General features: G+C 40.2%; 3 protein-coding genes and 2 long non-coding RNA genes across 7 annotated transcripts; 2 read left to right on the top strand and 3 right to left on the bottom strand.

Annotated features, from left to right (window-relative positions):
- Positions 1-19,495: 19,495 nt before the first annotated feature.
- On the top strand, positions 19,496-30,627 carry LOC147300964 (vitamin D3 hydroxylase-associated protein-like). 2 transcript variants are annotated; one of them, XR_015127082.1, is made up of 15 exons: positions 19,496-19,844; positions 20,750-20,863; positions 21,102-21,242; positions 22,127-22,260; positions 22,457-22,663; positions 22,749-22,789; positions 22,909-23,033; positions 24,264-24,389; positions 25,184-25,281; positions 25,480-25,579; positions 25,766-25,809; positions 25,908-25,947; positions 29,047-29,129; positions 29,584-29,729; positions 30,077-30,215. XR_015127082.1 is itself a non-coding variant. In XM_086281804.1 (15 exons), exons 1-15 carry the CDS (start codon positions 19,629-19,631, stop codon positions 30,197-30,199), a joined length of 1,764 nt encoding a protein of 587 aa, XP_086137930.1. In that variant the 5' UTR covers positions 19,504-19,628; the 3' UTR covers positions 30,200-30,627. The 2 variants fall into 2 exon arrangements, 1 of the variants encoding a protein (XP_086137930.1); XM_086281804.1 differs by having other exon boundaries at positions 19,504-19,844; positions 29,047-29,155; positions 30,077-30,627.
- Positions 30,628-34,509: 3,882 nt separating this feature from the next.
- LOC147300963 (uncharacterized) lies at positions 34,510-36,470 on the top strand. The gene is made up of 2 exons (XR_015127296.1): positions 34,510-34,754; positions 35,483-36,470. It is a non-coding gene; the product is annotated as an uncharacterized LOC147300963 (long non-coding RNA).
- A 954-nt stretch (positions 36,471-37,424) lies between these two features.
- On the bottom strand, positions 37,425-40,546 carry LOC147300962 (uncharacterized). Its single transcript, XM_086282605.1, has 8 exons — positions 40,097-40,546; positions 39,882-39,984; positions 39,525-39,627; positions 39,393-39,445; positions 39,206-39,284; positions 38,781-38,984; positions 38,119-38,312; positions 37,425-38,010 (listed from the first exon to the last, which is right to left on the bottom strand). The coding sequence occupies exons 1-7, from the start codon at positions 40,150-40,152 to the stop codon at positions 38,305-38,307; spliced, it is 606 nt and encodes a 201-aa protein (XP_086138731.1). The 5' UTR covers positions 40,153-40,546; the 3' UTR covers positions 37,425-38,010; positions 38,119-38,304.
- A 780-nt stretch (positions 40,547-41,326) lies between these two features.
- LOC147300961 (uncharacterized) lies at positions 41,327-42,956 on the bottom strand. The gene is made up of 5 exons (XR_015127131.1): positions 42,738-42,956; positions 42,090-42,115; positions 41,694-41,779; positions 41,513-41,545; positions 41,327-41,416 (listed from the first exon to the last, which is right to left on the bottom strand). It is a non-coding gene; the product is annotated as an uncharacterized LOC147300961 (long non-coding RNA).
- Positions 42,957-53,210: 10,254 nt separating this feature from the next.
- Positions 53,211-59,115, bottom strand: LOC147300960 (diencephalon/mesencephalon homeobox protein 1-A-like). Of its 2 annotated transcripts, XM_086283788.1 has the most exons (5): positions 58,951-59,115; positions 56,830-56,997; positions 56,481-56,659; positions 55,179-55,614; positions 53,211-54,987 (listed from the first exon to the last, which is right to left on the bottom strand). In XM_086283788.1, exons 2-5 carry the CDS (start codon positions 56,981-56,983, stop codon positions 54,569-54,571), a joined length of 1,188 nt encoding a protein of 395 aa, XP_086139914.1. In that variant the 5' UTR covers positions 56,984-56,997; positions 58,951-59,115; the 3' UTR covers positions 53,211-54,568. The 2 variants fall into 2 exon arrangements, with proteins under 2 accessions (XP_086139914.1, XP_086139915.1); XM_086283789.1 differs by lacking the exon at positions 58,951-59,115 and having other exon boundaries at positions 56,830-57,672.
- Between the last annotated feature and the right edge of the window lie 12,293 nt (positions 59,116-71,408).

Here is a 71,408-nt window from a genome sequence, read left to right as displayed (position 1 = left end):
CTCAGTCTTTTTTATCCTTGCAACCACTTTAAGGAGCATTGACCAGCTTGAAAGCCTTGACAAATGGCTGAGGATATTGTCTTGTTCACTTGTTTGAGTTGTGAGAGCTTTGAGTGCTTTGACGTCTGGATCCCCTACTAACAACACAGCTGACGGGCTGGGTGCATATGAAATGTCATGTTCCCACAGAAACTTTGGACCAGACAACCAACATGTTGACATGATCTCTGATGCACTGAGCCCTCTACAGGCGTAATCTGCAGGATTCTGAGCTGGTGTCAATGTAGTGCCACTGTTTGGGATCTGTAGTTTGCCTAATTAACTGGACACGGTTAGCAACATAGACTTGGAACCGTCGTGACTCATTGTTAATATAGGCTAAGACTACTTGGGAGTCAGTCCAAAAGAACTCTTCATTAATGCACATCTGAAGCTCTGCTTTTAGCATGCTGCTCATTCTGGCTGATATGACTGCGGCTGAGAGTTCTAATCGAGGGATACTTGTGACCTTGGTAGGTGCGACTCTTGCCTTAGCCATAACAAGACTACAGTGGACCTTCTCATTGCTGAGGTACTTAATATAGGGGCATGCACCATATCCTAAATCACTAGTATCACAAAGGTGGTGCAGTTCCACCGTTACAATTTCTGTTAGTTCTGGTGGGTGGTAACATCTAGGCACTGCAACCGATTTTAGTCTTTCCAAACCATCTTTCCAGTCCTCCCACCGTGAACGCAAGTTGTCAGGAAGGGGGTCATCCCATTCAGTGTCTCTGTGACACAGTTTCTGTAGGATACCTTTGCCTCTTAAGGTGAAGGGAGCTACAAACCCTGGTGGGTCGTACAGGGATGAGATCACTGACAGTATGCTCTGGCGAGTAGGAGGCTGGTCCTTAGTGTTTATTTTGAAATTGAAAGTGTCATTTTTGATTAACCACTGGATGCCGAGCACATGTCCTTCAGCTGTTGTGTCAGATTTGAGATCGAGCGGTTCTGTGGTGTCTGCTCTGTCTGAGGGTTCCAGCTGTGAATTGCATCGCTTTAGTTTTGAGTTGAACTTGTGCAGATGCAGACCGCCAAGTCTACAAAGTGCTTATGTTTCGGTGATGAGTTCTTGTGCCTCTATAACTGATGGGACACTAGTTAGACCATCGTCTACATAAAAGTTCATTTCAACAAACTCTGAGGCCTTAGGATAGTCTGCTCTGTGCTGTTGTGCTAAGTATTTCAGACCGAAATTAGCACATCCAGGGGAAGAACTGGCACCGAATAGATGTACAGCCATTCTGTATTCTCTGGGTTCTGTATCTAATTGTCCATCCTGCCATCACAGAAATCTCAGATAGTTGCGCATGTCTGGACATAGGGCTGGGCGATATGGCCTAAAATCCATATCCCGGTATAATTTGAAGCACGTGCGGTAACGATATATATCGCGATATATTCTTTTCTTCTGTATAACGTATTTTCCACACTATAAGGCACACTTAAAATCCTTTAATTATCTCAAAAATCGAGAGTGTGCCTTATGTATGAATTCTGGTTGTGCTTACTGACCTCAAACCGATTTTGGCGTGCAGAAATCTGTTAAAAAATGTTTTAGTACAACTTTGGTAAGCCGCCCTGCTTGATGGATTGTCAGAGCATTACGGCTGCTGTGGTGAGAGCTTCGCGGAGTAATTTGGGTCCAAAACTCCGTCCGCTTCGGGTCCCAAAGTCAAACGAACACTGAGAGTTAAAAACGGTCTAAATTCTTTCATCTTTAATAAAATGATCAGCGTTGCTGCTTTACCAGGTGGTAACAATTACGTTTAACATCCAGGCATCCATGAAAACAGAAGTTATTAAATTTAATGGAGTTACAAGTTAACAGGAAGTTAGCTTGCTAGTTTACACATAAACATGACATACCATGTTCTGACCGAGAGATTTTGGAAACTAATTAAAACATACAGCTCTGCTACCACTTCCAACATAAATGAAGACAGAAAACTAAACAACAGTGGCATTTGCAGGGTTACTTAAGTTGGACTACCTGGTATATAATGTCGTGCTATGTGATTGCTAGCGACACAGCTATGTTAGCATAACATTAGCACAGTGAAGCTGGAGGATGAACGCCAACTTTTTTTCCACTCGATAAAAGTTAGCGTGACGGATTCTGGTGGTGAGGGACAAATGCAATCGCATAGCAGGATGCTATACATGGGGAAAACTTCAGTCAGGAGAACAACTGAGATTATTCATCCACAATACGAGGTTAGTTATTAACCCTTTATGACCTACCATAGAACCAAGTCCGCCAGAGCTTAGTTTATATTTTTACATGCTGTAGTGCCATTTTTGGGAGCATTTCAAGTTGCTATACATTAATACAACTGCTATAGCCCAAATTTTAATAATATTTATGCATTAAATCCATAGTAACCACATAAATTGCAAAAAAGTGCAATAAACTACAGAAAATCTTTTTTTTTTTACATATATTTCTAATTAGAGAAATTTAAGAGGTTTAGCCCTCAAAACTTTAAATACAAAAAAGTTCCAAAAAATTGTTTACAACCACAGGAAATTTATTTTGAGTGTCTTCATAGTTTTATTTTTGAGATACACCAATTTTTATATACTGCAGAAAAAACGAAAATCGATCCTATGATGCAAATTTGCAAAGAAAACAGCATGTGCATCAAAATAAACTATTTAAAGCAGTGCAATTTGAGTTCCAGAAACTATTCAGAAAAGCATAAAGTCAAACATGACAAACACCAGTATAGGCTTTTAAGGCCTACAAGTAAAAAACTACATTTTCCGCAAAAATGACGGTCAATTAAGGTAAATACAACCACGTCACTGTTATAAAAAAGACACACAGCTTATCATCTTATAGTTCTAAAATCGCTGTTGTTAATTCGTTTGCTAGATTAGCCGCTAGCATACGCACTGTGTTGGAGGCTTGTTTCTAGCTAGTTAGCGATGCTACACACCTGTTACTCTAATAGTTTGTATTATTGAAGGATTCAGCACTTCTTATGTTTTTTTTTAATCCATTTTTAGACAGCGATGAGATCAGCTGCACACTCCACAGAGGCCCAGAGTTACTGTTAATATTAAAAATATATGCTGTCCTTTGAGATTTTAACATAAGACTGTGAGTGTAATGGATCTAAAACTGTTTAAATCTTCAGAGCCCTCTACAACCTGGTAACATGGAGACTTTAAAAACAGCAGCATGAGGTTTCAGTAGTGTAGTGTGATTTGTTCTTTTCATTTAATAATAATCTAGGGCTGCTCAATTAATCGAATTTTAATCACGATTACGATTTGGGCTTTCAACGATCATTAAAAATGACTGAGATGATTATTAGCCCCTCCCTCATGCTTTACTCTTGCGCTGCTCCGTGTGGCAAATCGAGCGCACCTCTCTGCATTTCGAACACGCGTCACAACAATTAAGAGGACCCGAGGGAAGCTCGGAAAGCTAAGCAGAAGTTATTTGGAGAGGAGAGTGACTGCCGTTGGTTGAAAAAAGAGGTAAAAAAAACCAAAAAACTTCAGTGGTGTGGAAACATTATGGGTTCGCGGAGTCAGACGTGTATCAAGTAGACATAGTGTGTAAACTTTGCTACGGTGTCGTAGCTGCACCACAGAGCAACACTGCAAAGTTCACTAAACATAGATGTTTACATTTTTCATTTATTTCTTATATTGCAAACATTTGCACTGTTATCAGTATTTTTACACTATTTTATATTCTTTTTTAAAGTCATTCAATACATTGTTATTGTTAACCTTTTAAAGCCGGTCAGAGCAGCACGCTCCGTTTTGTGTAACTATTTTTAAATCCCTGTAGAACCTGAACCATGTAAGCTAGCGCAATAATTTTTTTTGCATATATGAAACCAGAGGAGTTGTACTTACATCTTATGCCATCAGCTTGTCCTAGGTCCCGGTTTCCTTCCACATAAAGCTTTGCAAAAATTGCATAAAAAGTGCTTGCAGGAACAAAAACATAATAATCCAGAAACACGCTTTGCCGATCCGATCAGCTGTTCGTAATACTTCCCACTTTGAACAAGACGTCATGTCCGCCATTTCCTGCCCGAAACCGGACGTGACGTCATTTTCGCGGAAAATGTAGTTTTTTACTTTTAGGCCTTAAAAGCCTATACTGGTGTTTTTATAAGTCATGTTTGACTTTTCTGAATAGTTTCTGGGATGCTTAGAACTCGAATTGCACTGCTGGAAATAGTTTATTTTGATGCACATGCTGTTTTCTTTGCAAATTTGCATCATAGGATTGGTTTTCATTTTCCTGCAACATATAAAAATTGCTGTATCTCCAAAATAAAACTATGAAGACACTCAAAATAAATTTCCTGTTGTTGTAAACTATTTTTTGCAACTTTTTTGTATTTGTATTTGTATTTTGTTTTAAGGGATAAGCCTCTTAAATTTCTCCAAGTCGAAATATATGTAAAAAAACAAACAAAAACGATTTTCAATTTTTTTGTAGTTTATTGCACTTTTTTGCAATTAATGTAGTTACTATGGACTTAATGCATACATATTATTAAAATATGGGCTATAACAGTTGTATTGATGTATAGCAACTTGAAATGCTCCCACAAATGGCACTACAACATGTAAAAAAAAATACTATAAGCTCTGGCGGACTTGGTTCTATGGTAGGTGTTAAAGGGTTGAATAAATATCATCAAATAATCTAGATCTCAATTTCAGTGAAAATAATCGTGAGTATCATTTTTGCCATAATCGAGCAGCCCTATAATAATCCATATTATATCAACAGCTACATTCACCCTGGAGAGAAACTAGTGAGGGAGACCATCAGGACCAAGCTGAGTTTCCTGGGTCCAGAGGTTTGGAGAAACTTCTTCCCTTTCTTTCATCACAGCTGTCCTGTGCCAGAAGTTCTGTTGACCCACTGAAAGAGGCATCATTTAAGAAACAACAGGAAGACTGAAGCTCATCGCATTGATCAAGCAGAACTCATGATCTTCACCAGCAGCTCCCTGACAGGGAAATCTTCAGCACCCCTCCGTAGGCCCGCCCCAGGTGATGAATAAACCCAGCATTTCATGAACACTGTGATGGTGACCTTTGCTTTGTGTAATGTTATAAATACTCTGATACTCCCCAGAGGCTCCGGACTTTTACATAAACATAATATATTCAGTCCTGTAGAAAGTTATATATTTAAAAATATATGATCCTCTCTGGTTACTCTGGTATGAATAACTCTGAATTACTGTATGGTAAATAACACTATCTGCAAAAAACTGTGAAAGAATTCCAGATGACAAGTTTGTAGTTCAACATAGAAGTGATGACCTTTGACCTTCATCAGGTTTTATTAAATTGTGTTAGACAAAATCTCATATGCTCTTCATGCAGCTGAGTACATCAAGTGTTTAAAACGGAAGCTGTGCAGGTCTGAGATCAGCAGCTCTCTGAAACACCAAATTGAGGTCCTGTTAATGCTGATATATAGTGACACAGTTACATGGGTGATTAATCCTTTTGGTTTTTTGTCTTTAACTTTATCAATGAAACAGCTGCATCTTTCATTAACCTTTGTACTATTTTCATCAGTTAATTTTGCAGTTAACATATGAACATGTTGGATGATCTGTCTGCTGTCACTGGGTGGTGCTGAGGTCTGAATCTGAGGGCAGCTCCTGTAATCACAAAGACAACAGAACCATCCATCCATCCATACATTCGCTTCCGCTTATCCTTTTCAGGGTCGCGGGGGGCGCTGGAGCCTATCCCAGCTGTCATAGGGCGAGAGGCGGGGTACACCCTGGACAGGTCGACAGTCTGTCGCAGGGCCAACACACAGGGACAGACAACCATTCGCACTCACATTCACTCGCACATTCACTCGCACATTCACACCTAGTGGTAATTTGGATTATCCAATTAACCTATCCCCACAAGCTGCATGTCTTTGGACGGTGGGAGGAGGAAGCCGGAGTACCCGGAGGGAACCCACGCAAACACGGGGAGAACATGCAAACTCCACACAGAAAGACCCCATCAAACTCAAATATTAATTTTATCCCTCAAAATTGAAATAAAGCTGATTCTTCTGTCCTCACACACTCAGGATCTGAAGTTCTTCCCTTGCATTTTTTTCAGTATTACAGTACACTACAGTACTTTAATCCATAGTTCCTGATTAATGAGGAGTTACTGAAGTACAAGCTTTAAAAAAAAAATGTTACTGTCTTTACAGATGTGGCAAGAGACTGAAAACATGCTGTTGTTTGCACATATTTAATATTCAGCTCTGCACAGGAGCTGCAGGAGGGTGCAGCCTGTTGTTTATAAAGTATAATACTTGTAATAAAAGTACAGTAACAGTAATTAGTGACTGAGCAGCCCGGAGCGTTTCTCTTGATTTCTTTAGTCAGGGTAAATTCATTCACCTGCATGGGTTAGCTAAACGAACCCTGACAGCCGAGTGCTCATTTTAGCTAGCTAGGTCTCAGGAGCTAGCTAAGGATGGTAATTACGGAGTAGCTTACAAACACATTTAACTTACCAATCTCTAGGGGGGCTAGTGCTGATGGGCAGTCATAACCAATCAATAGACCTACTTCACAGTTCTGCAATGGCTGTAACTTGTTAGCTAAGCCTTCAAGGTGTGACCACTGAAATGCAGTTTCATTGGTAGGGATATGAGACGTGTCAACTGGGTTAAAGTCACGAGAGTAGGCTTGTTCTATTCGGACACGAGTCTCAGAGTCAAACCCACGCACCTGTTGTTGGCAAGTTTACTTGCAACAACTGTGTCGACGGAAGTCATGGTGCTAAGCTTTAACTGCACTGGTTGGGCATTTACATTTAGTTCTGAGGCCAAATCCTCTAAAATAAAGGATGAGTCACTCTGGGTGTCAAGCAGGGCATATGTAAGTATTTCTTTCTCAGGCTCAGATGCAACTGACACAAATACTGGTACTATGCTGGATGTGGAAGATGTTTTGCTTGTTAGTACATGAGTCATAACATTATGCACTTCCTTGTTTGCACCTTCATCTGGGGATTTAGAATCCTCAGTTTTCCTTTCTTTAGGTTCATTCGCTCTTTTTGTGTGTAGACAGGTGGGGTGACGCCGGCCACACTTACTACAGGAGTGACGTCCTCTGCATTCTTTGGTTACATGACCCCTTCTCAAACATCCAAAGCAGAGAGGATTTTCCTGAATGAAAACTTTCTTGTCATCACTAGTTTTCGCTGCAAAAGCAGGACACTTAGCTATGCCATGCGATTCTTCTTTGCAAAACTAACATGGGGGTTTAGGTCTAGAAGTGGATACTGGGATTGGTGGAGACTTTGGTTGAATGGTAGTACTGAGTGCCTTCGCTCTTTTAACGTGCCGCTCTTCTGATGCCCTTTCGTTCATTAGGAATGGTGAGGCAACAGGATTGCAAACTACTTTAGCTTCGTTTTGTATGAACTTTGTAAAGCGAGCGAAGTTGGGGTAGTCTTGGCTTTTGTCTAGCTCCTCCACTACAATGTGGCTCCATCTCTGCACTATCCACTCAGGCAGTTTTCTTAGAAGCTTGTGATTTTTCTCACAATCAATAAGGATATCTAGTCCTTTGACTTGGGGGATAGCCTCTGCACAGCTTTGGAGAAAATCTGCAAACTCCCTCAGTGCTATAGGATCATTGGCAGCTATTTTAGGCCATTTTGTGAGTTTAGCCCTAAAGGCTCTTTGGATAACGAATAGGCTGCCATACCTTTCCTCTAGAACGCTCCAAATGCCTGCGTATGTCTGCTCACTGTTGGGGAAGAAATATCCCTCTACTGCCTTTCGTGCTTCACCTGCAAGATAGCTCTTTAGATACAACATTTTCTCACACACAGGTAGAGGTTTGTCACCAATTAGTGCCATAAAGGATACCTTCCAATCCATAAACGTTAGGGGGTCGCCACTAAAGATGGTGGGCTCATGTACAGGAAGCCTGTTTAGGGTAAGAGCGCTGGCAAGGGCTTGAACTAAGCTAAGTTCTTCTTGTTCTGGAGTAGTATTGTGAGGTCTAAATGTCGGTACTCTTTCCTTTTAAAGTCGATCATTAAAGAGCTGATTGATATTTTCCTGTCGTTTAGCAATAACTTCCCAAATGTCAGTTGTAAGCACTGCACAAGCATCCATTCGCTTAACAATGTCTGGCGTCATGGATTGGCTGCAGCGAATGGGTTCATAATGCTGTTGTACTACAGCGTGCTTGTCTCTTATGTCATGACTGATATTATTTAGTTCTTTAGGTGAGCAGAAAGTTTTCAGCTTTGTTCTGATTTCTTTAGCTGCCTTCTTCCAAGTGTCATAAACCTTGTTAAATGCCTTCTCATTTTTCTTTGCCTCATATTCCTGCATTTCTTTACCTTTTTCAGTTAAATGCCTTTCCCGATTGCTGGTTCTCACTCTTTGTTGCTCTGAGTCGTCGGCTTCTTCAGCAGGGTTCAACATTTTGTTACTGTAATGTGTATGTTGCTCTATGTGATAACGTCTGGACTTACTTTAACTTTTTGGAAACAATGCTCACATCAGACGTTTACATCACATAAATAAACAGATTAGCACCCACATATTAGACAAAATGTAACTGTAAATCCTGCTGATATACCATAACGTTACTTTCAAGAAGAATAAACCAATACAATTTAAAGATTGTAATTACTTAGTGCAATACAGTCAAAGGAGCTTGCAAAGAAAAGCGTCTGGACTTCTTTAAGTTGCTTGAAGACGTTTCACCTCTCACCTCTTCGGATGAGAGGTGAAACGTCTTCAAGCAACTTAAAGAAGTCCAGACGCTTTTCTTTGCAAGCTCCTTTGACTACGATGACCTGGATGACTGAGAACCTTCACAGACTTAGTGCAATACAGTATACCTTTAAGGCTGTAAACCACAAAATATTTAAGGCAAGTTACTCTGAATTAGTGTGCAGACATTTTAACTTTGTTATCAGCAAAGTCCTTAATGGGCATAACACCTGCACCTTTGTAAAGTGACCATCAGAGTTCAAAGTGGAGGTAGGCGATGAAGCAATGATGATGTCGACTGGTGTAGAAATCTCTCACAGCTGACACACGGACCCAGCTCGACAGGCACGGGCTGCACTCATCTGGCATGGCAGCTAGCAAGTAGTCTTCACTCAGCGACCGAGTTTTCACTGTAGCAGTCCCCCGGACCAAGGAAGAAATAGAGAGAGCCTCGATGGGTGCATTAATTTTTACATTGAGATTCATTCAGAATCTAACAGTGCTGAGGTGCGCCAATGCACCGTGAAAACTAAACAAAAACACAAAGTACATTTTCTTAGACGCTTATTACAAATATGAACTCAAACAAAGCAGAAAATACAATAAAATATCAACTAAGCAATCAAATACAAGCTGGAAGTGCAACTTGCTGCTAACTAAGCGACAGAGCCCTCTACTGGAAACTACGCGTAGCTGCTCAGGCTTAGATCAATAAACAAAACTGGACCTTTACAACAGTCAATATCATTAATGTAAATTGCAATACAAAGTTATGGGACGCTTAAATGTAGTTTCAAAAGGATTACATCCGAGGCTTGGAATTATTGTGAGATTATTAAAGTTTTAAATTGTGTAACAGATACATATATAAAATAAAAAATATGAAATGTTGATTTGAAAACCTTTAAAACATTAAATAACACCAGCTACAGTAGTGGCGGTTAATTGTTCAGGAGAACAGTTTCCAGTATGTTGGCTGATCAATTTTTTGCATTTAAAGATAATCGTTACGCTGATTTAACGCTTTACAAGAAGTGTTTTTCATTATTATTTTATATTCATATTTACATACACTTTTTATATTGTTTATTGTGTTGTTGGACTAGAAAGTTTTTAAGTCAACAGTGATAAAAATTTAATGGGATTTAGTTGCATTTAATTTGTATGCAAGAAAAATGTTAAAACGTAAGTTACCACAAACCAGGCACGTGTAGAGGGGGGGCTAGAGGGGCTTGAGCACCCGCCCCTTTCCTGATGGATGCCCAAAGTGCCCTTTTGTTGAGGCAACTATTTTTTTTAAAAAATTATTATTTTTTAATGTGTGTGTGAGTGCGGAGTCCTGTCTGTGCCCTTCAACAATGATATTTAACTATTAATCACAGTTTTGCTAAATAAAAGGATCTGGCTTGCATCAGTCATATGATCACATTTAACCAATGATCGCCCTTGTCGGCAGAACGCGCTGGTTACGAGCCGGGAACGAGCTCACAAAGAGCACGCGCATTTTTTGCAGTCCGGAGCTGTAGGAGAAAGCAGAGTGAAGCTGACCCCCCACCCACTTGAAACGTAAAGGCAAATAGGCGGAGCGGTTAGTGCTACGTTTGTGCAGATTTGTGCAGGTAAAATTAGCGTTTGTGCTGCTACGGTTTCCGAGATATTAAACTTTATTTTATAGGTCATTCAAAGGTCACCATCCCCCCAGACTGCTCCAAAACGGGCCAAAATGGTCTACTTTTTTAGTGCTACGTTTGTGCTGGTTTGTGCTGCAAAGATTTTCGTTTGTGCTGCTATCATTTTAAAGATATTAATAACAATTTCTAGAGGTCATCAGAGGTCAACCAGCCCCCCCACATTAATTAAATCAAACAAAATGGGTGTCAATCAACTGTGCTACGTTTGTGCTGCTAAAATTTTCGTTTGTGCTGCTTCTGTTTTAAAGATATTAATGAAAATGTAAAGGTCAAAAGGTCAACCAGCCCCCCCATATTAATGGAATCAAACAAAATGGATGTCAAACGTTTGTGCTGGTTTGTGCTGCAAAAATGTTTGTTTGTGCTGCTAACATTTTAAAATGTTTAATAAAATAATGTCTTGATGCGTGCTTAATCATCCAGGTAAGTAAATCCCAAAAGGTTGATTCTGTTCATCTGGACATTTTCAGTTGGAGAAACGTTTCGTCACTCATCCAAGTGACTTCTTCAGTCTCAGCTGACTGTAGGTTTCCCCAACCATATAAACAGTACATTTGCATAGTGAAGGAAACTAGCGCCACTGAATGAACAATGTGCCGGGGGGTTAATTCCATGATTGTTAGTATGCAAATTCTTATGACCATTGATCAATGACAACTAATCAAAGCCTATTGATCAATGGCCATGAGTACCATTCACAGAAAGTGGGGAATGGCTACAATCACAGCATTGTAGGATGGCGAAAGATGTACCCTTGGGCCCCCCTTCTCGATCCAGAGATGGTCAGCATCCTGACAGCCCGATGGACGAAGCTGTCTCTCAGTCTGCTGGTTCTGGCCCGGAGGCTCTTCAGTATCCTTCCTGATGGCAGCAAACTGAAGACGCTGTTGAAGGGATGAGTGGAGTCACCTGTAATGGAGACGACCTTCCAGATGAGGCAGGTGCAGTAGATCTCCTGGGGAGGGAGGCAAGAGAGGTCCCCACAATGCTCTCGGCTGCTCTCACTACCCGTTGTCATTTTTTCCTGCAGAACCCAATGCAGGAGTCATACCACACAGTGATGCAGCTGGTGAGGATACTCTCAACTGTGCCTCTGTAAAAGGTGCTCATAATGGGGGTTGAATCTCTTGTGCTTCTCAGTTTGCAGAGGAAGTAGAGTCACTGTTGGTCTTCTCCACATTCAGGGACAGGTTGTTGTTGCTGTACCACTCTGGCAGATGGTTAACTTCACCCCTGTAGTAGATCTCGTCGTGGGTCAGCAGAGTGAAGAGAAGGGAGCTCAACACACATCCTTGGGGAGCCCCCGTATTCCGTGTTCTTGGGCTGGAGGTGTTGCTGTTGACCCGTACTGTCTGCTGTCTTCCTGTCAAGAAATCTAGCAGCCCGTTATACAGCAAGGTGCTGATCCCCAGCAGATCCAGTTTGTGAATGAGTTGCTGGGGAATGATGGTGTTGAATGCTGAACTGAAGTCTGTGAACAGCACTCTGACATATGAGTCTCTAGTGTTCAGATGTGTGAGGGCTGAGTGAGGGGCAGTTGAAATTCCATCATCGGTTGAGCGTTTTGACCGGTATGCGAACTGAAATGGATCCAGGTTGGGGGAAAGCAATAATTTGATTTGATGCATGACTAACCGTTCAAAGCACTTAACTTAATAATGATGGAGGTGAGTTTGACAGGACGGTAGTCCTTAAAGCAGGAGATAGATGACTTCTTGGGTTCAGTAATGATGGTGGAGGGATCTCCACACACTGTCTGGGGATTGTGTCACCACGGTCTGTAGAGTGGGCTTGTAGTCTGTGATGGTTTGTATTCCTTGCCACTGCCTCCAAGTATCTCTGCTGTCGCTGAAGCTTTGCTGTAGCTGATGCCACGTGACAGGTTTGCCCTTGCTGTTCTTAGACTCACCTAATTCCGGCTCTGAAGGCTTGCATTTTTCAACTTTAGGAGCATTTAAACCTGACCTGTGAGCCATGGTTTCTGATTGGCCCAGACAGTGATAGTCCTGGTCTCTGTGACATCATCGATGCATTTTGGGATGTAGGCAGTGACAGTTTCTGTATATTCCTGAAAGTCTGTGGTGTTGTCGTGTGTGGCTGCCTGTGGTGGAAAAGCAGTGCCTCTGAGGACCCTTCTGGCCACACCTGTACCTGCTTACGAACTGGTTTGGTGACTTTGACCAGGGGCCTGTGGGAACCCATGGCACACCTAGATTTCTGCCTGTACTGACCCTTATGCAAAATAGGTGGAATTAAGACAGTTCCAAAAGCAAACACAACTGATCAGTGCTGAGAGTGGTCCTGTTGCTGAGGTTGGGATGATCCTGTAATCTCTTATGAACGACCTCCAACGCTTCTATGACTGGGATGCAAGTGAAGACAGATGTAACATCTCTCTCTCACTGTACATGTACTGTTTATAAAATTAGGGAAACATAACCTGCACAAACAAAATAATTTGCAGGACAAATGTTTGACATCAATTTTGTTCGATTTGAAGAAGGTAGGGGGGGCAACTTCACTCACGGGTGTTTATAAGGTTGGGGAAACCTGCAGTCAGCTGAGACTGAAGAAGTCACTTGGATGAGTGACGAAATCAACCTTTTGGGATTTACTTACCTGGATGATTAAGCACGCATCAAGACGTTATTTTATTAAACATTTTAAAATGTTAGCAGCACAAACAAACATTTTTGCAGCACAAACCAGCACAAACGTTTGACATCCATTTTGTTTGATTCCATTAATATGGGGGGGCTGGTTGACCTCTAGAAATTTTTGTTAATATCTTTAAAATAATAACGGCACAAACAAAAATTTCTGCAGCACAAACCAGCACAAACGTAGCACAAACGTTTGATACCACTTTTGTTGGATTTGGGTAATGTGGGGGGGCTGGTTGACCTTTTGACCTTTACATTTTCATTAATATCTTTAAAACAGAAGCAGCACAAACGAAAATTTTAGCAGCACAAACCAGCACAAACGTAGCACAGTTGATTGACACCCATTTTGTTTGATTTAATTAATGTGGGGGGGCTGGTTGACCTCTGATGACCTCTAGAAATTGTTATTAATATCTTTAAAATGATAGCAGCACAAACGAAAATCTTTGCAGCACAAACCAGCACAAACGTAGCACTAAAAAAGTAGACCATTTTGGCCCGTTTTGGAGCAGTCTGGGGGGATGGTGACCTTTGAATGACCTATAAAATAAAGTTTAATATCTCGGAAACCGTAGCAGCACAAACGCTAATTTTACCTGCACAAATCTGCACAAACGTAGCACTAACCGCTCCGCCTATTTGCCTTTACGTTTCAAGTGGGTGGGGGGTCAGCTTCACTCTGCTGTAGGAGCAACACAAGTTAACTCAGAGACACAGACTGATGCGACAAAACCAGTAAGTAGGTGTACAGCGTACACTGTAGTGTGTAGCACCCAGGAGTATTAGCTTAATTATGTACACGTTGGTAAGCTGTCTTGTTGCAACTGACGAACTGAAACAAACGAGCGTGCTGTGTGTGCAACAGCGCGACAAACATTACCTGTCCTTTTATTAACTGCACAGGTAGTGCTGGTCATAGCTGCTGGCTACCTGTGTAAGGCTGTCATGGGTCTGTAGCTCTGTCACCGTTTTAGGGAACATATTTAGTTTTAAAGTAAGTTTCCGGGCTTTTCCTGCCTTTCTGGAGGGATTATATTTCACTAAAAAACGATCTAATATGCATGTCCACATAATAATAATTATAATTATAATATATTAAAAAACACACGCTATACTTTAAAGAACATACATTAAGAAGCAGATTATATTAGATTTATATTTTAAATAAGACAAAAGTTGGATTTTACAGCAGTAAAATGATTGTATCTCTACAGTTTAAAAATGTAATAAGCTTTGCCCTGCACAGAGTGGATAGTGAAACAAATGGAATCATCATAAATACATTATTTCATATTTATTACTTCCCCCTCCTCATTGCTTTATTATTGTAGCTCTAGTAATGAATAATAATGTAAGGATTCTGGATCAGCACCATGATGCCCATAGTATATATGGTATTCTGAAGAAGGTCTAAAATGTCACTGTGTGTGCATGTGTGTGTTTTATTTAGCTGGATTTTAAAAAAAAAATATTACTCATGATATAACATTGTCCAGACATGGCTGGTAAGGACATGAGGAGGAAACAGTAGGCGCTGTGTGAGGCTACTAAAGGCAGTGCTATAACATTTTTCTGTCATCATTTTATTATAGATTAAGTGCAGGAGTTGTTAGGTGTGGATAATTAGATTATAGTTTATTGCAATAGCAAGTTGTGCCTTGTTCTCAGATAGACAGCAAGTGGAGAGTGATATATGAAATGATGGGATGGAAGGAAGAAGAGAAGCAAAGAGTGATTCACAGGCAGAGCCTAAATTATTTCTCACAGTTTTTTGTTGCCAAGCGCTGTCACCAATCTTTGCATTTAGTTATTATCTCATGACACTTGTTTAATCAGCTACCATCTCTCCTATGGACTTTTTAATGTCTACAGTCTCAGATCAACACAGCCCTGCCCTCCAGCACTATCAGCAGCAACCCCTCAACAGCAACATTGTACCCATCAGGTAAAACATTGGCTACGTTTGCTTTGCCTTGTTGCCCATATTAGATTCTTGATGAATGTGTGTTGTTGTTATTCAGCCTGGTTCAATGAGCCCCATTTTAACTTTGAGCACCCGCCCCTTTAAACCTCTCTGCATGGCCCTGTGTGTGTGTTTGTACGTGTGTATTTTAGTTAATCAGTGGCAATGAGCTGTCACTGTTTAATGAGAAGCAAGATAATAATACCAATCTTCTGAAAATGTGTTTTTGAGGTCAAGGTAGCTGGTGTTCATTTTTTTAAATAATTAACATACTATGATATTTACCCCACAGAATTATGGAACGCCAGGACTGCCATAATGAAGTAATTAAATACACCATTAAATAATTAATTAAATGTGGCAATAATTAATTAAAATTGGAATTAATTAAATAAATAGTTATGACACATTTAATTAATTATTTATGTATTTCACATTTTAATTAATTATTGACACATTTAATTAATTAATTATTGACACATTTAATTAATTATTTATGTATTTCACATTTTAATTAATTATTGACACATTTAATTAATTATTGACACATTTAATTAATTATTGACACATTTAATTAATTATTTAATGATATATTTATTTATTTCATTTTGGCAGTCCTGACGCCTGGCTCTCGTCATGAAATAATTTTATCTGTCAGCCTCACCCATCAAACTCAGGGGGCGGGGTTAACGCTGATCGAGTCAAAACCATTGCTTTGGCCTGGTGGCCATTGTTTCTAGCACACAACAACCGGCATGTGGAAGCTAACAGAACTGAGCTTTGAAAAACCCTGTTTGTGTGTCACCAAATACCGTTTTAATATTTTTTTAGCCGAGAATGTAGTGGTTTAATCTTCATGTGTCTGGTCGGTTTGTCAAGATACAGCCTCTTTGCAAAAGTGCTTCGATGATGTCGGAGATGTCTGCCCAGTCTCACGGCAAAGCGTGGGATAGACCCGCTCGCCTCGCAAGCAATCCCACCGACAAAGCGCAGGCCCCGGTACACAGCTGTAGTAACCCCCGCTGACTTCTTTTACTGAGGTTATATTTATCGGTGTTTTATTTCCTGATGTTCTTATGTGTCCTACGTGTTTCAGTCGCCAATTCTGAATTATAACTAACATTAAAAACATGTTTAAGGAGGAGAGAGAGCAAATAAATCTGTTTAACATCTGATCTTTGGGTTTTTGTTCAGTAATCAGCGTGACCTGTGTATAAACACATAAAAGAGATAACGTTGGTGTTTCCGTCATGTAGTAACTGCTGGCTTTAACTGTACAAAGGTTGTTCGACACTATGAAACACATACAGACTTCATGATGTTCGGCTAATATTTTTATTGTGAATATTAATCATGCTGACCTCGCTCTGTACACCACGGAGCGAGGTCAGCATATCCACGATATCCTCAGCTCCATGAGTTAACACAAAGTTTCCCAGCTGACTATCTAACTGCCAACTATTCCAGAGACGTGAAAATATACAGCATAAAGAAAAGTGTAAGAGACTCAGCAGCAGATTAGAATAACAGTTATACATTTAATAAATCACCAAATGAATCCAAGAAACGAGCAAACCTGTTCCGACAATTTGAATTTGTATTCCCTCAGCTGCAGACTCGCTGCTGTTTAAATGTTTGAAAAGGAAGATTAGATATAAAAAACGTCAAACATAGACTCAGTCTGCCTTCACATTTGATATGAGGCCAGCACGTATAGTGGCCTCAGCAGGCTATTACTGAAATACACATGCTATATCATAAACTATGATATAAACAGGGAGGTCCTATTAACATGTTTAGTTTTAAAGGACACCTTCCTGCCTTTAGTCTCATTCATGAGCGGTATTAGTTTTCTTCTAACATCCAGAAGTCTGCACAATGTGTTTCATAGTTTGTAACAAGCCTTTGACAGGTAAACATAACATGACCGAAAAAGCAAAAAAAAAGCAAAAAAAAGAGAGAGAGAGTGTTGACATAAGAAGAGAAAATTCTCTCAATTATGGAGACAGGCAAATGGTTCATTTATGTTTGATGTGTGTTTATTCCTCCCTAAATATCGTCGGTGAAGTTCGCCATGCACGTCAGATTTTCCTGCGCATTTTTATACCTCTGCCAACAGAGAGAGAAAAAAAATCACATTCTAACAGACAGCTGGTGCTTAGAATACAGTTGAATAACTATTAAAAAACAGATGATATTTAGATGATAGTTCAGTCTAACACATGTGCCAGTGAACCATTAAACGTCTGTGAAACTATGCAGTTATGAAACGTAACTTTAACCTCAGCCAAACCGATTTGCTCAGTTGTAAATAAAACAGCGAAGTAAACGTGACCCGACAGACAGAACCTGAGTGAATGAAGTCCAGCGTTTAACCACTGAGAGCTAAAACTCAGCTGAGGTTTGAAAGCTGTGTGCCGGTGATTGGACATCAGCCGCTGATGAAGCTGTTCGCCTATAAAGTGCTCTGTAAGGAAACGAGCTCCAGCAGCTCTGCGCTCGGGGAAAACACTATATTTACTTATCTTGTGCAGAAAAATGCGCTGACATTGCGTTATATCGAGCACCGGCTGCCCAGTTAAACTGTGACTATCACCAGGTAACTAGGCGTGTTTCTTGAATTAGCAGCAGGTGTTAAACAGCTGACAGATGAGGAGGAGGATGCATGCAGGTAAACTGAGGGTCTGTTGAGCTGATCGCTGGTTTCGTGAGAAAAATGTCAGCTCGTTCTTTATGTTACAGAAGCACAGAGACACAAGACCAGGCGGAAAGAGACGATCGTTCGGTGAAAATGAGAATCTGCGAATGCAACATGTGGAACACGGAGAGTGGAATATGTAAACAAACCGGTTAACGTAACCCCCTCGGTGCACTCTGCATGCTAACTGTTAGCAGAGCTAGTGAAATCTCTGAAAACATCTGAGCACTTTTGCAAACATGTTCTATGTTGACAACCTGACCAGACATACGTCGCGACATTCGCGGCTAAAACACTGTTAAAAGTGTAGCTGGTGACAGAAAAACGGGGTATTTTAAAACTACACCACCACCATTGCTGCCTGTGATTTGATCTGCATTCTGGGATAACTGGCTGCCCCAAGTCTACACAAGCAATCGATTTTCTAGGATCGACCTGTTTTGACTTACTTTGCACGGCAACCAATCAAATGTTAGAGAAGCTGCATGGGCAGCGTTAACCCCGCCCCCTGAGTTTGATGGGTGAGGCTGACAGATAAAATTATTTCATGACAAGAGCCAGGCGTCAGGACTGCCAAAATGAAATAAATAAATATATCATTAAATAATTAATTAAATGTGTCAATAATTAATGAAATGTGTCAATAATTAATTAAAATGTGAAATACATAAATAATTAATTAAATGTGTCAATAATTAATTAATTAAATGTGTCAATAATTAATTAAAATGTGAAATACATAAATAATTAATTAAATGTGTCAATAATTAATTAATTAAATGTGTCAATAATTAATTAAAATGTGAAATACATAAATAATTAATTAAATGTGTCAATAATTAATTAATTAAATGTGTCAATAATTAATTAAAATGTGAAATACATAAATAATTAATTAAATGTGTCAATAATTAATTAATTAAATGTGTCAATAATTAATTAATTAAATGTGTCAATAATTAATTAAAATGTGAAATACATAAATAATTAATTAAATGTGTCAATAATTAATTAATTAAATGTGTCAATAATTAATTAAAATGTGAAATACATAAATAATTAATTAAATGTGTCAATAATTAATTAATTACATGTGTCATAACTATTTATTTAATTAATTAATTCCAATTTTAATTAATTATTGCCACATTTAATTAATTATTTAATGGTGTATTTAATTAATTCATTATGGCAGTCCTGGCGTTCCATACAGAATATGTTTCAACAAAGTATTATGAATGAAAATATGTTATAAAGGCAATAAATGACTCTCTTTTTTTACCTTTTACCTTTTTAGTATTTGCCTGTGGCACTTCTCTACTGATAGGTATCATGTTATGTACACATGTAAACAAACACACACACACGTGTATATATACACGCCTGCGAGGCATTGGCTGGTGCCACAGCTAATATGTCTTTTAATGTCACACATTGCGCTGAATTCATTTTTACTTTCATTTTCTTTTTCTGTCTTAGCCTTTCAGCTGAAAGTTTTCACACTAAACTCTTCAATAAGTCACAGCGAAGGTAGGAGAGGCCCAAGTGTCATTAAGAGATTTGATTGGGTATTACAGTGTCGGCAATGAAAATGAACGAATGGGCTAGAATGGTGCGTGTATGGTACAGTGCGCAGCGGTGCTTCAATTGGCCCCGAGGTGCGTCGGGTAAATTAACTGTCCACCCCTAAATTAAGGCACGGTACATGCACAACACGCCCACAGCTAAAACAAGATAGCCTGTCGTGTTTAAAAAGCTGTGTGTTAGGTCCACTTGGATTTTTGCATTTTGCAGCCACAGGGCAAAGACGAAAGCCATGCAGAACACTGAACTGTTTATTAAGAGAGTGAAGATGGACAACTGGACAGCGGCTCTGCTCACTGGTGTTGCCTGCATTGTGGGATACCTGGTTGTGTGGGTGAAAAAGATCAACAGCCTCCGACAGGCGGAGGAAAAGATTAAGAGAGCCAGAAACAGGAGAGACGAGAGCTTGCAGCGGGCAGAGCAGGCGGTGCTCCGGTACAAACAGTCGGTGAGAGTTCAGAGCTTTAAACACTGAAATGTTTAACTTTTTCTTTAGATAGAAATCAAAACAAATGATGTGCTTTTAGTTTAAGCCTAGCGGAGGTTTAGTTATTAATTTCCAAATTACTGACACTTTTTGTTGTCAAAAAACTTAAAAACACATTAATATTATGCTGCTCTTCTGGATTTGTTTTGTTGGCCCAAGTTGACACATAACTTCACACACGCGGTTTGTCAGCTGCACGTCTCCTGTTCCACCTCACCCTAAAGTTGCTCTGTTGGATCTGTGGTGGCCCCTAAAGACGAAGCACGCACAAACTCCAAAACACTTGCAAAATCCAAAACTTTTGTAAGTGTTTTGGATTTTGTGCGTGCTTTGTCTCTAGGGGCCACCGTAGAAATCTGGTGATTGTGTAACGCGAGGGCTCACTAGATGGTTTGGAATCTCTCTGAATAATTAGGAACAGCAAGATGGAGATGGATAACTTTTTAGCAGCCTCTTTACTCTCCACACACCGCAACAACTCACACTTTCTGTGTACCGCCCTCATGAATACTTCACTGGCCTCTCAGAAGCCAGGAAATCTTGAACTCAGATCAGAACAGGGAGAACAACTAGGTAGATATAACACATATTACTGGTTTGAACATGCATGTCTAAACATTCAAACGTGTAAACATGTAAATATCAAAACACGTAACCACCAAATAGCTACATAACTAGCTTTATAACCTTTGTAAACACCTCTTTGTATATCAAATTAGATTTAAATTTACTTCTACACTTTACAATTGTGCAGAAGTACAGGAAGTAGGAGTCCTGAATCTATACACTGATATGGTTTTCTTTCTTTCTTACAGCTTTATAAATTTTTATAACATAATGATTCTGTGTGGGTCTGTGTCTTCTAGCTTCCCACGACTGACTCTGCTTTGATCCTGAAGCTCTCCCTGTCTGAGCTGACACAGCAGCTGAAGGACGGCTCACTGAACCCTGACAATGTGCTTTACTCTTACATGGAAAAGGTTCATTATCCAGCATGACACAAGAGTTCACTGCCTAACATAACACAGATCTTTTTATCTGAAGGTTGACCGAAATACAATATATACACCAGTTTATTTTAGCTAGCATAAACACTAAGTAATCTATTTTATTTTCCAGTGAGAGTTTAATATTTTACAGAGCGCTTACACAGATCAGTATCCCTTTAAAGTAAATAAGTTCACCTGAATCTGTCTGTGCTTGTTTCCTTTCCAACAGACTCTGGCTGTAAACCAAAAGCTGAACTGCTGCACTGAAATTTTGCTGGAGAGTTTGGACCAGCTGACAACTGTTGGCTCCAACAAGGATGGTCTCTTGTACGGAGTTCCAGTTAGCATCAAAGAAAATATTGCATTTAAGGTAAGAATAATTTAATAAATTAATGTATTTGTAGTGCAAACAAATGGCAGTTACGCTATAGGCAGTATAATAATGGACAAATGCAGCTAGGACACCAACCATTGCTTTCTGGAGTCCAACCTCAAGATGAACTTTTCCACCATTGCCAAGTTGGTTGCAAAAAGCTAAACCTGACATGGAGGAGTGGGTCTAAATTGCTCACTTAGCCAGTGAGCAAGCAGTTTCACAATATCCTTGGGCAAGATACTAACCCATATTTGCCTACTGGTGGTTGTCAGAGGGCCCGGTGGCGCCAGTGTCCGGCAGCCTCGCCTCTGTCAGTGCGCCCCAGGGTGGCTGTGGTTACAATGTAGCTGCCATCACCAGTGTGTGGATGACTGAATGTAGTGTGAAGCACTCCGGGGTTCTTAGGGACTAAGTAAAGCGCCATTTACCATTTTACCAAGTATTAGAATTAAAACAGTTAATTTTATAAATCATGAGCAACACATAAATACTGACTCTAGTTCTTATTTCCACAGAACTTGGAAAAGCTGGTTTTAAATGGTTTGCTGCCTATGAATTAAATGAACTACACAAAAACTATGATGTTACAATCTTTGATTTCATTTGATAATTTAAAAAGGTTTTAGACACATGTCTTTGTTAATTTGTGATCACGTTTACTGTGTTGTTTTATCTTTCTCAATTTCTTGGCATTTTTTGTAAGCAGGTCCCTCTTTAGAAAGAGATCTCAATCTCAGTGAGAATACTGTATAAATTAAGGTCTTAATAATAATGTTATTTATGATCTCTGAATTTCACTTACAGGTTTTCAAAATATTAAGGTATGGCATTTGTGTAGTCTTTGATGCACTCTTGTGTTCTTTAATTTACTTCACAAGGATCATGACTGTTCTTGTGGTGTGATCATTAACCTGGACCAGCCCGCTGAAAAGGACAGTGTGCTTGTTCAAGTCCTGAAGAAACAAGGAGCTATTCCCTTTGTGAAAACCAACTTGGCCCAAGCCCTCATGAGGTACAGTTTTTAATCAAGAATTCAAATTTAAAACAACTCTGTGTACTCATGGGTGAATGAGGAGAGTGCTTTAAGTCCCCTGATAGAGTAGAAACACACTATATAAGAACCAATACATGTACCATTTGCATCTTCCATGTGTGTATTTTATGTAAAGACTCATAACCTGTCTTTGTTTGTCTGCGTCCACCTTTAGCTATGACTGCAGTAATCCTATCTACGGGCAGACTGTGAACCCTCATAACCCCCAGAAGACTCCTGGTGGTTCATCTGGTGGGGAGGGGGCTCTCATTGGGGGAGGGGGCTCCCTGCTCGGTATAGGCACTGATCTAGGTGGCAGTATCCGTCTTCCGTCTTCATTCTGTGGAATCTGTGGTTTCAAGCCAACTGCTCACCGACTGAGGTAGATCCTTTTTAGTCATAGAAAATTATTGTAAATTGATGAGTTAAGGTTTCTTTATTTGTTAACACCTTTGGATAATGAACAGTTTACAGGGTTTTCGTTCAATTTGTCGAGGACAAAAGTCAGGTAAGAAACTAGCACATGAAGTAAATGCAGATTATATATAACCAGTGTCTAATAATATTACACAAATTTTCTGGAACATTTTGTTCAAAACATTTGCTTTATGCTTGCTACTAAACTAGTGTCGTCATCACCTGGACCCATGGCAAGAGATGTGGACAGCCTGGCTCTGTGCATGCAGGCACTTCTTTGTGACCACATGTTTTCTTTGGACCCCACTGTTCCACCATTACCTTTTAATATGGAGGTGTGTCCTGTACTGTGGGATTCATGTCCTCTGTTGATGATCATATTTGCTATATATTTTCAGATCATTCATAGACGTTAGAAACTAGAAATTAATCAAGTTAATTTTCTTAACACATCTCTCTATGCTAAAAGACGAAGTTCTAAAGGACAAAGTTAATAGTCTTCCTATAACATTTCCGAGTGCTTTTTTTTATGAGAGCAAACGATTTTCAACATTTTCACCATTTCTAAATATACCAGTTTTCTTTTGAACACATACACTATTTCTGTTTACACACAATCTTTGAACTGTAGCAGAAATACAACAAAATTAACCTGGGCCAATAATATAATAACCCCCGGAAAAGCTGACCTTTTTAAAAGTCATTGCATTTGTAATGTTCAAAGCTCTTCAAGTCAAGTTAAAACTGAGGGCTACTTTCCAATTTACAGTACAAAAACCTCAGGAAGGGTTTGAGCTGTTGAGAAAGCATCATGTAAAAAAAAAGCAAATAAATACATAAATAAAGTTTTAAACTTGAGAAAAAGAATTGTTAATCCTTGCAAAGGATGAGATGGTTATACAAAGTTATCACAGCATTTCCAAGTGTCACAATGTGGAGTCAGAAGTATCAAGAAATTCAAAGAGAGCCACAGAGTACAGAACAAGCCTGGCAGAGGTGAAAATTGAAAGATTTAATTGATTTTGGGAAGAAAACTAGTGAGAAATATGTCTAAAGACCTTAGCCAGGACACTAGTGAATGTCTTAACCAAGCCTGGAATTGTAATCTCAAAGAAAACATTCGCTATGACCCTGCATACAGTCAGGTCCATAAATATTGGGACATCGACACAATTCTAACATTTTGGGCTCTATACACCACCACAATGGATTTCAAATGAAATGAACAAGATGTGCTTTAACTGCAGACTGTCAGCTTTTATTTGAGGGTATTTAGATCCAAATCAGGTGAACGGTGTAGGAATTACAGCAGTTTGCATATGTGCCTCCCACTTGTTAAGTGAACGTTATTGACTGGCCTGCACAAAGCCATGGCTGTAATCCCATTGAAAATCTGTGAGTTTAAACAAAGACCAAAGTAAAATAATGTAACCATCCAAAATAAAATTAAGATGCTTGGAAAAAACCGTGTTAACAATCCCTTGCTCTTCTTAACAGCACTTGGGAATACTTTTAAAAAGCTGAAATTTTCTTTGGTGGGCTAATAATTCTGTCCTCATCTACAGATATACAGAAGCTCCAGACCTCTTAGGATTGGTTATTTGGAAAATGATGGCTACTTGCAACCGTCTCCAAGCATGGTCCGAGGTGTCAGAGAGGTCAAAGCTCTGTTAGAGCAAGCAGGGCACACAGTAAGACGTCACCACACACATGTAATCGTTACTGTCCTGAATTGTTATGAACCCCCTGTTATGTTACAGGACAATCAATCAATCAAGGCTTTATTCGCCACATGCACGTTGCCCTGCTGTGAAATGGGACCCCCCCCCCCCCCCCCCCCCCCCCGACCTTACACACACAACACAGACATCACATGGGGATACAAGTCGGAAATCGGTAGCGTTACAGAACAACACTGAAATATACACTACAATGGGAAAGTACAAGAGGAAAAAAAGAGACCTCTACTCATGCTGGGCTCCTGGGAGGACAGCATGAGAACGGGAAACAAAAAAAACCTCCTCTGCACAAAAAGCACATAAATGTCCACAGCACAACATTGGGGGGGGGGGGGGGGGGTGAAGAGTAATCCGAAGCAAACGCAGCAGCCATCCTGCCCTGCGCTATTATTCCAGCGCGGGCCCTGACCCGCCGTGTTCCCAGGAGGGAACAAGCATCGAAGGCGTTTGGAAAGGGAGGGGGGATGAGTGAGTGCGTATCAGTGTATGTGTATGTGTGTGCGTGTCCAGAGTTCAGCTGAGACAGTGTCCAAACTGACCCTTTTAAAAGTTAAGCCATCTAAAAAATCTAAAAAATTGTTAAAAGTATTTTTTTTATATAAAACTTCTTCTGCTTGGCTTAAAGAGTGTAAATATGTACACACACACACACACACACACACACACACACACACACACACACACTAATAATCACTGCCTAGTATTTGATAGCCATACATCTTTAATGTTCTCTTTTATGCCTTTAGTTGGTTCCTTACGCTCCACTGAAAATCAGCCAAATTGTTCCTGAGCTATTAATAACGGGTGTATATGCAGATGGTGCTACCACCCTTCTACAAAAACTGTGAGTTGTACCTTTTAATAATTCATCTAATCACTTCTCATGAACTTAAAACATCTAATAAATGTATGATTTTTTTTCAGTGCTAAGTTGCAGGTGCTAGCATGATAAACTAAAATACTGTAGAATACTAAAATCATTACATGTCATTAAGTGTCAACACAGTTATTTTGTGTGTGTAAATAATTCATTTCATTTTAGGAAAGGGGCACTTCTGGACCCTTCTCTGAAGCGGCAGGTTTTCATACACTCGCTCCCTAAGTGGTTTAAGAAAATCCTTTCCTTCCTACTAAAACCTGTGGTGAGTTTTCTCATTTGGTGACAAACATGTGTAAATTCAAGCACAGGACTGAACATAATCTTGGAACTTTTATCTGATAGAGCCTATGTTGTAAAGTGCCAGAATGTTTAAACTCACAGATTTTCAATGGGATTAAAGCCATGGCTTTGTGCAGGCCAGTCAATAACGTTCACTTGTTTTTTGCAGTCACCTCGTCTGTCTTCCAACGTGAGTGCTATTTGTGGAGTTCGGTGAGAAAGTATTGTTGAAATTCATCATCTGTACATGATTCTTTTTTCATATAATACATGTAATGGGCAAAGTCACAAAATAATGCTTTATTTTTTAGATCTGTTTCCGATCTGTGGAAGCAACATGCTGCTGTTGAGGTAACTTTAACTTTCAACTAATGATGCATGGTTGAGTATCACAGTACAATTTCAAAAGAGGTGGGACACTGTGTATAACGTAAATTAAAACAGAATGCAATGATTGGCAAATCTTACCGACCTACATTTATCCACAATAGCACATAGAAAACAAATCTAATATTCAAACTGAAAAAATAATGTATACCATGTTCAGAAAAATGATTCTTCTACTACAAAGCCATGCTATTGTAATAGCTGCAATATACACTTTAGCATTGACTTGCTCAAATATCTTCAGCAAGAAAATATCATTCTAATGGAAGTTTTATGTTCCTCTAAACCTAAACCTGTACATATGTCTGTGAAGGTTAAACCTGTACACAACTTTCAGCATTAAAAAGTGTCTTTCCAGATATGCAAGCTGCCAATGCCATGGCACTGAAACATGCAGGCTTTTGAACTGAGCACTAATAACAAACCAGATGGTTCCTTTTTCTTTAGTCCGAAGGATGCCGCATCCATGTTTTTCAAAACTAATGTCAAATTGTGATTTGTCTGGCCACAAAACAGTCTTTCACTTTGTGTCAGTCCATTCTAAAGAGGTTTGGCCCAAAGAAGGTGGTGGTGGTGTTTATGGATTATGTTCATATATGAATTCCCGTTTGCATGAGCTTTAGAGCTTTAAGCTGTATTTCAATAGCGACAGCTCATTTGGAAGAATTGAACATGATTTACTGAGATACGGAGTTCAGCTACTGGTTTGGCGATTGACCCATCATAGCAGAATCTTAGAGGTGATAGCAATTAGAAGTAGAGTATGGTAGTGGTGAAGATGAAGCTGGAGGCTTGCATGGAGCTCTGAGTGGACAGGCTAGAAGATGAGTGAACTAGAACAACGCTGTCGACACTGAGTTTGGCAGTGTGGAAAGAAAAAGTTATATAACAAAGATTAGCAGCCAAACATCCAGGACAGCAGGCAGATGAGTGATCGTATAAAGACAACACATAAGATTCATTTGTGGATAGCATGGCGAACTGTGTTTGCAGACAGTGATCTCTGGAAATGTTGCTGAGCCAAAGCAATGATTTCCATGACAAAATCATCCCTGTTTTTAATGCACTGCTGCCCAAGGGCCCAAAGTTCACAAACACAAACTTTTGGCCTTGTCCCTTGCACAGAGAAATTTCACCAGAGTCTCTGAATCATTTAATGATAATGTACCATAGATAATGAGATAGTTAAAAGTCTTTTTGTTTGTCAATTTTACATTGACAAATATTATTTTGAAATTGTTCTGTAATATGTAGATGCAGTTTTCTTTACTTCTGAGAAACTCTGCCTCTCTGAAAAACTTTATTTTTCCATCAGTCATGATACTGAGCTAATTAGCTGCATCGGTTTCATCCAGCTCTTTATTTCTCTTTTTTTCACATATCTTTTGGCTTTTGTTGACCCCCTTACACCTTTTTTAGGTCTGTTTTTGCTGTCATCAAAAACAAAATAAGGTAATGTTTTTCATGAAAAAATTAAAAACATTCGAAAATGTGCAGGAGGCATTGTAGCAGTCAGGTGCAAGTGAGTTAAACATGAAGGGAAGTATTTTCATGTGTGATTTAATATCCATATAGAAAAGAAGAAAATGTAATGAAGCGATTTTAATGAAGTAACCTCTACCTCATAGACAGTGTTGGGAAGGTTACTTTTAAAATTTATTCCCTTACAGAATACATGCCCCAAAATGTATTCTGTAACGTATTCCGTTACGTTACTCAATGTTTTGTGAGGCTATGGGCAATTCGTTGATAAACATAAAATATTAATGGACTCAGTATGGTTTCAGATCAAACAAATCAACTATGGCATTACTGGAATTAATTGAAAACATCGCTAATTACATAGATACAAAACACAATATAACAAGACAATGCACACTTTAGAGTTTTCATTGATCCAAAAAAGCTTTTGATAAAATTAATCGTGAAATATTGAAATATTACTTGATAAAATGGAGCACTGTGACGTTAAAGGAGTTGTGCTTCAGCGGGTTGAGAGGTATTTGGAAAAATTGGGAAAATTGGGGAATTTTCATTTAGTGTGCAGACATTGTTTGTAGAGTCCTACAAAGGTCCGTATTGGGATCAAAATTGTTTATCCTGTACATCAAAGACATATGTAAAGCATCTGATATATTGCATTTTATTTTATTTGCAGATGATACAGATGATACAACTACTTACTGCATTAGGGCGCATTCAGAGCAGATCTTGAAAATTGTCACACAAGAAATGATTCAGTTAAAAACATGGTTTGATAAAACTAGTTATTACTAAATTTGAACAGAGCAAGTGTATACAAGAGCTGGGGGGAAGAAATGATGATTACTGTAAATCAATAGATTGCTAAGCACGAGGTAGGGATTAATAAGTATGTACATACTTCTTCCTACTCCATTTTGGACGTGATGATCAAGTGATTTCATGTCATATATGTGTGTGTGCACACCCGTGTGTGTGTGTGTGTGTGTGTACACATATATATATTCAGCTATCTATGTATATGTTTATGCGAATATATTTGTTTGTTTGTTTTGTATGTCTGAATTATAAAAGGTTATCCCATTATCCCATTCCCATTGCCTCCAACCTCAAGAAGGACTGGGCAGTTCCCCTCAGCCATCGGTTCCATCCAAGCCCTGCACTGCCTGCTGTGTAATACTCATAGGATCAGAGACTAGACTATTTATCTAGAGTTCCTGTTTTGGAGTGCTGGTTCCACAGATCAACATAGGAGGAGACCTCAGAGTAGAACCAGGACATGCAGAAGAGGTTATTTCTCTTGGCTCGCCTTGAAAGGCCTCGTTGTTCCCTCGGATAAACTAGAGGAGGTGGCTGGGGAGAGAGAGGTCTGGGCTTTGCTTCTTAGGCTGCTAACCCTGTGACCCGGCCCTGAATAAGTGGAAGAAAATGGATGGATAGATATTAAAATTTCTCAGTTTAAATATTTCAAAATTTGTAAATCACTGCATTTTGTTTTTGTTTACATTTTACACAGTCTCCCAAATGTTTTGGAATCGCAGTTGTATAAAGGATCAAGAAAATTTCCTGTTTTTTCTTTAGGACTATATTCAAGAGACAATAGCACATTGGAGGAGCTGCAATATCGATGTGCTGTTGTCCCCCATGATAGGGCCAGCCAGCAGGTTATTGCACGCTGACAAAGTTTCAAGTATGGTATACTGAGTATTAAAAAAAAGCATTATTGTCCATCTATCTCTCTCTTTTTTTCATTATTGTAATCTCAGGATAAGTTTGTGGATGTATGAAATGCTCCTAGGTGGCAGCATAGTTCCTGGGATTTGGGATCACATAACAATTATCTCATAAAAAATTAGGATTGCTGCCCTTCTCTAGTGCTAACATGCATGATTAAAAAAGGCAGAGAGTGAAGAAAAACAATATCTCCAGACATTAGTCAATTAGGAAAGTCACCTGTAGATTAGAACATTTGGACAAATAATAATATAAAGGCACTGTTACACTAAATAAATCACATGTTAATTAAAGAGCAACAGAATTTTGAAGGGCTAAAGAAAAGTGAATCTGTCTTAAAGTATTTCATCATAACTAATCTACTTGTATTTTCTGTTATTTCAGCTGCAGTCAGTTGCACGATGCTCTACAATCTCTTAAAATTTCCTGCGGGTGTAGTCACTGTTTCCACAGTGACTGCGATCGATGAGGAGGAACTAAAGCACTATAAGGGCTGTTATCAGGACAGTTTTGACAAGTCCCTCAAAGAGGTAACACATACCAGTGTGGGGAGACAGATTGAACACATTTACTGTGAGACCAGTTTTTCATGCAGTTTTAAAATTTCTAAACAAATGAATACAACTTTCAACTACACTGACTACACACAGGAAGATTTCAGGTGTGGTGGTGGGTAGGCCCATCTATCCTACATGGAACCAAGAGCTAAACCAGATCAGACGATTGAGACCATTTTTTCTTGTGGTTCTGTAATTTATTGACTCTCAGTTATACATGAACTTTATTAAATGTTCCACAATTTGTTAGTCAGCTCGAGGCAGAAGACTGCGGTCCAGCTGCTGAGCGTTAAGTGACAGGAGTGTGTTTTTGTGTTCAGGCAGTGACTGGTGGCGAGGGTCTACCTGTGGCGGTTCAGTGTGTTGCTCTGCCGTGGCAGGATGAGCTCTGCCTGCGCTTCATGAAGGAAGTGGAACAACTGGTCAAAGAAAGCAAGAAGTAAAGCTGCTTTCTTTCTCAGTCTCACAGGAGAGGCTGCAGACTTGAGAGGCAATGTGTTGACTTGAGTAGATCCTATAAATGAGAGCTGAATCTTTCATAAATAGCAGAGCATTCTCTTTTTTTACAAATATAATCTGGCAATTTTTGTGCCTTGACTATTTGCTAAAGTTTAAATAAATTTTAACAGTTAAAATTCAGGTTAAAGTCAAGGCAGTTTTATTTCTTTATGCCAAAATCACATGTAAAGGTTCTTCACAGGGAATGAACAAATAAATACATACAGCCATTAATAAATGGAACAGTACATTTTAAAAAATTGAAATCACTAAGATATTAAAACAGACATAATTTATATGTATAGGAGTATCTATGAAGCGCCTTGAGGCGACTTTTGTTGTGATTTGGCGCTATATAAATAAAATTGAATTGAATTGAGTGTGTGTGTGTCTTCTTATTCAGTCACAATGACGGAGATATTCATGATACAATATCTGGGTTAAAGAAAGCTGGAGGACGCAATGAAGTAAGTTAAAAATCAGCATCTGCTGTCAGTCAGGATAAACATATTGATACTATTTTTATGAGAAAACTTTAGGGGACCATTCGTTCTCGTCATACTCGAGAGGTCAAAGTAGATTCTGCTGCCCGATATTTACCCTGTAATATATGCTTCAGCACAGTAAGGTGTATTAAACCCGCTAAATAATGCTATTTTGTTTTCTTTAGACTTTTAAGTCCACTAATTGTCTGTTGACAGCTCCCTTCTGACGCGTCTCCTGGCAGCTCTCACTGAATTACTTTGAAACTAAAAACTGCTATTCTTAGGCGAGCTCTACTGATTATCAACTCCTTCCCTATGAAAAGTTACTGCGTGTGCAGTTAATGCGCAGTGATTTACAATAGACATACATTTTGTTTAACATGCCATTCACCAGATGATTTCTATTTTGGAGTTTTTCTTTTAATCATAACAAATGAGTGGTAAAATTTTCCTTGCAAATTTCATGAATGGAAGTAGTAGACCAACATGGTTGGTCAAAGCTTTAAAATTAACATTTTGTAAATAGATGTGTAATTAGCACATGGAGCCATCTGGTAAATAGTAAATGGACTGGTTCTTATATACAGTAGCACTCTTCTACTGTAAGCTGCTTTATTTAACATGCTTCATTCATCCATTGAAACACAGTCACACAAGCACTTTTTCTACACCTAAGGGCATTCTAGCTGACATTTACACATATTCATACTCTGATGAATGCATTGGACAGCAACTTGGGATTCAGTCTCTTGCCCAAGGATACATCCAGGGCTCAAACCAGCAACCTTCCAAGCTGCTCTACCTCCTACACTGCAACCACCTGATGAGCCATTGTCAGGATGTCAGGGGAACATGACGGTTTCCACAAATGTTGCACACTCTGTGGTGACCCTATTTTTATAGGATTAAGCTTAAGTTTATGAAAATTTCTGTTTGTTGGAAGATGTAATTACACACTAATTAATGTATATTTATGTATTCAATATTAAGATTTTGTATTAAATAACCTTTAAAAAAAATGACTGCCTGCACATTTAACAAACCAACCCTTCTGGGGGAATGCTACTGTCCACCTGTTTCTTGTGAATAGCTGTTTCAGGAAGACCCCCACCCCCTCATAAACTTCTACCAGAAGAGTTCACCCTTTTATCAAAGTATATTGAGATTCATTTCAAACATGCTTTCAACCTGTGGTCATGCATTTTATTTTGTTAGTAGATTCTTACTGTTCTTGTTTTTGACCCAGCAGTTTTTGCTGTTGTATGAAGAATGTGGTTCATTATTGACATGAACATGAATATTAGTGCTTTATTACTAGATAACCAACAGAACTTTACTCTACCACTGATTTTTGAGGTTGCATCTTCATGCTAATTTGCCCCCTTTAGAAAGTTAAAATGTTAATTGATTCAACTCAGCTCTTTCACATGCAAAAACAAAATAAATATCATGCAAAAGAAAAAAAAAACAACAACAACAAAAGTGTGACTCAAGTATGATTCAAAAGTATTTTTAGTATTAATACTAAATATAGTTAAGATCTTAACTTAATTATCATTAGCATTATTAATATGTTAATTGTTTCATAAATCATGACACACTCCCTCTGCAAGTGTATCTAGAAAGTTCTTTGACTCTTTGCTAAAGATTGAATAAATGTTAACTGTAAAAATTAAGGTTTTATATTTTGTCCTCTGCTCTCAATTTTACGTAATAAAGCTTGAAATTAAATTACGGACTTCAGAGAAAATGCAGTCATGTAATAAAAAATGTTGAAAATTAGAATTCATAACAGGTATGAAAATTGGTAGCACACCCATGTTTCTTCACCCCAACCAATACATTAAATAATACAATACATTAAATATATATATATGGTTAGACTACATGTCTTTGGAGTGTAGGATTGCAAGTTCAATTCCCGCCTGGGGTGTCTGCATCCAGTAAGGGTCCTAAGGCTAGACCCCCCCATGCTAAGCGAGCCTACCGCGGACATGATAGATGAATATGAAGGCATGCTGGCTCGGACGTCGCCCGGCTCAATAAGGTCCGCGTCAGGTGATGAGGAACCAGGGCACCCTGACAAGAAATGGGCTACTGGAACAAGAAGCTATCGGTGAGCAAGAGACAAAAACAGGGCGTTTTTGGCATGCTACTACGCAAGTAACCCTGGCAGAAGGGGCTACATGAATAGGATGAGGGACCTATGGATTCTTCGATACCCAACATCCACGACGACGAAACAACTAGTAGCTCAGTGTTCCAACATTCAAAAGAAGGGACTGCTCTCACAGCTAGAGATTGATGAGGTACAACACAAATGCCACGGCAAGGGGGAGCCAGGACACCAGGTCAGGGGGGAGATATCATCACCCCCACCTGAGATGGTACCACGCCCCAAGTGCGATAGGAGAAGGATCGTTGAGTGTGAGAGGAACTGACCTGAAAGATAAGATCATGGCCAAGCTTGAAACCTGGACCCCCCACAGGCGGTTACCCAGACTACATGAAGTACCCTCAGAAGGTCTGCTAGATGATGTTACGGACGATACCTAAAGCCATCATTGCCAAGACTAACAAGCTGATTTACAATATGGCAGCAGTGACAAGTGAGATGCGTGGCTACAAGTTGAACAGACACAAGGGGGCAGTACCCTCCATGGAGAAGGAGGCTAGAGGTTAAGATCAAGGTAGCACTGAGGGAGGTTAGCCAACTATCAAAGCTGCAGAAAGGTGGGACAAGGTGTCCCGTTTGGTTCTTTTGCCATCAGAATTATTGTCTAAAGGCAAAGCAAGATGCCCAACGGATTTACTTTACCAAATGGACCATCCCAGCCTTACCGTAATGGTCTATTTGATTTACCTTTGCTTTTATTGTTTATTTTATTGTATTTTATTTCCACTTGCTACACACGGGACAGACATGACTGGGGGAACGAAAAGGGTGAAAAGGTGTGAAAGAAAGAGAAATACAAAACAAACAGAGAAAAAATACATATATGAATCACCTGGATCACCTGCTGAGAAAGAAAAAAGAGAAAACAAGCAAAAAAAAAAAGAGAGAGTTGTGCAGCACGTAGGATCGACAGCACACAGTGTGCTTTGAGGTAGGAGCCAAAAAGGGTGTAGTTTGTGTGCGTGAGCACCCGTGTGTACACCTGTGAGCATGATTCATTAGTATAATATGAAATAAATTCTACATGTGTCAAGTTGTGTGCCAATATTTGCTGTGTAGTAGAACTGAGACATAAGTCATTGCAAAAATTTATTTGAAATAATATTTAAATTCTCGGTAGAGAAAGCAGCTGGTGTCCTACAGCTCCAGGTGGTTTGCTACGGCGTTGATTAGCCTTTCCTCCATATTGAATGAAGAATGAAGGGCTTTGGCTGGATCTACCCCTTTGACCTAGGTCAGAGCATCACGTCACCAGGCTCCTAAATGGTTGTCGCAGCGTGACTTGATGCTGGAGTTCCTATTTTTCCAACTTGAGCGGTAAACGCAATACGGTCAAATGCACAAAATGCAACACACAAACAGCCGCGCGTATTTTTATTCGCGCGAGCAAGTAGCGCGACTGACGCATTTTTGCATCGCAAATCTGCTTCTGAATTTTCGCGGGATGTTCTAGAGGGTGAATCGGGAGCCCGGGAGATAATAGAAAGAACGACAACCGCCCACCGAATGGCCAGGCACTCAACAATGCTATACCAAGATTCACGCTCTGACAGTTTCCTGCTGATATAGACCGCAGGGCAGTGACTCCGGACGATCTGATTTCCTCGTGTCAGCATTGTTCCCACATCATCATAATTAATGTTGTTCCAGGTTCAACATTGCAAGTGACCAATCACCTTCTTGTGACGTCATTCCTTTGCGACTTCGAAATACCCGCCTTCGAGTATTTTGAAATACAAGTGAAGAAGCGAAAAACCGCCGCCTGTCCGCCGAATTTGAAGTCAATTCGCCTGTCCGCCGAATTTGAAGTCAATTTAGGATACTTTCCTTTAATAAACGGTAAGCATTATACATATGTTCCTCACTTGGCTTGCTGTTTGTTTGCTAGCGATAGGCTACTTGACGACAGCATTAGCTAACCAGTGTTCTCTAGACCAGCATTCCCCAACTTTTTGGGTGTTTCGTGGCCCGGGGGTTGGGTCAGGCAAAATTGCAGTAGCTTCCCTGATCATTTTACAAACATAAGTGAAGAGAATCTGGACTAAAAGGCCTAGACTTATGGTTGTGTGCTGAATCTATGAATCAAACTATCACCTGGAAACATAATTAACTGGTCCATAGCTGTGAAACTGGACATGAGTTCTTGATTCTATGGAGATTAACAGTAATCCAGAAATTTACAAATTTGTCCTGGTACATCGCGTAAATGTTGTCCCTGGGACATCATGTAGAAGTTGCCCTGGGACATCGTGTAGATGTTGTCCCTGGGACATTGTGTAAATGTTGTCCCTGGGACATCGTGTAAATGTTGTCCCTGGGACATCGCGTAAATGTTGTCCCTGGGACATCGCGTAAATGTTGTCCCTGGGACATCATGTTAAAGTTGCCAGAGACATACCCTATAAAAGTTTAGCTTCTTTTAGCCCCTGTTTGTTTTATATTATTTTATATATATATTTTTTTTAATATTATATTTAATATTTACATTGTATTGCAAAAAACCCCACAACAAGTTAAAATGAATTAATGAATATTGACTAATTAAACCTTCGTTATTTTTCCACCAGAAATGGACGACATAATTAGAAGAAGTGTTCTGAATGACGAAAAAAAAAGAACTGGAAAAGACACACAACTTTGTGTGCATGTGTCACAATGCCAGGAGGACCCATTCAGTGTTGTGTTAGAAAAATTGAACTCATTAACCCTTCATGGACATTATAAATGTTTAAATGTTGCCTCAGGTAAAGACAACTAAAACTAAATGCTGTTTTAGACACAGTTAAACAGTGGGCATTCATTCCAGAGGGTATTACTGCAATGATAGATGAACTGCATACAAATGTCTTAAAAACAAAACAAGTAGGCAAAAGTATATGCCAGTACGAAATAAAGACGACAGATAATGCACGCAAAATTAGGCCATTGTATTCTAGCAAGAAACGTTCGGCCAGCATCGACATTCCAACAGTTTGTGAAAATGAATGTGAACAGTCGATAACCACTGAAAGAGAGACATCCTCTGGAGAAAATGAAAACCTTTTGGAATACAAAACAAAAAAGAGAAGAGTTAAAGCTAAGTATATGCACAAGTAGACTTTTGTGTGACATTTCAAAGGGACTGCATCCATTACTTCTGTTTATTGAAACCTAAAGCTGAATAGCTGTCTTAACTTTCTGCCAAGGAACAGATGAAAAGAAATTGTTTGGTCTCTCAAGCAGTTGTTATTTATGTGTGTTATTCATTACTTTGGCTTGGTTGCTGTTTTTGATACAAATTCATCTGTGCCCATTGTAATATTTTCATATGTTACTATTTTTATATTGCTATGCATTATAAATAAAGGATTACTTATTACTATTAAAGGTCTGCATTTGTAATTGTTGGTATTATTTATAAAATATGCGCTCTTAAGTTTTTTGCTCCATAAAACGATACCTGTCACTTTTTGGACATAGAGTATCAGCTGTTGAGAATCCTGGCTCATACAAAATAGAAGTAAAAGGTTTCAACATCCAGCCTTTTTATGATTAAATACAAAGTGTAATAACAGAGTTATTGGGGTGTGATTTTGTTAATAGTTAGTCTTAAGTATAAGTTTAATAGTAATGAGTAAGAAAATATAGCCAGAATAATGGAATGAGACTAACACCTGACCTCACACTGAGATTTGGTATGAAGTGGCATGTTTGTGCTAATGCTGACATTGGGGCTCAGAGTTCCTCTGTGTGTATATATTTGTGAACGTTAACTTGGCTAATGTCCAAGGGTTTGACTGCTTTCCTGTTGGATTGTATCACAAAGAAAAGGGATAAGAGCACCAGTGGCCGTGCACACCCTCATCTCTCTCCTTCACCCGATCATTAGTGTTGGAAACCGGCATTAGCTCAGAGTAGATTAGACTTCAGTATAGTGCAAGTGATTTGATTTTATGATTATTTGATTCAGTTTTTTCTGTGTTCAAGCTCAATTACTTTAATAAAATATGTTGAATTCAAACAAATAAATAAACAAATAAACTGTGGACATTACCCTTTTAAACCTTTCTGAAACAAGACAGGTAAAAACCAGTGTATAAAAGTTTACATAGGTATAAATAGCTCTAACACTTTACTCCAGCCTGGCGTCCACACATGTGGACATCACATTTTGGGTTATTTAGACCAAAATACTAAATCTTGATCAACAAGTGCCTGATATACAGTTATGAGGACATTATACTGCAACTGTTCTATCGAAATTTCAAATTAATGTCCTCATATGTGGCTCTCATTTTTCTCAGAAACAAAAATTAGGTTAAAAAAAAACAAAACCTGGTAATTCTTTCTTTTTACATTCATCGGGTTCCAATCGGCCCAAATATCAAAGAGAAATTAAAAATGCATGCCATGGAAGATTTCGGGTCTTAGGGGCTTAAAATGACCAGACCCCTCCGGCCTGTTTTCCAGGCCACTAAATTAAACCCAGTCAATTACCAATTGAACAGAATAAAAACCTACGAGGTCCACTAATAGTCCAAAAGTCCAAATCTTTAATAGAAAAGACAGGCAGAACTCAAACAAACAATAATCCAAACGAGGAGCATATATAAACACTGGAAAGTAAATAATTATAAGTTATTAAATCAGACTAATTAAATACAGTAAAACTAATAAGGGAAGACGAACACACGGGAAATAAAAATAACAGTGTAAACATACCAAAACTCAAAATAAAACAGGAAAGCTACTACAAACCGAGTGTGACACAATTACATTCATATTGAAACATATGTGATAATTTTCTTTCTTTGTAGCATTTTTAAGATATGTGTTAGAACAGTCATTATGCTGTTTGGATTAGGAACCAATCATTTTTGCCAAATAGTTAACACAAACTTAGAACAACAGTGAACAATTTTCAAGATTCTGATTTACAGAACAAACAAAAGTCACAAAAGGTTTCATTATTTAAGAGACAAGATCAAGTTTTTCACACAGGAATGAAATGACAGAATCCAGTGCAGCGGGGCCAAAGGTGTGTGTCAGCAAACTGAAGGTTGAGGAATCAGTCAGCTCATGTTTAAGATTGTGTTGGATTTTGAGAAGAGTCTGTCTGTTATTAGAAAGTAAGATTAACAATGTTACACCAATAACCCAAATACGGGGAAATGACAAATAATACCAAAAAAGATACAACTTTCATATTGTTTTACTAACTTACTTTGTCATATCAGCACTTGAATGGTCGATGCCTTTACAGACCATGTCTGTTGTGACATCGCAGGCCAATCTTCCGGCAAACCCGAGGGCTAGCTCCCCAGCCTCCTCTTCACTCAGAACACTAAACACTGTTACTTTAGTTTTGGCCTTCTTAGGCCTGTCAAGAATCATTGCGGGCAGTTTGGCTTTACGGCCCTAAAAAAGAAAAAGTGCAAACACCAAAAGAGCAGAGAGAGACACACACACGCGCACAAAGTTAAATGCTTTTGTTTACATGGTGTAATTGTGTATATGTTGCAGCAAATGCACAATTTCCAGCCACATTGTCACTTCATTGATACGAGTAACCCGGATTTATTTCAGGTGACATCAAAATCACGAAATGTATACCTACCCCAATCAAACCTCTGAAAACATGAACTGACATGTTCTCTGCATTGATTCTGCGCTTGATCTCGTCTTCTGTTATTGTGTAGGTTTTCTTTTTTGAGCTTGGTACAGATAAGCGACCATGCACTCTGTAAACTGTACTAGTTCCTTCTGAATCAGTTTGGAATTCTGTATCTGCATCGATCCTGTCAACATCATCAGCAGCAGCATTATCTGTACTCAGACTTGTGCCGTACACTTCTGTTTCTTTTTCTTTGTCTTCAGTCTGTGTACCTTCATCTCTGACTGTCAGTCTTCCTATCTCACTGTTACTTGTCGATTTGCTGCAGATGTTCTCTCCCTTAGGAACTTTTCCTTTGTCATTCGCTGCCTGATGCTTTCCCTGATGACATTCTTCACTGGCTACTTCTATTGCTCCTCCTGTATAGCCACCCACTATGCTGCACAACTCCTTTCCCTCTGCTGTGCTGCACTGTGCTGTTACATAAAGAAGAATGATATAAACAGCACTATATCAATTTAATTGTGAAGAGAAATCCCCACAATACGACACAGTTATGTCTAAAATAGTTTTGTGTAAAAAATGGATCTTGAAACGTCCACTTTAATTACACAGTCCTGGTGTGCAAAGGCAAAATTACGAAAAAAAAATTCACTTTAAACATTTTTGGACATTGTTTAGTTATATTGTGACTTACTCTCACAGAAGATACAGATGCCACAAACAGACTTTGAACAACGCATGTGCTTGTATGCACCACATTTCTGGCACTGCACCTGTGAATTAAAAAAAAAAAAAAGAAGAAGAAATAAACAAACAAAAAACAAATGAACAAAGTCCATTAAATAAACAATCTATATGGCTAAGGACATGTCATAGTGTACCCGGTCTTTGGCTGCAATCACACACCAGCACTGACTGCACTTCCTAGTTCGATCTGCAAAATATAATTTGTTTAAGTACAAGTTACATTTTCCAATGTTAGAGAAAAAGAAGGCAGCTAATTTTATCTTTACCTATTGAGGAAAATAAGTAGTGGCAAAGTCGGGACCTGAGCTTTGTGATTTCAGTGTTGTACTCCTCCACTTGTGTTTTACCGTCAATGAGAGATTGGGCAAACTAATAATTGACGAAGAAGAAAAAAAAAAAAAGAACAAAAAGAATTAGATTAACAAAGAAATGTTTGTTTGTTTTTAACCCCCCCCCCCGAGAAAAAAAAAAAAACAGAGCAACCAAAGCAAAGCATTACTGCTGAAATGGTTCAATCTACAAAAAAAATTGAGATTTTACCATCCTGCCTCTAAGGCTTTAAAAACTGAATAGGCAAAAATGTAAACATTACGTATATAGGTTAAAGCTATAGTTTTCAGTACCATTATGACATGCACTCCACATGAGTTCCCATCCTGTTGATGTGGGTGGCTCACATGTGACAAGGTCCACTCTCCAGCGCAGCCTCTTGCTGAAGCAAATGAGCTGAGAGATCGCAGTTATTACAAATAAAAAGCATATAGAGAAATCAATAACCACGTTCGGTAATGATTTCAATTAAATTAAATATGTTATGTTAAATATGTTAATTAATTACCTCCAGTTTTTCAACACCGCACTTTTTCTGACCTCCGACTCGCCAAATGAATTCATATAGACCAGGGGTGCTCAATACGTCGATCGCGATCGACCAGTCGATCGCAAAGGTAGTATTGGTAGATCGCATGGCATTAAAAAAATAGATGCCAGCCTATCATCCATCCCGTCACTTGATTGATACAGGGAAGCCAGTCAGATGACAGCAGATTTTTTCTGACGCTTAGGTCGCTGCGCATGCGCAAACAGCGGCGCGAAGTGTAGTAAAACTGACAAGCTAGTCAGCGAGTTAACTCCAATTTTTAGCTCTCGGTTTTTTCTCTTAAACCTGGCCGTCAGCAGCTACTGTCCGGACTATGCATCCCTGGCTGATTCAATTCAGTGCAAGTCATCAGAGTAAACTCAGGTAATGACAAAAAATTTACATAGTTAATTGCGTTGTGAAATATTGGATATTGCGGTTATGCATGTATATACATTGTAGATATAAAGAATCCTCAATATATTTATAAATAAGTATATGTTTTGGATTTTTGTAGTGGGTAGATCATTTTGACTTGGTCATTTTATAAGTAGCTCACATGCGGAAAAAGTGTGAGCACCCCTGATATAGACTATGGTCCTCTTGGGTATGTCACAAAACTGTTTTGTAAAAAGATGGATATGGTAGGCTTGGGCCTTGAGCTTTCCTAATGAGGGACACTGAAAAGTATCATGCACTAGAGAGTGCAAAATCTGTGCAACTTACAAACAAGGTCCAGTGGCTGCCGTTTTCCAGACAGGCTCCAATCAATTTCTCATACATCTGAAAGATGTTTTTCTGGAAATAAAAATAATGTGACAAGTATGTTTTTCTGTCAAGAATGACACTGCAAAACTGCAAAAGCTTGTCAGGTGAGACTTGTAATTAATTCTGCAGATACACAAACATATAGAAAGTGTCATTTTTGGTTTACATTAATTAATTTCTATAGTGTGTACAAAACAAATCAAGACCACAGACTCAACACGCACCACTAAATTTTTGGTGTTCTTTATCAGTTGGCCAAGACAGAAATGTTTTAATCTGTGTGCATTGCTTTTGAACAAGTCTTTACACAGAAAAGGTTTCAGAAAGGTATTTTTCAGGTTCTTCTGACAAGGCTTCAATTTTGGAAAATGCTGTTTGTTTATAGTGGCAACTTATAAACCCTTTGTAATAAGAACATAGTTACCACAGTCCAAGTCATACCTTCAAAAAGTATGCACTTTGTGCTCTTGTGGACCCATCCAAAATTTTTCCAGTGATTTGGCTTGGTATTGGATAAATGTGAGGGAAATTCTATAAAAATAACATAAATACACCTATGTTTTCAAATACATTACAAAAAACGTAAACATGCTATGTCATTATGATCAAACAAGCTTTTCAACATACCTCACACTGCAAATAGATTAGGCCATCTATTACCTTATAAAACAAATAAATAAATACATATAAATAAAAACAGAACTAAGGAACACGATTCATTAAGTAAATTGTACAATAAAGTGTATTTAAAGCAGAATTTAACATTAGTTTTATGACAACATAAAAGGATTTTTATGTCAAGAGGTACCTCATCTGAAATGTTAGTCTGGTCAAACAGGGATTTCAAACTTGAAATACCAATAGAGTTTGGTCCAGCTACTCCCACAAGGTAATCTGTGAGAAAGCATATGCTGTAGTCAACAGATATCATTTTCTTTTTGCATGCTGCAACCATCATCCATTTCAGTCTTCTAGGAGCTTTGTCTGGTTGTAGTTCTTTTTTTCTCCTCCTCTCCCCTCATCTATTAATTAAATTGTTTTCTGACCTTCCTAACTGTTTCCGACCTGTCTTCCCAATGTGATGTTTAAGCAATATATGTATGGTCAGAAGGGGGTGAAATTTTCATTGCAGTTGTACGTGTAACATTGCATGTGATAATAAAAGGCTTGATTGGTTGATTATTCAACATGAGTTGACATTTACCTGACATTGTGAAGGAGTCACAGTTTCTGTAAGGGTGTAAGAACATAACATGTGGATTTGTTACACTTCTTTTTCACAAGTTAATAACAATCAATAATTTTCATTCCATTATTTACAAGCTATCACACGATGTCCCTGGGACAACATTTACACGATGTCCCTGGGACAACATTTACACGATGTCCCAGGGACAACAATTACACGATGTCCCAGGGACAACATTTACACAATGTCCCAGGGACAACATTTACACGATGTCCCAGGGCAACTTCTACATGATGTCCCAGGGACAACATTTACGCGATGTACCAGGACAAATTTGTAAATTTCTGGATTACTGTTAATCTCCATAGAATCAAGAACTCATGTCCAGTTTCACAGCTATGGACCAGTTAATTATGTTTCCAGGTAATAGTTTGATTCATAGATTCAGCACACAACCATAAGTCTAGGCCTTTTAGTCCAGATTCTCTTCACTTATGTTTGTAAAATGATCAGGGAAGCTACTGCAATTTTGCCTGACCCAACCCCCGGGCCACGAAACACCCAAAAAGTTGGGGAACACTGGTTAGCTAATGCTGTCGTCAAGTAGCCTATCGCTAGCAAACAAACAGCAAGCCAAGTGAGGAACATATGTATAATGCTTACCGTTTATTAAAGGAAAGTATCCTAAATTGACTTCAAATTCGGCGGACAGGCGGCGGTTTTTCGCTTCTTCACTTGTATTTCGAAATACTCGAAGGCGGGTATTTCGAAGTCGCAAAGGAATGACGTCACAAGAAGGTGATTGGTCACTTGCAATGTTGAACCTGGAACAACATTAATTATGATGATGTGGGAACAATGCTGACACGAGGAAATCAGATCGTCCAGTGACTCCCTTTACCTGCGGGACAAAATGGCCTCCAGCCCTCTGTTCAAGGCATCAATAGGCAGAATAAAAGGGAGGGAGAAATAGGACTGTGAAGCAGGTGTTCCCCACAGAGAGCCTACTTCACCTGCACGAATGCCGCCTGGCACTGCTACCTTGACCTGGGGCACCCTTCCAGCTGAGATCAGTCAAGGGTGCTGATCAGGTTTTTCAAAGAACCGTCTCAACACTTTTTTCTGCTCTCTCTTTCTAGTCCCTGTCAGGACTCTTGCTGCAGCATTTTGGATTAACTGAATTTTTTCAGGGAGTTTTTTGGACTTCCTGATAATAATGAATTACAGTCGTCCAGCCTGGAAGTAATAAATGCATGAACTAGTTTTTCAGCGTCACTCTGAGACAGGATATTTCTAACTTTAGAGATGTTGCGCAAATGGAAGAAAGCAGTCTTACATATTTGTTTAATATGTGCATTGAAGGACATGTCCTGGTCCATGAGCGCTGGAAAGTGGCTGGGACTCCGAACAAACCGAATGGAAGTGTGACAAATGTCAGCAGAGAAGCGGTTTCAGCCTCTCTCCGTGCTTTAAGGAGGTTGAGGTGTTATACCTGTGTGACCATACCATTTCATGGTCTACGTCACCCCCTCGCCATGTGACCACGAAGGGTCCTTGCCACTTGGTGAGTAAGTTTGACCTGGAATAAAGGAGTAATACAAGCACTTTATCTTTACCTTCCTCCCAGTTTTCTTTAATTAGGTCAAACAACCTCCATGGCTTCCGGATGAACAGTTATTCAAAGGAAGAAAATCCCATTGAGGCCTGGGGCAGATTCCGCACTGCAAACAACAGAGGGTCTAACCAGCAATCCCAATTGCATTCATCCTCGTGAATTAACTTACGGATCATGGACTTTAAAGTTTTATTCAGCCTTTCCACCGGCCCATTAGACTGAGGGACAGTGTTGGGATGTAGATATATATTTTTAATGCTTATTTTCTGCTTATATTGTTTTATGTATTTTAATAAGAGAGGCCTTTGGAAACCAAGCCCAGACGAGACAAAAACTAGGTCAGAGGGTGACAGGTCGCCCTGGCAACAGACTTTAGAAAGGGGAAGTTTAGTGCAGAGCTGCACAGGAAATCAGACACAAAAAGAAAGAGGAACTAGCTGTGTGTGTGTGTGTGTGTGTGTGTGTGTGTGTGTGTGTGTGTGTGTGTGTGTGTGTGTGTGTGTGTGTGTGTGTGTGTGTGTGTGTGTGTGTGACGTGCTGCAGAACTATATAACCATGCTGGCTGCTACTGCATTCAGACCTGAGCATGTGTGTTCGGTCTCCATTTCCCGAAATGTAAAATAAAGATTATTTTTTTGAGCTATAAAAAAATTTTTTATTTATTTTTTTTTTTAAATTAGGATTTCTTCAGTTTTATTGGCCCACCCAATGCAGGGCCAATAAAACCGGGCCACTATTCGCTCCACAGTTTTAACAGAACCCATATGACACGCAATATGGCTGTAATGAGCCGCCTGGAAATAATTTCAGGCGGCTTTTAGACACCAACAAGCAGCAACTACAAAATACTTGTCATTTTGTATTATGATTTATGTCCACTTTGTTTGTCTTGAGTTTATTCTATAGTGCCATCGTTGTTCTGTTTAGCTTTTGATTATTCGATTCCCTCTTGTGTTTGTCCTCTGTGTCTCTTTCTGTATGTCTGTGTTTATATTTGAGTTCATGTGTCTCGCTTCCCTCTTCGTGTTTCATTCTTTTCCCCGCTGACTGTCATGTTTATCCATGTTTCCCCAGTCATGTCTCTGTGTGTCTGTCTGTGTCTCTGTACGCATGTTCCTGTTGCTTCCTGTTGCTTCCTGTTTTACTTTGGTAGGCTCCTGTCTGTGTGCACCATGTTTGCTTTTCTTCTCTTACTTTGAAGGTACCTCGTCTCATGTGTTATGTTTAGCCTTGCGTCCTCTGTCTCATTCTGTGTAATTTGATATGCTGTGTGTTTCCTCTGTGTTCCTTGAAGAGTCCTAGTCCTGGTTCTAGTTTTCCCCAATTTGGTGCCATGTCTCTAGTTTCCAGAGTTTTAGTTCGCGCTTTTTATTGCTACAGCAATAAAGCTGCCTCTTTGAGTTAACTTTTTGAGTTTGAGTCCTGCATTTGGGTCCACATCCTGCCTGCGACACAGTGACATTTACTTGTCTTATTTCTTACTTAGTTTTTCTCATATTATGTTTCCTTTCTTAAATTCTGTCATCTTGTACTATGTTTTTATGTTATTTGATTATTTTCAATATACAGGTCAACAGCTGTTATTTTAGATGTGCTATAGAAATAAATCACACACACACACACACACACACACTTTGACTTAATGTGTGTGTATACTCAGACTTTTTACTTTTTAAAACATGTCAGTAAATTGTGTATAAGCATTCTATTTGTATTTATAATATGTCAGTATATTTATGCTATCTAAATCTCATTTGCTGGACCACATGTGGCAGTATTGCTTATGTAATGACAATAAAGAGTCTTGGCTCTTGGATATTGAAGCTGAAATGAACGTTTTTTCTGTTAAATAAATAAAAAAGTAAAAATGATGTATAAGTCTTCAACAATCATATCAACTCTGTTTTTTAACATGACTTCACATCAGAATAAATGCACTCATGCACAGGCAGATTTCCAGTGTGGGTATGATAATGTAATAACAGGCCCTTGAACACAGGCATGTAAAAGGCCGGTCCATCCTGCACAGAACTGAGAACTGAACCATGAGGTGACTCCAATAATTTTAGAAGTTTTATATCTTTTTTTCTGCTGATTCTCTTACAGTTTTTGTCACTTGTTAGTCTCCTTGAGGTCATACAGATATATACAGTAGTTCCATAGTTTGTCAGTAGATGGAGGCAGAAGACTGTAGTGAGTCCAGCTGCTGTGTTATTTTGTTCAGGCAGTGACTGGAGGTGAGTCTGTCGGTGGTGGTTCAGTGTGTTGCGCTGCTATGGCAGGATGAACTCAAGAAAGCAGAACAACAAACAAAGCAAGAAGTAAAGCCTGTTTTCTTCCTCAGTCTTGCAGGAGTGGCTGCAGACTTCAGAGGCAACATGTTAACTTGAGTATATCCTGTAAATAAGAGCTCAATGTGTCATAAACAGTGGAGCATTCTCGGTTTTAAAAAGATGATATGTTCAGTTGAGTCAATCCTGTGAGATTCTAGTTGCCCTTCATATTTTATGAACGATAGCATGAAAAGGTGCTACAGATGCTTCAGAGAAAAATTAGATCATGTAATCACGAGGGACAAAAACGTTAAACACTGTAGCAAAAGTAATGCCTGAGCATTTGTACCCTGACATCAGGGTACAAAAAACAACAGCTTTTCTTTCAACTGATTTGCACGGGAAAAAATTTGATTATTATCCACAGCAAAAATCTGTTAAACTACGACTCTTCTTTCTCTCTTTCCTGTACATCTAACATCAGCTGTTAACATATATTATGTTTGGCTTGTGGTAGATTTATGTGTCCTTTGAATTACTCCTGTTCAGTAAACTGTTCTGTTGAACTGTGCCAGTATTTAATAAACTACCTTCACCTACACAAACGCGCATCCTCGAGGCACCCGAGGACACGCGTGAAGGCACAAAACATCTTCCTTTACCTTCTCCCCCCTCCACCTCAGCCTTTCCATCACTGTCCCACAGATGAGCGCAGATCATTTTCATTCATATTGTGAGTGATTGTTACACTGATGATAACAGGAAAAAGAAAAGAGATAAAGGAGACTAATGACACATGGCGCCTCCATCTCCAAGGCCAGCGCACCATGTCGTCATATTGTGATTACCCTGTGCTATTGTAAATATGTGTTTCTCTTAGGCTTACATAAATTTACATATGTTTTAAAACTCTCCTGGGATGGGAAACCATTAGGGACAATGTTAGCGTTTTCCATTATAGGCACCCACGTTTTCAGTGCTGTTTCACAGAATGGAAATGGCCATGCGCATGCAATAGAGGAAGGAGGGCACATTAGGCGAGAAGGAGAGCTGGAATTGAGAGGTTGTTCTTAGCATTATCTGAGGCACATAGAGAGAGAGTGTGTGGCTCTTGCTGTGCTACTCAGTCAGGGAGCATTAAGCTTTAAGAGGCAGTGAAGAGTCTCAGGTCTTCTGAGGGAACTTGACATTGTTCATAAATCCCTCAGGATCTGAGACAGAAGTAATGGTACACACACACATACAAGTGCCTGATTTCAAATTGGCCTATTAAATACAATTTTGCAGACATTACGATACATTTAAATATTATTTTTGTCCAGCATTGTGAAAAAATAAAACATACAATATTTGTTAGTATGCCAAAAATGTGTAGTCGTTATGTCATATCTTCGTTTTATTTTTTACAATACTATCAAAACCTTTTCCCTTTGATTTTTTTAATTTTAGCATTAATATTTTGCAAAATGGATAAAAATGTTCTTTTGTAAATGGTAATGTGTTATGTGTTTAGTCATTAGTAGTAACTTAAATTTTGCTGTTATTGGCAGCTTTCTGGAAATCATTGCAGATGAAAAATTTTTGTTTTCAGCTGATGCAACGAAATTAATATTTTAATTTGGCCCAATTAATATAAGCTCTCCTTTGGAGAATGCAAAGACTTATGAGTTTATAAGTAGTACAATGGCTATTTCAGTTATTGTCTAATAACTGCTTATTATACAATACAATACAATGCTGTTATTGTATTTTATTTTGGATGTGTCATGTGGTTTGAAGTTTCCACTGTGCTGAGAACCAGGCAGGTTTTAGCAAGAACCCCTTCCCCAGCCGGCAGCACTGATAAAAGAGGAGAAAGAAATTAATAGCAAATAAGATTTAAAATATGTTGTGCAAAGAGATGGAGCATGGTGTTTCTGACTTCACAGGTTTGTGGCTGCAGGTGTAGCTATCACATCAGTGTCTTTGATACCGGGTAGTGCACAGATGGGGAAAGTTCATATCTTGTTGTATCTTGTTGTAGCATACATAGGCTTGTAATACACATATGCCGTAATATTACATTTTAATCCTGGTAAATTTAGTCATTTCCTGTAACTTAGTTCTTACTGTGAATTCTGCACAGCTCCTTTCTAAATATGAACAGGTGTGTGATTGCAACTGTCCAAAAAACGTATATACATCTGCATCGCCAACACAGCAACTAGTTTTTTACACTTTTTAAAGTAATTAACAAAACCCTGTGCATTTGCTAATCATAGTCTTAAGGATTAATACCATAATGTTTTCATAAAAGCTACTGAATATAGCACCAAAACTTGAAAAAGAAAATAAGTGAAAGAGAAGGAACCTGTTGTAATCACCTAGTGAAAGCATCCAGTGGTCTTCACAGTCAAGACAGTGCCAGGTGTTATTCTCATGTAACGTCTCATTGATAAGAGCAGCAAACACCTCATTTACAGGAACCTTAGGCTATAAGATCAGGTACTTTAAAAGCCATCCAAACACATTCAGACCCTGCCTGTGAGCCAGCAAATAAAACACCTTGATATCACCACAACTAAACTAGGATGATTCTGTCTTAATGTCCCATTTCAGGGACCAAGGAGCCCATAGTCTTTATGGCTCCACAGAATTGCAGGAAGTAATGTTTGACACAGCAGGAGTCCTGCCTTTCAGATGATCAAAGTGACAAGTTCATCCTGCAACCAGAGCCACTTACAGGCGACATCAAGAAGCAGCAAGATTGGCAGCTTTTAGGTCCTTGGTCCATTTCATCAGCCATTACTACCAGCAGTGGCGGCATGCTGTGGAGGACTAGTGGGAGGAGGGGAAGGCAGATTAACAGACAGCTGATACAGGTGTATAGGCGGTATCAAACAGCAGCTCTGTCAATACTGCAGGCTTCAAAATTCTTCAGATGGGGCTGGGATCCCTAAAGTATGCCCACTGATTTCACTATGACAGGATTAACTGGGAGCTTCATATGATTTTCTCAGATTCTGTGACTCAACAATTCAGTGATCCACGTTCTATCGGCTTTAAAGGCCCCTATCCCAAGTTTCAAAAGCTTACCCTTCGGACAACGAATGCTCTTTTTCTCCCATGGTTCCGCTTTTCCTTTTTTGCTGCATTCACGTGTTCATCAACCCCCGCATCTTTGCCAACTCTCCCATCCTCCTTTCTCTGCACATCTGCTAGGTTTGGGTTTTCCTTTCTTCCCTCCAGCGCCTTGCTTGGCCCAAGGCCCTTATAGCCAAATTGGTTTACATTGGAGAGATAAATGCTCTGCAAATGCGCTTAAATGCGTACAGTAAAAAATGCAGACAGTGCGTGTCAGGATTATCACCCAAGTCAGGGGGAGAAAGGAGAGCGTCTCTGTAGCACAAAGCTTGGGAGCCAGAGTGAAGCCTGCAGATACAGTCCGTCTCATCCACTTCTCAGGAGAAAGAGAGGAGGATTTAGCATTTGCATGCTAGTCTGTAATTCCTAGCATTATATAACTTGTCGCCAACAATCAAACTCCTGTGGTATTGTGAAAGTATTGTTTCACATGGGTGAGCAAAGTGCGGAGTTTCACTTTGGGGGAAGGTGTTTTTTCGTGGTGCTGTATAGTGGCAGTTGGTCCAAGATGCATCCCGGAGACCACCCTGTAATCCCAGTTGGAGTAGCTATTCTTCAACACAGCCTGAGGCCCAACTAGAGAACATGCACTTAAAAATCCTGAAAATATACAGCTTAGCGCATAAATTACTTACTTGGGCGTGTGATATGTTCAAAGGGCAATTTAAAGATTTTTCACCAGAGATGAGGGATCAAGGATTTAGCACATTATAGCTACTTATGCTGTTCCCCCTGTGTGAGTGTGCCATGTCCACATCTGTAAATAAATCATATTGCCTGACTGTGATGTGGGTGCTGTAACAATACAAGTTGCCTTTATAGGCTACTGACAAAGAAACCGTGACGCTCAGTGTGTGTTCTTTCTTTGAACAGTTTATATTTATTGGGATGGTGAAACACTATGAAAATGAACCCTTCACGTGGTTAAATGTCTTTAACACTTTGCTAAGCTTATTCAGTATTTGTATTCAGAGATGGGCTGTAACGCGTTACTGTAATCCGATTACTTTGTTCAAGTAACAGGTGATGTAAGGGATTGCTATTGCAAAAAAATAATTAGATTACTGTTACTTTCCCGTAAGCACACTGCGTTACTGCGTTGCTAAACTGTCTTGATTTTATTTGTGAGAGTGTCTCATGACAATAACGTAACCGCGTGTGACAGACATGTGCAGATCAACAATATGGAGCGCGGGAGAGAGTACGACCATGCAGCGTTTAAAGTGTGGACGTACTTACATTACTTTAAGTTTTAGTCTGTAAAAAGTGACAAAAACATTAGCGTCCGCTGTACGCGCGTGGGAGGAAAGCTTCTTTCTGCAGTGAAAAATTTAACTTCAAATCTGAGCGAGCACCGAGCACGCTGCCACGGGAATGTCACATTCATAGACAAAGCACCGGACCCCCCCACTGACATGACCGCTGTATTCAGGTGGTGTATCATGTTTTTAAAAAGTAACTAAGTAACTAATTACTTTTGAAAATATGTAATCAGTAAAGTAATGGGATTACTTTTTTGGAGACGTAATCAGTAATTAGTTACTAATTACTTTTTTCAAGTAACTTGACCAACACTGTTTGTATTATATCAGCGGTCCCCAACCCCGGGCCTCGGAGCGGTACCGGTCCGTGAGTCGTTTGGTACCGGGCCGCGAGAGTTGAGGCTCAGGTGTGAAATGTCTGGTTTTCAGGGTTTTTATCGGTTTTCAGCGTTATTTTGTTATTGTTTTTATCGTTAACTCGGTTTTCCTGGGTCTTTTCACGTGTGTTATGAATAAATCTTCTTTTTTCGGTACTGGTACTGGTTTTATTTTGTTGTATTTATCCGCGACACCTTAAAGGCCGGTCCGTGAAAACATTGTCGGGCATAAACCGATCCGTGGCGCAAAAACGGTTGGGGACCGCTGTGTTATATGACACACACAAAATCCTGTTTTTAATTTCTGTGTCCACTTTTTATGTACAGTCTATAGGACTGACATCATCATTTCCATGTTTACAGCATTTTCACTGCTAACAGAGAAGCATTATTCTCTAAGGTAATGTTAAAGCATATTCAGTTTGATATTGTTTCCTTTCTGGCACTGTTCAGAAATGACAAATACAAGATTTGATGCACAGGGAAAAGATGCGACAACTCAAGTGAAGCCATTTCCAATGACAATGTTCAGACTCACATATGAAGAGTGCAAAACTGTAATGGTTTGGGCTTAACATATGGTTTCCCATTGTATTGTGTACTGCAAAGTTTACTTTAAATGCAATTGCATGTTTTAATAACATTTTTAAAGTTTCTAGTGTAGCTTAAGGAGCCCATTACAGGCTATACGCTGTAAAACAAAAATAAGCTTATCTACACAGAGGCATTATCTTAACCTCAGAAAGCCTACAAGTGTAAAAGAGACATGATTCTAAGACGCTGTGCCATCACAAGGTGAAAGAGCCTTCACGTTGCAAAGGCAGGCAGGCAGGGCTTATACAAAGTGAAGAAACAGCTTTCTTCCTTCCCACCTGCTGCTGCTGTCGTCCCCTGGGGGACACGAAACTGCTGTCCCTGTCTGCTAGCATCAGTGTAAAAACCCTCCACATGCTCTTCTGTTTGGATTTGGATGTAAAACTCCCAAGAAAGACCAAAAGCAGCCCCCCCCCCCCCCTTCTCCAGCCTCTCCCCCCCAAAAAACCTTTTTCTCATCCCCCTGACCTACCCCTCCCTCCAAATCAATGCAGTCCTCCCAGACCTCCCAACACAAAGCCCTTAGAGCAAACCCAGCACAGAAATCATAGCACACCATTCAATCATTGTTTTTTCCCCTCTCTCACCCCTTTTATGGTCCCACTAAAGGTTTTAACCGGGCAGAGAAGGAGGGCTGTCACTGAGGAAACCTTAGCCCATTGATGAAGTGACAGGAGCTGCCAGAATATGATCCTAATCCTGTTTCCAGCATTCTTTTAGCCTGCTGGCATCGCAATTCCTCCACACATTCTCTGAGCTGTCAACTAGGAAAATCCCTCTAATAGCGCATTGCCCAGATACACATCAAAGAGCTCCTGGAAACCTTCAGCGGCTTAGCTGCCATAGACACACTAGCACACACAAACACACCATTCCCAATAACATACATCCACATGATCTTTAGGAACACACAAAACCCAGATGTCCGTGGAAAATTGACCACATATTTAAAGTAATAAACCAAGGATATTGGAATGAGTGATCTTTGCGCCCCCAAAATTATTTTTACACGCTGTAACCATGCCCTATTTTAAAACAGCCACCTACCTTTTGCTAGTCAGAAAGTGATATAATCTTTATGGTCGTGGATTTACGGGGCAGGACAGAGCAGGGGGAAAACAGGTGTCTGAACTTTGCTGACTCTAGAAACCCTTTTAGCCCTATTTTATCTCATTCTATTCTTACTTAATCCATCGATATTCCAACCAAAGGTAATCTTCTTATGGCGAAGCATTCTGTTTTGGTGCAGCCAAACCTCTGCTGACAGGGTGGGGGAAGAGGGGAAGCAGCGAAAGAGAGCGTATGAGGAGTGGGTGGGTGGATGGTGGATTGGGAGACTCTTTAGGGCCTGACACTGTGCTTCAGTCATTTCATTTGGGATTAAATCTTCTGCAGTGAGTGAACAAGTGGCAGGTTCTCCCCTATCTGGTGTGTAAACCTCAGCATGAATCCTGTGGATAAATTATTTATGGATCATCAAGGTGTCTTCAATAAAACAGGAACTAAAATTTAATTTTTACTATAAAAAAGTGAAGGTAAGTTTTCTGAAATTTTAAACCATTTATTATGAGCTAGACTTTCTCTGGTCTGCACAATCTAAGCCAAGCCCACCCTTGTTTTGTTGCCAACTTATTCTCATTGGAAAGTAACGTCTGTGAGAGGGCACGGTAACTGGTTCAATATCCTGGTTAGAAAGTAAATGGCTTTCCTGGTCTTCTTCAGACTCACCTTTTGGCTAACTTCCTTCAACTCATCCCACAAGTTTTATCATGTATTTTATGAAGAAGTTGATTTTTTCTCAATGTCACATTTTCTTAATAAATACTTAATTACCTAATAAATAGCTGGTTTGAAAGTGTTAATGAAAAAATACAGACAGACATTTTCATGCTGTGAACATAAGTCATTCTTATGTTTTGATTTATTCCCTTGCATTGAACAGATAAATTACTCACATTTAAAACAAATGAGAAATACATGTTTTCAATGTACAGTCATATAATACATAGAGAACTGGCCTGTGCATTTTTCTGCTGAAGCCACCGGCTCAGGAAAAGTGGTGAGTTCAGTCTGACAAAAATAAATGTTGGCGGTGCGAAATTATTTTTAACTGTGCCTCATCTGCAGATTCTCCTCTTTGCTTCATTTTCTCTGTTAGGTCCTTTGCTTAAAGCCAAAACTGGAAAATACATGGGCTACTTCCTGTTAAATCCTTTAAAAAGAAGAGACATGGAGGTATTCCTTACTCAGGAAGGTGGACAAATACTGAAGGATATTTACAATGCTCAATGGATTCTTGAAAGCTGACCTGAAAGCTCTGACTGTGAAAGTCATCTATCAAGAAAAATGTATTTGGTTGTGAGATTATAGTAACCAATTTGATATCAGAACTTTACCCTGCTGCCAATGCCATGTCAACTATGTCATGTGGCTATAAGCCATGCTTCAGTGGGGTACAAGCATGCATAGTTCGAGTTCTTGTAGGATTATAAGATTTTTTTATATATATATCTTTCATATCTGTCCTGGAATGAGACTGACAGCTCTGGAGTTCAAGCCTTCCTGCAGTGACTTTATAGAAGAAGCTTAAATCATAGTGAACAGCTGGCATTAGAACTTCCTGATTCTATTGACCAGGTGGTGTCAAATGCAAGCAAGTGCTAAACAGTGCTGTTCAGTCACAGCTTCAGTCCAGGTGGGATTTTCATTAAGTCCGTTGAGTTCTTGTCATAATCGTATTTTCTCTTCGGTCTATCCAGCAGAGATGTTCTTTGTGTTTCCGTGTGCTCCCAGCAGTGAGCCGCATGCTCAAATGATGGTGTTGAGGATAAGGGCAATACATGAACTGACAACCCTGGCACTCAGTTAAAGGAGAGCCCCTAAAACATGCTTTATGCTCTTTTGGTGTGTACTTACAAATACTTTGAAACTGGGTTTATTTAAAATCGACAAAAGAGCAAACAAAAAATCTCAGCTGTGCAATTAATTTGTATGAGCACAAATTTGAAATGTGGGCAGACTTTGTGATTCTCATTACAACATCTGAAGAGCAAATAATCTTGACATTAAACTGGAGAGGGTTCTACTGCGGTTTTGGAGGTAATTCTGAATTCTGGGTGGACACACAGTTCTTTTGCTGGTTCATGAGAGGTCAGGAGGAGGTGTTGTTAGGTCACCTCCTGTGCAGGCCTCCATTCTGTAGCGTAGTCCCTGACCTAGAGGCCAAGCACGTACAACGAGCAGCCAAGCTTCAGTTGGGGAGTGTATCCAATCCCAGCGAGGCCGCATGCTGCTTGGCCCTCAGACGGAGGTTTTCGATGCTGGTGGTCTTGCTGTTGAGGCTTCCTGGGAGGTTGCCCGGCGCTGCCTGCAACAGTGGGTTGTTCCATACCTGCTGAGCCTGCGACAGGGTCTGGTAGTAGGACTGGCAGGGCAGCGACCCCAGTGGGGAAGGCATGTTAACGTTCATGCCCAGGTAGGGCAGACTGGACGGCGTGCTCATGTCAAACGATGGGTAGTGCACCAGGTTGTTGGTGGCCGCCATGTGTTGCCGAAACTGCTCCTGCAGGCGAAAGAGACTGAGAGGAGACGAAGCGTAGGAGTTGCTCTGCGCTAGACCACTGCTTACACTGCTGGAGGAGGGCAAGGCAGGGGAGCTCAAAGGAGAATCTGGAAGACAGGAAGCGAGAAGGAGGACTTCAGTATGTTTTGACGCACCTTTTGCATGGATAACTTCTGTATATACCGTCCATTTGAATGAATTCTATAAAACTATCTCGCACATGGATGGATTTCTAAAATAAAGTAATTGATTAGAGACTACAAAAGAAAGACAAACTGAATATGTTTGTTTTTTTTACCTGAGCTTGGACTCAGCCGTTTACAGGATGGGGAGCTGCTCCCTGTCGGCAGTACCCCCTCCCCCTGAATCTCCTCCCTGAGTTTCACCCTCGTCTCTCCTCTTATTTCGTCCTCCTCTCTGTCAGCATTATCTTCTGCTGCTGACTCGCTGTCTGATGGTTCAGGGGAGGTGACGTTTACTTCCACGCTCATCTCGCCAGGCTGGGGCCGTGCTGCTGCCTGCCTCTCTGTCTCTGAGTGAGAGGATGAAGAGGAGGAGGGAGGAGGAGGAGTGCGAGTCTCAGGAGCCAGGGTAGTGGCAGTAGTGAGATCATTCTTGGAGTCCTCTGTAGCACCTTCGGCAGCTCCTTGAGTTTCTTTCTGTTTCTGGAGCTGCTCCTTTTGCAAGCTGCGCTGCTTCTTACGAAACTTGGCCCGACGGTTCTTGAACCAAACCTGGCAGATAGAAAAATAGATAAGTGCCTGAGTAAAAGAGTAAAAATACATTAAAAGTTAATATTCTAATATTCTTCTTCTTGTGTGTTGTAAAAATTTAGTATGGCTACCATGGCTCTTTGGACAAAAACCCCTGATGTGGTGCACATGTGAAAAACTAAACTGAGCCTCAGGAAATTCATCGTCTACCAATGCAAATGTCCTGTTGTACAATTTTAATGAAAAGGATCCAGTCAGTCTTTCAAGCAGGTGTGTAAATAATGAAAACAGCAGGCCATTTCCCCAATTTCATTTTTATTTTTAGATTTTGCAGGGTCTAGAACGTCACGCCAATGAAAAACTGTAGTCTTACAAGACTCTTATTAGAATACCTTGATATGTTTTCTGATATTTAATGAACTGCTTTTGCCTTGATCTGTGATAGTTTTGCCTTAAAAGTGACTGAACGCTGTGCATTTCTTAAAACATTTACTTCTGCAGAAGCTTCTGGTCTAGGTCTAATTATGGTTAAAGCATGATCTTAAAAAGATCTTTTACGTGGCTTTTTACCAAGAGAAAAACTACGAAACGAACACTTTTTTTGCGCACCCACCTGACTAATCAGGGAGCCTCTTGGCAGGTGGGCTTTAAAAGATACAAAAGGCTAAATCTGAGTATGCCAGAGTTTCAAACAGAGGTGAAAAGCAGTGCACTGTATAAGAAAACAAACGTAAGACTATCCTTATAGGATAGTGAGTCTGAAAGAGCACAGTATCGGCTCTTAAACAGCGAAAAACGACCATTCATATCACGTGACTGCGTTATTTCACATTTTTAATAGCGAAACGAGACTGCTAGACAAATGAATTTTGGGTTTGTTTTTTTACCTGCACACGTGCCTCGGGCAGGTTGGTGCACATGGCCAGGCGTTCACGCATCACCACGTCAGGGTAGTGCGTCTTCTGGAAGGTTTTCTCCAGAGCTTCCAGCTGCTGGGCGGTGAACGCTGTCCGACTGCGCCGCTGCTTTCGGTGCTGGGAGCCATAGCGGGCCTCAAGGATAATGTCTTGAAATGTACAGCCGTTGAGAAACAAGAAACATGACCAGTTTAATTTAGGGACGAGCTAAACGTTCACGCGAGCACCTTCACGTGCCAGGGTCACATAAATATAATAACTTAACTGAGAACGGGAGGAAGTGACGATTTGGGATAGAAAATGAGCAACTGAGTCTTACCAGCCAGTCTCTCCGCGAGAGTGAGCGCGTGCACCGAGGGCCTGTAGTCAGGCGCGTGCTGTGCTTGCTGCGCCGCCTGCTGGTGAAGGTTGTACATGGCGCTCAGTGAATTCATGGCGTGCAGAGAGTAGCCGTTCACTCCGTAGTGCTGCATGACCGGCGAGCTGACTGAAGAGTCACAAGCTGCTGTGAGTTTCAGGCCTCGGAACAAACAAACTTACTTCTAAAGAAAAGTTTAAGCTCCAGGAGGCCATTTCTTATTTTTTATTTTTGTGTGCGTCTTTGTTCCGAGAGGAGAAAATTAAATGGCAACAGGTGAAAGACAAGCTTTAGACTCCCGCCAAAGGGAAGATGGTTCATTTTATAAAAGGATAACAAAGCGAATAACTGATAATGATTTATGAGTTAATATACAGTTAGAATTTTCAAAGAACTTTCATGTGTGTCGTCAGATCCGCACAAATGTAGCAAAGTAAAACGAAAAACTGAAAGAAACTAAATCAATTTAGTCAAAAATATCATCAAAAACATGGAAACTAGAAAATCGATAACTTTTATATTACATTTGATTAAAGACCCCAGCACCAAACACTTTTTGTTCAATTTAGTGTTGAGAAAAGTCGTAAAATAGATTCTCCATTGATCTCATTGCTAATAATCTGCTTTGTATTTTGCTAATATAAAGTGTTGTTTCAGATCAAATGTATTTTTAAAGTAGTGTATAAAGTAGAATTTTCAATATCGGCTTTTTTGGATTGTTGCATTATTCTGTGGCTTTTTGTGGTGATTTTACCTTATTATTATTAGTATTGTAATACAGTTCTGTAAAATCATTATTACTGAATTATAATGCAGGCATGTATTATTATTATTATTATTTTTATACAAGTCTGTATAGTAATAATAATAATAATAATTATCATTATTATTATTATTATTATAAATTAAAGTGGTTTAATTTATATCCAAAAATATTCCAGTGAAAATTATCTTCAGTATTTTTTATCCACGGTCTGGGTTTAAAATGAGCTTTTACACTGAATATATTTTAATCATGATTATTATTGTTATTAATATTTTAAAGGTTTATTTTTGCGCGCTCGCAGTTCACGGTAATCGCTGCCAAACCTCTGCAGTCTGCACCGGCAGAATAGCGGGAAAATATTTACTTTGCTCCCTGTGAGTTCGCCTCGAGTGGGAGCCGTTTATTTCAATCTGCGGCGGGTCCCAGGCCGGTTCCAAGCGCCTAGAGGCTGACGGCGACGTGTGACAGGTCTGCGGTGAAATATGCACAAGATCCCCGGTTGGACTCCTGTTTAATGTGGGTGCAAATAGGTTTCAACTATACAGGACTATTAATTTATCATCAGGCCTGACACGTGAAACGTGGGCCCCGGTGGGCGTGTGTGTGTGTGTATAAATCACTGTTTGAGAGGAAACCGTGTAACTAATACAAAATTTTCTTTCGCTTTTAATTTTCTTTTTCTTTTTGTCTGTTTCATTGCATTATTTTGCTAAATGAGCCTCTGGCTGGAAGTATGTAATCTGCTAGTTTCCCCCCACATCTACAGCTTAAAAATTCAACATAATGCTCTTCTTTCAGGACAATGTCACGATGCCTCGGGCTCTGATTTAAGTCTAATTATGCTAATTGCCGTGGATTTATGAGTTATACTGCATTTACTAAAGAGTGCCTTGGGGCCGTAGTTCTGTATGCGTGGCGTCAATCCATCACCATTTACAAACTGAAAAGGCAGAGAGAGCGAATGGGAATCATTAACCTACGGAAAATTAACAACATGGAGTAACACACCGAGAGGAACCGAGGGATCTTCTGACAAATCCTATAACACTGCGTGTTATTTTACAGTCAAAAATAAAGGGAAACCGAGCAAACACGTGCTGTTATTGACCGCTGCCACTGTTTATTTTGGACACCTCGAGATCGCTGCACTTTGGGAATCATTTCTATCAGGAAGTTTGGAACACGATGTAAGCGAAGACAAAAACAGAAGAGACAAGGCTAAAACAGTTTTAGTTTAAACGTTTGTGTAGTTTAAAATCTAAAACCTGTAGGAAAATGATCTGTAATGCCCAACTTGCGTTCAGCAAACTTCTTACCTCTCTGTCTTATAGAAATTTCTCAGCCGAATATTCGCCTTTCAAATCTTCTGCTCTAAAATCCCCAGGTGGTTGATCATCTTATTCAGTTCATTACAGTTTTTCATTCAGCCAGATATCCTGAGAATATTCCGGTCTGTCCGCTCCGTGCACCGGCTCGCTTCTCTGCTTGAGGGAGGATGCCGAGCTGCCATCTATCGGCCTTTAAAGCGCTCCGGGTGGGGTCACCGGGGCGCCCAGACGCTTTCCTCTCTGTGCCAATCACGTCGCTTTCCTCATCCACCCGCCCCACCTCTCTTCTATACACCTCACTTTGTGGGTGAGTGCTGCACCGAGGTGCCGCTGTACTTGTTTTAACACGTTCTGTCACACTGGACAATTATTATTACTATTATTATGATCATTATTATTATAGGTCCTCCTTGTTTTAAGCATATCGCTCGCAGGTGACCGTGATGATGAAATGCGTGTTGCTTTTTGTAGGCTGACGAAGTTTCATCTTGATAACTTAAAGTTGTTTTGCACAAATATAAAGAGAAAATTACGCGACAGCGTGAGTTTGATTTCATAATTTCAACATTACAGGGTTATTCTGAGAATTTGTTGCTGAGTAAGCGCTTAAACCCACTTCAAAGGGGAACCTGTACTTGTTTTCATTTCTAATTCTCAGTTGCCATTCTTTACTTTTAATTTTAGTATGTTTCATGCTGCTTTATTAAAAAAATTTTTTTTAGAAAATTACTTAATCCACTACAGAGAAAATACAAAAATAAAAAAGTCCATTAAAGCTTCCGTTTGTTTGCCTGTCAGTGATGCTTTCTGGATTGATTTTTAGCTCCAAACAACCTTTTAGAAAACAAAATAATGAAAACAAATCCGAGATAATCTAGAAAGTAAACATTTGCTTCACATGATCTTTAATGTTTGTAAGAAATATGAGCTGATTTAGATGAAACTCATAAAAATCAGCAAAAGGAAGGGGGGAACGTTAATCACACGGGTCTTAATGAAATGATATGCAAATGACGAGAAGCTACTGGCCTTTGCTACCCTCTTGCAGTGACTACAGCGACTTTCAGGTTAATTCCGTGCATTAATTTTATTTTCCTGCTGCCTGGCAATGACTACATTTTTTGGTCGGAATGCAGCTGAGATGGAGAGATGCGGGCTGGGCTGCACTGCCTCCAGCAGCTCCCCGGCCCCGAGGGATTTAGGTTAGGATTGGGTAGACAAGACGCCATTTCACCCTCCAAAAAATGTCTTAAAATGACTGCTGGTAAGAGGATTAAAACAATAATGCCCCTCTCTTCTTCTTCAAGGTTTTTAGAAAAGATTTCTTCTTCCGAGGAAAAACCGTTTAGGCTGGAATTAAGGGCAGCGAAAGTAGCCTTTTAATGTAAAGCTTGCATATTTTGTTGAATTTTCTCCGAGAGTGAGGGAGAAAGACGAAGGTGGGCTGGGAGGGGGTTAAAATCCTAAATTTGATCTTTGCTCACCTTCACTCATAGAACTTTAGACGTCTGAAAACAGGCTGTATGCGCCTTATAGCTCACGTCAGCGCGTTTGAGCAAAGATCAAAGTCCCTCTTTAGATTTTTCATGTTGTTGAGCTAAGGTCGGTGTCTTATAGAGCTTAATCGAGAAAGTGCAGAATATGAAAAAGCAACAATGAAAATCAACGATTTATAGCAACAAGTGGGTTTCACTGCGCACATGGGTCTTAAAAACCTGTTAGGTAAACATAAGTTCCGATTTCATATATATATATATATATATATATATATATATATATATATATACTCCGAAGCTATGTTTTGTCCTATGCCTTTTTTTGCCGGAGAGCATTTGGGCAGAGAGGAGAAGAAAAATCGGATTAACTTGTGAACCGATGAAAATAAGAACTTAAACTGGAGGTAAATCTGTCCAGTGTCTCTTTGTGGGAACCGTTTCTAAAGCAATTAAAGCGAGAAGGAATTCCTCTCAGCTGCTCTTCCTCAAATCAGCTTTTTTACGGAACGTATAATGCGGGCTAATGTCCAGCATGGCTGAGGGTTTTAGCGCAAGTGTCAAGAGGGCCTGCTATTAGAGTGATATTAGGCCAGTGGAGCAGCAGCCCCTCCCACGCAGGGATTGAATGGACAATAAACTCACTGTGATTTACAGAATTGGTTTTAACTTGTAAAATAACATTTAGACAAATTATAGATGTAATCTTTTAAAATGTAATCTTCCTAAAAGTGAAGATGCTTTCAAAATATTGTTATTAATAGTCGTTATGTAGCTATTATAAATTATAAGCTTATTTATCAATTAAGAAAAAGGAGTGAAAAACAGTTTTAAAGTAGTATTCGGTGAGATCAGCCCTTTCCCTTAGAAGAGGTGAGTCTGGGTTCTTATTAGCATGTTGCAGAACTTGCCCCAGTTCCTCTGTCTTCTGTTTATTTCTTTAATGTTGGACAGAATCATGATGTTGAGCTCAGGGCTCACACTCGCTGAGGGTCTTCATGACTCTGGACTCTGGGATGTCACATTTTCAGGTGATGTTTTTTTTTAATTTAAGTCAAAATAATAGGCATAATCTCAGTTTTTAAAAGTATTCGACTTCTGGTGCCTAAAAGACGATTTGGACAGGCATGTCTGGATTAAATCCCAACAGTGTGTCTATTGTATGTGGTGTAACAGAGCAATTTAAGAACAAATTAAATGTATATGAATTTGTTTACCTTTCTTACTGGTCTATCATTAAGAGCTTGTGATAAGGGGAGAGAATGTTTGACATTTATAATGAGAAAATGTTTGTTTCATTGAAACGGTTTAATAACATCTAATCTAAATTTCGGATGTGGATAAAACAGGTCATTTGAAACATGACTAATGGGATTATTAATAATCCATTATTATCATTATTATGTATACTGATTTACCTTTAGTGAATATAATGTCTGCTTTTCTGAGCAAAACATCACCAGTCCCACTGGTGTCACCATTGCTTGTTTAAATGTTCACTCAAGTTTATTCGGTTCTCAACCATCTAAAACTGTAAAATATAAAAACTATCAAAATATTACGATTTATCAGTCAATTGATTTGCAAATCATTGACGTTTAGAGAAAAAATCAGTAGTTCCAAATTTGTTATCCCTTGCAGAACCTCACTGCTGTTTTTGAGGCCTAATGATAAAGATTATTCTGAATAAAACCCGTAGTTCACCCCTCGTCATTTACCATTTTCAAACCACACTTCTCATCCTGCTCACCTTCAGGATCTGAGCACTGTTCACCCCAGGCTAACTTTCTAAACCCCAAATTCATCTCAGATTTCTGTGGATTTTATCAGCACACTCATTGTTCTCTGCACTCTGGCTGCATTCAGGCTTTATCATGTTAAAGCCTCTCCTCAGATCTGAGTTATCGCCTTTGCTCTCAATCATCCTCGCGCCTCAAAACTTTATCCCTGCATCAGGACTTTGGCAGCCTGAATCAACGCTCAGCCGAGGAAGCAGCAGCGATTTATAAATCATCTTCAGTTTTTAATCAGGTTTATAACGCATGAGTGTTTGTAATTTCTTCTCCTCAAATGGCTCCCTATACTTCCAAGTGGCATTTTACATCAACTCCAGGAGAAAGTTGATGCCTTCAGCCTTCAGAGCCCATTAACTTTTGTCATTAGGTTTTCTTTAACTTCATGAATATATTAGGTTTCAAACCAGCTGCTCTGGCCGGCACATGCTCTTAGTCAAGGTTAGCTTGTGCTCATTTGGGTAAAATTAATCATTTTGATGTATCGTTTAGAATTGACTGCTTCCATGGGACTTGTGTGACTGGAGTAACAAAGCAACTTGCCATTAGCAATTCTCCAGCTGTGTATTAGCAGGGCGTTCACCTTTAAGACCGTCCTCATATGTGTTGAATACCTGATTTAAATGGACAAATCTCCAGCTCCATAGACTTTGTTTCCAGACTTCATGTATTAAAACACTTATTTTAAAAGTAAACAGCTTTCTGTGCGACAAAAGCAAAGCAAAGCATCACATTTAAAACTGCACTAACTGCCTTTTATTTCGTCATGTCAACACATAACTTACACCTTTTTGCATTTATTAACTTGCAATGTTACAAATGCTAAATTGTCAGTGCTCATCACTAATTTGTCTGACAGCTGCCTGTTGCTTACCACATAGCCTACATAGTGTGAGTCTAATAGATCTGCTGTAAACACTGGTGACTTACTCGCCCCTTTTATCGCCAACTCTTTTCATAATACACACAGTTGTCAAATCAGCTGTTTATGTAAAATTATTATTAGTGTACCGTTTTATAGAGTACTCTGCACTCTCTATACACTGATTAATATGAGATAGTAAAAGAAAGAAAAAATACACATACATTCAATGCAACTGTCATTTTTCTATGTTATCTAATGCAACTCAAACACCAAAAGCTCAGTCAGAGACTCGGGTGTGTTACCCCAGCAGCTCACGATGTAGCCTCAAGCCTGCAGATTCGACCAGTTAGCGATGTGGTTGTGTTAACCTCACTTCTTCTAACTCCACAACCTTCAGATTTCACTTTCAAAACAGCCTTCAGGCCCACCTGATGCTGACTTAAGTGCCATCACTTAAGAGCTATTTTTAAAATACTCCACAATATCTATAAAAATCTCCCCAGAGTGGAGCATGCATCTGAAACTTTCTACATTAAGCACTTTGGTAGAAACCAAAGTGAGGTGAACAGAGAGCACTGAGATAGAGACACAGTTATTCTCCACATGTGAGGCTGACCACAAGTTGTTCACTCTATTGTTTATCCTTGTATGATCCTGTAGATGCGGCGCACCATGCAGCAGCCAGGGCCGCTCCTCTGAACGGTTTCTGTGGCAGACTTGACATATCGAGGTTGGCAGGTTTGTTTCCTCCCTCTTTCTCAGAACTGGTCTTTGGTTGTGCCCCTCAGGCTGCGGCCCAGCACAAGGGTTCCTATTGTCAAGACCTAATCCAGGGGCTACACAGCTTTAGCAACATGGTGGGATAAAAGCCCATCAAACCACTGCTTTATGGGGGCAAATCTTTCCTAATCCCTCGCTTTATCTAAACAAAAGGAGAGAAACAAGAGGATAGAAAGAAATTGTGCAGACACAGGGCAAGACCGGGAGCTAAGATGCAAAGAAGTAGTTTCACTGGAGAAGCTAACCATTTTTGACAGGCTTTCACTAAAAGACTGACAAAAAACAGACACCAGGATTCCAAAAAGGGCTGTACAGGGTTTTTTTCTTTTCGAAAGTTAAGCTTTAAGATCCTTAGAGGGATATGTTGAAATTAGCGAGATTAAATGCAAAAACCTTAACTATTAAGAGTACTTGGCAGGGGACACCTGTCAGATGGGGACGCTATAAAAATTTGTTCTCGGTTTGCTCGGTTGATGTAAACAAGCGACAACTGTGTGATCTTGAACCTATTCTTTTGCGCTTTTCTCAGACTGCGAAAAGGGAGTATGGGAATTTCTCTTTCCCGCCTCACACACTGCTTAAACCCCCCAGCTCCATCACACCGACTGGGTGTTTCAACCATGAAGTCTTTACTTTTAAGAACCGAAGTCAGAGAGAATGTATTTCATTCAATGTGTATGGATTCTTTAGCAGACACTAAAATACAGCAACAAATTAATATTTTGATTCAAAGCCCGTTTTTTAGTTTATCTGCAACATCATTGAACTGGCTACTCATGAATTCCTGAAACTTACATCTTCATTATTTATATATATATACGTATACGGACATATATATGTGTGTGTGTGTGTGTGTGTGAGAGGGTGTCGGGGGCAAATCCCCTGACCCCATTTCATGTCTGCTGCCAGTTCCAATTTCTATCTTTGCTCTGTGGCAACTCGCTTCGAATCCCAAGTGTCGCATCTGCAAATGACTGTGAGTTAGAGGCTCCATTTTCTGCCACAGCCAAGATGCTCCACAAGAGGACCATTTGGAGCCCGGCGGTCACAGAGCCGAGCAAAGATTGAGAGCAAGCCAGTTCTGGCTCTATGTACATAAACCACGACAGCCGGGGGGCTTTCAATGTCCCGCTCGCTCTCTCAGGTACATGAACAGAAACACGGTGACATACATAATTCACCACCTGACAGTAAATACACTGCCCTCATCCACACACACAACGATGTTCAGGCTTTTGAGCACAAACTATTTTACGCGCATTATATTCCTTATTTTTATTTGACTGCCCGCCCCCTGCTGGCCTGTGTTGTTGCCTCTCGAATGGGGTAATTAAGAGACAATAGGCTGGGGATGTTCATCAGGGACTGAGTGATTAGTGATTCATTACATAAGCTTAGAATGAGGAATAAGAGAGGAGGGAAGTGGCTGGTCTTGGGTGGGTGGGTTGGGTGGGAATACTGAAACAGCCTGACAAATTGCCGATGGATTTATCCAGTGTAATTAACTATCACCGAGGGAAAGGGCTGGGACTTGGGATATCAGTAACCTACATGGAGCCATCATGCGGAGGGGAAAACTCACCTGCCAGCACCTCCACAGCTCACATATTTATACAGTGTCTCACTACTTTTTTAGTGATTCACAGAATTGTATTCTTTTCCTTTAACGTGCTGCAAGACTTATTATTTCCCCAAATATGTGCTGCTTAGGTATCTGTATAGCCTGTAGCAACTGGGTATTTTCCACCTGAGAAAACTGAGTAAAAACTACAATGGGATCATGCTACCCATGATGCCAGTGAGTGGTCATATTGTACCCATCTTTCAATATATTATTTGTTCAGATACTAGATAAAGATACTTAATATGGAGATAAAGCAATGCATTAATATAAATTCAAATTCAAATTTTATTTGTCACGTACACAGTCATACACAGTACGATATGTAGTGAAATGCTTGGACAACTGCTCGTGACCTAAAGAAAACAAAAAAGGAAAAGGCTATGAATAAGATAGGAAATAAATATGAAAAATCAAAAAGGGTAAATTTAACTAGGAAGGAATAGAATATAAATTAAGGTTAAAAATGAAATAACTGTACAACACAAATTAGAATGAAGGGTAAATTTAACTGGGAAGAATAAGATAAAGATAAATATATAAATTAAAGTTGAAAATAAAATAACTGTACAACAAAATACACAATACACAATATAGAACTATATAAGAATGTATGAAGAAATCTAAATATAAATAAATATATACACAATAACAGCAGCTGTACAAGTATTAACCGGAAATGAAGAATATAGTGACCAGTGTTGTGCAAAACCAAAGTCCAGAAAGTCCAGTGTGTGTGTAAGAACTGTATGTGTGGGTCAGTACTGTGTGGTGGTGTGATTGAGAGACCGTATCGCCTGCGGGAAGAAGCTCCTCCTCAGTCTCTCTGTGTTGGTCTTCAGGGAGCGGAATCGCTTTCCTGACCTCAACAGAGAGAACAGTCTGTTGTTGGGATGGCTGAGGTCCTTCACGATCTTCCTGGCCTTGGTCCAGCACCGCCTGCTGTAGATTGAGTGCAGGTCAGGGAGCTCGGAGCGGATGGTGCGCTCAGCTGACCGCACAACCCTCTGTAGAGCTCGTCTGTCCTGCATGGTGCTGTTCCCGAACCAGGTTAAGATGTTTCCCGCCAGGATGCTCTCTATGGTGCACGAGTAAAAGTTCCTGAGCACCTTGGAGGGCAGTTGGAAGTCTCTCAAGCGTCTGAGGTGGTAGAGACGCTGTCGGGCCTTTTTCACCACGGTGTTGATGTGACAGGACCATGACAGGTCCTGCGTGATGTGAACTCCGAGGTATTTGAAGCTGTCCACTCTCTCCACTGGGCACTCGTTGATGACGGGGGTCTGGTAGTTCCTCTCCTGCTTAGTGCTGAAGTCCACTATCAGCTCCTTTGTCTTACTGACGTTTAGAAGGAGGTTGTTCCTCTGGCACCAGTTCTCCAGATTCCTAATCTCCTTCAGGTAGGCCGTCTCGTTGTTATCAGAGATCAGGCCCACCACGACGGTGTCGTCAGCAAACTTGATGATGGTGGTGGAGCTGGTAGTGGCCACACAGTCATATGTGTACAAAGAGTACAGCAGGGGGCTCAGAACACACCCCTGGGGGGCTCCAGTGCTGAGAGTGGTGGAGGCTGAGACATGTCCGCCCATCCTTACTGCCTGTGGTCTGCCAGTTAGGAAGTTGGAGATCCACTGACACATAGATGAGCTGAGTCCCAGATGCTCCAGCTTGGTGGTGAGTGTGGAGGGAATTATGGTGTTAAATGCAGAGCTGTAGTCTATGAAGAGCATTTTAACATAATTCCCCCTTCTAGTGTCCAAGTGAGTGAGTGATGTGTGGAGGAGATGAGAGATGGCATCGTCTGTGGAACGATTTGGACGGTAAGCGAACTGTAGTGGGTCCAGTGTGTCTGGTAGTGAAGAAATGATGAAGTCTCTGACCAGGCGTTCAAAGCACTTCATCACTACTGAGGTGAGGGCTACAGGGCGATAGTCATTGAGAGAAGCAGGGTGGGGTTTCTTCGGGACAGGAACAATGATGGACTCTTTGAAGCATGTGGGGATCACCGACTGAGATAAAGAGATGTTGAATATCTCAGTGAACACAGGAGCTAGCTGGTATGCGCAGTCTCTTAGGATACGACCTGGGATGCCGTCTGGTCCTGCTGCTTTCCTGGTGTTCACTCTCTTGAAGGCTCTCCTTACTTCATGCTCGGAGATGACGAGCACGTTTCCGGTGCTGGCAGTATCTTCCTGTCTGCAGCCGTTAGCGCCGCTAACACTAGCATTGTTGGAGACCTTAGCTGCAGCCTCGAAGCGAGCATAGAAAGTGTTCAGCTCGTCTGCCAGAGTCACGGCCGCGTTCGTCATACCGGTTGTTGGTGCTTTATAGTCCGTTATTGTCCTTAGTCCCCGCCACAGGCTCCTAGAGTCACTCTGTTGGAGTTGTGACTCTAGTTTCCTCCCGTAGCGCTGCTTCGCCTCTTTCACCGCCCTCCGCACGTTATATGACGCGGCTTTGTACGGGTCCATGTCCCCCGTCATGAGTCCCGTGTTGTAGGCAGCGGTGCGGGATCTCAGAGCGTCGCGGATGGTTTTATCCACCCACGGCTTCTGGTTGGGAAACGTTGTGATAGTCTTTGTCTCCACGGTATCATCCGCTAGTTTCCCGATGAATCCCACAACCGCTTCCGTAAACACGTTGACGTCATCGTCGGAGCTGTTTCTGAACATGCCCCAGTCTGCGTCATCGAGTGCGTCCTGTAACGCGGCCACCGATTGATCCGTCCAGCGCGCGACCTTCCTCTGAACCGGAACTTCCTGTTTCAGCCTTTGTTTGTATTTTGGCATGAGGAAGATGGCGGCGTGATCAGATTTGCCAAACGGGGGGCGGGATTGTGCCTTGTAGCCGTCCTTGACCGTAGTGTAGCAGTGGTCCAGTGTCCTTTCACCCCTGGTGGGGCAGGTGATGTGTTGATAAAAGTTCGGCGCTGCGCGTTTGAGGTTGGCGCTATTAAAGTCCCCCGTCACAATAAGCGCAGCGTCCCGGTGTTGTGTCTGGTGCTGTGTGAGTGCCTCATGCAGCTCGCATAAGGCGGTGACCGTGTCCGCTTGTGGTGGAATATAAACGGCACTTACAATGACCGATGTAAATTCCCGAGGTAGATAAAAAGGACGACACATGATGGACAGTAGTTCCAGATTTGGTGTGCAGGAGCGTGTGAGAGGAACAACGTTCGCACTGTTGCACCAGTTGTTGTTCACCATTAAACACACGCCGCCTCCCCTTGACTTCCCCGAGTCCCGTGTCCTGTCCATGCGGTGAACTGAGAAGAACTCGGCCGGCTGGATGGCGTGGTCCGGCACCGCTGGGTTCAGCCATGTCTCGGTGAAGCAGAGGAGATTGCAGTCCCGAATGTCTCTCTGGAACTTTATCCTGGCCCTGAGGTCGTCAAGCTTGTTCTCCAGTGACTGGACGTTGGCGAGCAGGATGCTAGGCAGAGGTGTGCGGTGTGCACGAGCTCTCAGCCTGTTCCTGACGCCGGCTCGCTTCCCTCTAGGCCGCCGCCGCTTCCCTTTGTTCTCCCTCGAGATCTCACTCGGCCAGCTCGGATCCGGAGTTAAAAACTTCGAATTGTGAGTACATTGTATACCAATAGAAACAAGAGTGTCACTGTCATACCTAATGTACCCAGTGGTGATGATTTTGCCGATTTAGAAACGCTGAAAACTAACTTAAAAAACAAAGACAAAGAAAAAGTGGTCGGAGCAGTCGTGACGGCAGCCGACCTCACCGGCGCCATCTTAGAAATTACACAGCTGAAACCATGACACTGATATTCCTTAAAGGGGAATGTCTTTGTGAGTAGGGAGTCATTTATCTCATGCTTTTAAGTCAGTAAAACCCGTTCACGTAAGGATGCATTCAAAAGTGGATGTGTTCTGACACGCCATTTTGATGCATGACTGAAGGTTTGAAAGATCTTCCCACTGGTAAACAGGTGGATGGACATTTGTGGTTTTTCCTGCTGCAGCAGATAAAGTTTTTCCAAGGTGTGGATGTCAAAGGTGAAAACAACACCAGTAACATTGTTACATTCTGCTCTGTGATTCTCTGACTTTGACTGATAACCTTCAAACTGTGAACTATGACAGGCCATTAGAGAACTGGTTAACCAACACAAGAATCTGAACAATACTAATTTTCTATAGTCAAAGAGTATTTTGTTTATAATATGCTATGGAAATATGTTGACGAGTTATGCTGTCTCCTTAGATTCGTATTTATATACAGTACTAGAAATATACAAGAGCGAATGAGAACACAACCTTGATAGTGTTGTGGGTAGTGTTTCCCCTCTTGAGTCAAATGAAATGCTTATGAACATCTGTTCTGCAGATAGTTCTGTAAATACATGGACAGACATCATGAGCATCACAGCCAAGCAAGAAACACGCACAACACTCTACAGTTGTGTAGCTGTGACCAAAACTCAATAATCTGAGGGTGTGGTCGAACCCTTGAGTGCTGAGTTTATATGTTATAATGTAGCCATGACTATGAGTCATATATAAAAAATGCTGGCAGGTTTGCAAAAACTGGCACAGAAATTCAAACCAAACTGCTAAAACATTTTTCTTTATTTGAGTCTGTTGATTTTTTTTTTCTCAAAGATATTTTTATTGAGTTGAAGCAACAAAGAAAAGCAAATACACGCAGAATTGACAAACACCAAACAAGCAAGTTTCACAGCGACTGTTAAAACTGAAATATCAGAATACAGATTAATGACACACTCACATGTCTTATAATTGCTTCCAGCAGTTTATCCCCTACCCACAAAACTTAGAACCCCTATCCCTCAGACCAGGAAGGAAAAAACCAAACAAACAAAGCAAGAAAAAAGAAGCAAACAAATAAAAACAACATTGCAGAGGCTGGAAAAGTATTTCAGGAATTGCCCCCACACCTTGTAAAACTTACCGCTGTTGTTGCTAATCGCATACCGGATCTTTTCAAGGCTCAGATAGTACATAAGGTCCCTCAGCCACTGAGCCTGGGTGGGCAAAGAGGCACCCCTCCATCTTAGGAGGATTGTACGTCTAGCTACAAGGGAGGCGAAGGAGAGCATGCAACGCTGTGACGAGGTCAACCGTGCATCAGCCTCTCCAGTGGTGCCAAAAAGCGCAACTAAAGGATCCGGATCCATATGGTGTCCAACAAGTAGGGATAAGGTCTGAAATATATCTCTCCAGAATCCTTCGAGGCTAGGGCACTTCCAGAACATATGAATAAGGGAAGCCTCCGCACTCCCACACTTATCACAGGTAGGGTCAACGTTCGGATACATACGGGATAGTTTGACTTTGGAGAGATGGAACCTATGCACAACCTTAAATTGTAAAAGACAGTGGCGGGCACATAGGGACGTGGAATTAACTAATTTGAGTATTAAGTCCCATGTATCCATAGACAGGGACTGATTTAAATCTTGTTCCCAGGCCGTTTTAATCCGATCTATCGAAGAACCGTTCATGCTCACCAGCCTGTCATAAATAAGAGAGATAAACCCTTTACGTGTTGGGATTAGGGTGAGGAGCATATCCCCTGGGCTTGCAGCTGGTGCTACCGGAAAGTTTGGAATCTGAGATTGGAGGAAATGTCTGGTCTGCAAATATCTGAAAAAATGTGTACGTGGGAGATTAAATTTTTCAGAAAGCTGGGCAAAAGATGCAAAAGTATTGTCAAAAAATAGATCATTGAAACATGTAATGCCCCTATCATAGGATCAGATAGTGATGGCTGAAAAAGGGGGTTAGAAAGAATTGGACTTAGAAGGGAGAAACCTGTTAATCCAAAATGCTTCCTCATCTGAGCCCACACCCTCACCGTGTGCCAGACAACTGGGTTATCGATTGTCTTGTTTGGGGGAAGGGGGAGTGAAGATCCAATCAGGG

Source organism: Aulonocara sp. 'chitande type north' Nkhata Bay, linkage group LG23 (genome assembly GCF_057382095.1).
Source record: "Aulonocara sp. 'chitande type north' Nkhata Bay isolate Kocher_YH1m ecotype deep benthic linkage group LG23, A_spYH_male_GT1.1, whole genome shotgun sequence".
NCBI classification, from domain to species: domain Eukaryota; kingdom Metazoa; phylum Chordata; class Actinopteri; order Cichliformes; family Cichlidae; genus Aulonocara; species Aulonocara sp. 'chitande type north' Nkhata Bay.
Note: the sequence above shows the minus strand (reverse complement) of the source record. Positions and strands in the feature narration are given on the sequence as shown.

Coding starts and splice junctions, on each gene's coding strand:
- LOC147300960 (XM_086283788.1), bottom strand. CDS start 56,983: ATGCAGCACTACGGAGTGAACGGCTACTCTCTGCACGCCATGAATTCA. Junction 55,615..56,480: donor TGCCCGAGGCACGTGTGCAG/GTAAAAAAACAA, acceptor TCTATCTGCCAG/GTTTGGTTCAAGAACCGTCG. Junction 54,988..55,178: donor ACGGCTGAGTCCAAGCTCAG/GTAAAAAAAACA, acceptor CCTGTCTTCCAG/ATTCTCCTTTGAGCTCCCCT.
- LOC147300962 (XM_086282605.1), bottom strand. CDS start 40,152: ATGAATTCATTTGGCGAGTCGGAGGTCAGAAAAAGTGCGGTGTTGAAA. Junction 39,446..39,524: donor CTACTTATTTTCCTCAATAG/GTAAAGATAAAA, acceptor TATATTTTGCAG/ATCGAACTAGGAAGTGCAGT. Junction 39,285..39,392: donor TGATTGCAGCCAAAGACCGG/GTACACTATGAC, acceptor TTTAATTCACAG/GTGCAGTGCCAGAAATGTGG.
- LOC147300964 (XM_086281804.1), top strand. CDS start 19,629: ATGCAGAACACTGAACTGTTTATTAAGAGAGTGAAGATGGACAACTGG. Junction 20,864..21,101: donor TTTACTCTTACATGGAAAAG/GTTCATTATCCA, acceptor CCTTTCCAACAG/ACTCTGGCTGTAAACCAAAA. Junction 24,390..25,183: donor TAGAGCAAGCAGGGCACACA/GTAAGACGTCAC, acceptor TTATGCCTTTAG/TTGGTTCCTTACGCTCCACT.